Genomic DNA, 72,089 nt, shown 5'->3' with positions numbered 1-72,089 from the left:
CCCAACACGATAATCGTCTAAACATGAGATTCATCTGATGATTTTGAAGCAGTGGCAAGAAGACTTGAGAAGGAAGCCAAGCGATTGCAGGAAGAACTAGAGGCTATGTGTGACACCCCGGCCCGCAAGCCGCGCAAAGCCGGTGTGTCGGGATTGTAGACTGGCCCCACAGGTCAACATGAGTCCTTCCAACGTGCTTCTGTCCTCACTCACCCGCATCTTGGGAGATTTCCCAAGGGGTCACGCATCCTAAAATTACTCTAGAGCAAACACGCTTAACTCTAGAGTTCTTTCAGTAGGCTCCCGAAAAAAAATATGCACATTATTGACATGAGTAGTCTATTCAATCAATTTAACCTCTAATCAACTTCGGATGGCTTAATACCGGTTCATCCATACATGGGAGTTGACCAAGCAATAACCCAACTTCAGCGAGTATCACATCCTCTCCCACTTTAAAATGCAACAACATCTATATTGCAGCCATAGAATCTCACAATTGCTAGGCCCGTCAACAGTTCGGTCAAAGACTGCTGGGTGTCGCAAGTTGGCTCTGATACCAACTGTGACACCACGGCCCGCAAGCCACGCAAAGCCATGTGTATCGGGATCGCAGACTGGCCCCAGGGCAAGCACGCTTAACTCTAGAGTTTTTTTAATAGGGCTTCCAAAAAAGAATGTGCACATTATCGATATGAGTAGTCTATCCAATCCATTTAGTCTCTATTCACTCTTGGATGGCCTAGAACCGACTCATCCATATACGGGACTTGGCCTAGCATCGGCCTAACTTGAGGGGTATTACATTCTCCTCCACTTTAGAATGCAACGTCTACGTTGCACCCTAAGGATTCGTCAACTGCTAGGCCCCAGTCAAGTCAATGATTGTGGGCAGTCGCAGGTCGGCTTTGATACCAAGTCTCTTAGGGTATGCATGAGTAAGAACAAAAGCGCGCTGGGAGAACTCATATTGACTTGTAGGGCCAGTCTACGATCCCGGCACTCCCAAATTTGTGTGGCTTGCAGGCCAGGGTGTCACACTGCGCGCCTCATAGAATTAGAAAGGAATGCAGAGTTAGAAGCCAAACAACAATTGATCATTCAGAAGAAGATGGAGGCTGAGCAAAGAAAAAGAAGAATGGGGAAGAGAAGCGCAAGGTAGAGAGGAAAAGAAGATTCAAATATGTCACTATTTCCCAACAATTCTCTCGGCCCTCTCTTCTTTTTTTCTTCTTCGCGACTCATTGTTCCGTCACTGGTGATCTTTTGTGGTACTTTTCTCTTATTCTTAAGGAGTTCCTTGGCATGTTCTATTATCCCCTCCCTTGTGACGATTCGAGCTCCAAAGGACTTGCTTCGTTGAATTTGGCCTTTGGTTGTTTGTGTGGTATCATAAGTCCACAGTTTGTATTGATTAGCCTTTTTTTTTTTAATCCATATTTTCTTAATAGGATCCTTTCTGATCGAGGCGTGTAATGTATGAAATTTGACCCCTCTGTACAACATCTTGCTTGATAATAAATGTCACTGGGAGTGTAGGCGTTCCACACTCCTCATGATAGAACTTTGTGCTCGTTTACTTATTTTGCTAACAATCACCAAGAGAGAAGAAAACCAAAAGTTGAGTCAAAATCCACGTATATTGAGCCAAGAATCCTCAACTCCACAAATATTTTTTAGGGCACTCCACATGTGGCAACAATGACATTCAACACTCCCCGGCCTCTAAAAAACCAGTGAAACAAAATGAATAGAATCACACACATACATACAAACAATTTAAATGAATCTATGAGTAAATGAAGAGTGTGAGTCGATCTTCAGATTCCAGAACTTCCATCGCATCAGAAACTTATTTCTTGCTCTTGAAGAAAAATGACATCCGAACATAATCTAACACTCTCTCCAGTGGATAAAAAAAATCTTACTGGGCAGACGATGGTAGTGACCGGATGATAAACAACGAATAGATGGAGATACTTTGAAATGAAATAGAGGACATGTATTTCGCATGCAATACCATAATAACAAAAATGAATCAAAAGGAAATTGGAGAATGGCGAGCAACAACTTTGAAATCATTCAAAGATGAAAGCTTCAGCAACGATGACGGATGGTGAGAGGAGAGAGAAGAAGAGATATGATGGAGATAGATGCAAAGGATAAGGTATACACCAATGTGAATAAATGGCCCAAATTAACCTTGAATTGATGGACATGCAAGATGATTTCTCATAGGATGGATAGGTCACAAGTCGGATTATGCGGGCTTGAGACATAGTTCATGGGTTCCGGCTTTTAAACCTAATAATACAGAATGAATTCTATATCATGTTAGTTTATATTTTATTTTTCCAAATGGGCCTTAAAATTTTAGTCGATTGTTTCTTATAGAATATTTGTTTGTTGAAAATTTTTTGCTTAGTAAGGGTAAGTATCAAAACTCCTTACCTCCTTACAAAATTTCTATAATGTTCTTAAAAAAATTCGAAAACCACCCTACTTGATCCAAAGTACATTATCCATCGACAAACCAATAAATTAGCTAATTTGAAAGTATTGTTAAACACCAAATCCATTCGAATAAATGCATGGAGAATTAAATAATTACACATAAAAAGTGAGTTGGAATTACTTGATCCAAAGTTATAAAAACTGTACAATATTTTGTATTTATGAAATGACTATAAAGTATCTGTCAACAGGTTTCTTGCAACTCATTGTCTCGTATTAAGTATTTCTCAATGATTTATTTATTTACTATTATTGATTTTTTATTTTTTTATGGTTTCCCAAAAGTTCGGGGCAAGACTCATATGAAAGATTTCCAACAAATAAGTGCATTTGGTTATCGGTTTGACTTTTAAGTAGGAAGTTCGGTTATGAGTGATTTCCTTAATTAATAGTTGATTTATAATGTAATATATATGATTAAAAATTTTAAAATATATCACTACCAGAAATTATAAGTTTTGCCTCGGAAATTTGGTTCGGAAGATAGATTGTTTCCGAACCTATTTTCCATTAGCCTTGGATTTAGTCTCGAAAACAGTCCCGTGAATGATTTTTGCGACTGTTTTGTGTAGTCTCGGAATTTTCGAGACTAATTTGGATAGTCTCGGAATTTTCAAAGCAAGATAGCTTCAGAAATTTGGAGACAAGATAGTTTCGGAAATTCCAAGACTATACAAATTAGCCACGGATATTCCGAAGAAAATTAATTTTTTAAAAAAAATTATATATTATGAAGTAGCCTCGAAAATTCGAAAGCACATTTTAATTTTGTTTTTTTAGAAATATATATATTATTCCACTGTCGTCCCTTGCCCCACCGCATCACTGCCGCCATTGTCGTCAGAGAAGATTCCAAAACCGCCCCCACTGCTGCATCTTTCGCCGCCGCCTGCCACCACTGCTGCTGCCGCGCTGGAGAAGAAGATAAAGAAAGAGGAGCACGTGCCACCGCGGGTGGCGCCGCCTACTGCCGCCGCGCCGGAGAAGATTAAAAGGACCGAGGCTGTTGGGCCTCCGCCGCTGCCGCTGCCTGCCGCGCCGGAGAAGATGAAAAAGGAAATAGGAGGTCGGGCCTCCACCTCTGCCGCCGCCTGCCGTCGCCTCACCGGAGAAGTAGAAAAAAAAAAGAGAAGAGTTCCTACCTGTGCCGGTGCCGCTACCTGCCGCCACGCCGGAAAAGATGAAAAGAAAAGATGAGGTCGGGCCTCCACCGCTGCCGCCGCTTGCCGTTGCCTCGCTGGAGAAGTAGAAAAAGAAAGAAGAGGTCCTGCGTGTGCCGGTGCCGCTGCTGACGCCGCCGCGCAGGAGAAGAAGACGCGGGTGCCGCCCCACTTGTCCGCGCTGCCGCCGCCATTGTCGCAGCCACCAAGTAGTAGGTGGAGGAAAAGAAGGAGAAGAATGAGAGAATACAGTGAAAGGAGGAGGAGGAAGTAATGAAAATAAAAAATAAATGAAGAAATTAATTTGGAGTTGTAAGCTGTAGTTGGTGAGTGTTTTTTATGTTTTGGATATATTTTTTTTTTAAAAAATTAAAATTTGAATTTTTAAAAAATAGAAAAGGGTAGTTTAGGTGGAAACTTGTATATTTGAATTTTTTTTGGGATGTTTTTTAAGTTTTGAATTTTATTTTTAAAAAAAAATTTATATTGAAAATTTTTAAAATTAGGGTAGGGTATTTAGGTGGAAAATTTTATATTTGATTTTTTTTTGAGATTTTTTAAGTTTTGAATTTTATTTTAAAGAAAAACTTCTAATATTGAATTTTTTAAAATGGGTAGGATAGTTTACGCTGAAAATTTTATATTTGATTTTTTGATTTTTTTAGGGTTTTTGTAAGTTTTTAATTTTTTTTAAAGAAAACATTTTAATATTATGAAACTATTTAGAATAAAATCGACAATTTACTGGATACAAAAGACGAAAAATATATTTTTACCTACAATTTAATTAATTATTAATTAATTATTTAAATTAGTTTTATATTATAACAATTTAATTAATTATTACTCATATTTTTCACACTAAATAAATTATAAATATATATCTAAATAAAATCAAAACCAAAATCAAAATTATTAATTAAAATAAAAATAAAAATTAATTAATCTATAGTGATGGGTGAATTTAAATTGTTTGATATGTTCGAAAAATTCTGAAACTATGTAAAATAGGTTCAAAATTTCCGAGACTAATCAAAATAAGTTCAGAAGTTCCGAGACTAATCAAAATAGGTTCGGAATTTTCGAAACTAATAAAAGTCTCGGAATTTCTGAAACTAATTAAAATAGGTTCAGAAGTTTCAATATTAGAAGTTTCGGAATTATCGAGACTAATCAAAATAGGTTCGGAAGTTCTGAAACTAATCAAAATAGGTTCGAAATTTCTGAAACTAAATAAATAGCTTTGGAATTTTCCAAACTAAATAAATAGGTTCGAAAGTTCCGAGACTAATTAAAATAGGTTCAAAATTTTCGAAACTAATTAAAATAGGTTCGGAAGTTCCGAAACTAATATATTATATTTTTTTAATATTTATAAAAAATTGTGATAAAAAATAGATTAGGTAAACAAACCCATTGATATACCATTTCGTCCCTAAGTATATACTCTCATTTCGGAACAATTGACTCATTTCATTAGTAATACAATACTTAAAGTAATCATTAATTAATTAATAATAATAAATTATAATATTATTTTATTATTTTTATATAATTAATAATATTGATAGTTTTAAAATAAAATTTAATATATATGATTAAAAAATTAAAATATGTATTTAAATATTTCACAAATCATATAACAATAAAAAAATATGCAATATGAATATCATTTTGTAGAAAATAATATTTTCGATAATAAAAGTAAATAGGAAAATATATTTATTTATTTATAATTAACAAAAACTAATTTTATAAAAGATGTGAAGTTTTAAATGTAAATAAAAATATTTATTTTTTAGAAAAGAGATAGAAATAAAAAGGTTTTGAGTGGATTGATATACAATGTTATATGTTATATAGTTAATTAAGAGTGTGTTGGATTAATAGGCCCAAATACAACAACAAAAAAAAAACAACTTTCATTCTGTTACATCGTCTTCCTCATTCTTCGTGAACTTGAAATTGGAGTCTGCTCTTGAGAGCTTGGTTCTCAAGCCAAGCGTGTGCTTGCACAGCTTAGATCATAGGTTTTTGAACATAGAGCCCCACAAAGTCTTTGTAAAAATATCTGCAATATGCAATTTACTGCGAACATACAAACATGTAATAGGGAGATAAAGCCTTTAGATAGTGATGTCAAATAAGGTGACATGCAATATCCAAATGGTTAGACCTCTCATGGAAGACATGATTTCTTGCTATGTGAATAGCCAATTGATTGTCACAATGTAATAGGATGGATCCAGAAACTTGCAACTGTAATGCCTTCATAAGGCAAGAAATCCAAAGAAGTTCGCAAGTAGTTGTGCTCATGCTCCGGTATTCAGCCTCTATGGAAGATACATTAACAGTAAAAGATGAGTAGCTGTTTTTTAGTATGCAGTAGAAGGACTGGCAAATGCCACATCTGGTCTAGAAAAATTTAGATTCAAAAGTCTTCCTATAAGCCTCATATATTGTGTTGGATCAACAAGACCTTCACCATCTGTAGTGTAAAGCTTCAATCCTTCTGGTAAAGGAGTTGAAATGGATTTGGCATCCAACATTTTCATATCATCAAACAAGTCAAAAATGTATTGTTTTTGTGATAGAGCTATCTTCTCAGTAGTTGGATAATCTCTATTCCAAGGAAGAAGTTGACATCACCTAAGTTTTTTATTGTGAAAGCTTGATGAATGTATGCTTTAACCTCTTGTATTAGACTTAAGGATGCCCTTATCAAGAGAATGTATTTATGTACACCGTCAATACCAATACATCTATTTTGTAATGCTTGATAAATAGACAGTGATCATACAGTGATTGTTCAAAGCCAAACCGCAGTACCTTTTCAGCAATAGTTTTGTACCAAATCCGAGGGGTCTGTTTAAGGCTATAAAGTGACTTTTTGAGCTTGCAATTTTGACCCGATTCAACATGATAACTAGGTGGTGGTTTGAGGGTAAATTTGTTCCTTCAATGTCCTATGCAAAAAGACATTGTTGACATCCACTTGCTAAATGGTCCAACCTTTGGTGATGACTACTACAATGACCAATCTCACAGTTACACTATTAATAACAGGTGCAAAACATTCATTGAAGTCAACTCTATATTTTTGAAGATATACCTTGGCCACTAGTCTTGCTTTAAACTTATTGATGAAGCCATCTTTTATTTTCTTAATTCTATATTCCATTTACACCCAATTGCCTTATTTCCTTTTGGTAAAGAAGTTAATTCCTAGGTGTCATTAGCTTCCAGTGCATCAATCTCTTCTTTCATTGCTGCTACTCAACGAGGTTTTTCAGTTGCTTCACCATATGTGAGTGGATCACCACCATCATCCTAAATTTTTTTAACGTTATAGCATAAATACTCATTCATCCAACAAGGCTTCTTAAGAGCTCTTTGGGGCCTTATACTCACGTCTAGAGTAGGTGAAGATATGTTTTGTTGAGGTGTAGTGCCAAGGTCAGAGTCTAAAAAACTCAGCGCTTAATGAAACTGCTTCATCAGACTTTGAATCAGTGCTAGGAAAGAATCTCGAGAGCTTGAATCAATGCTGAAAGATGATCCCTGTACAAGGTCTGAAAGGCTCTGTTGGGTAGTGGGACTCTGGTTTAGTGCAGTTTCCTCAATATATTGAGGGCAGTGTTGCATTCCTTTCAAGTTCGATAGAGGCTGACTTTCAGCTCAATAGATTCAGAGGATACACCAGACATCACTTCATAGAAAACCACATCTCTTGATATGATGATTTTATTTGTTTAAAGGTCCAGAACTCTATAGCCTTTAGTTCTAGACTCATACATCACAAATATGCCTTTTATTGCTCATTTTCCAAGTTTAGACTTGCAAAGATCCGTGTGAAGGGAAACCAAAGACATCTAAACACTCTAAAGTGTTCCAACACAGGTTTATTACCATGCAGGACTTGGTAAGGAAACTTCCACTCAATTTTTGGTGTTGGCAGCAAGTTAATAAGATAAGTTGTTGTGAGTAACACCTCACCCCAAAAGGATATAGGCAAATTTGAATGGAATAAAAAGGCCTTCATCACTATCAATAAATGTTGATGCTTCTTCTAAACCCTCCCATTTTTACTGAGGATTGTAGAGGTAGGACTTCTGATATTGAATTCCATATCCTTGCAGCAACTGCTGAAAGTTAGAGCCACTGAACTCAACTCCATTATTTGTCCTTACAACCTTTACTTTGGAGTTGAATTGAGTTTGCACCTATCAAAACTGTGATTGTATTTGTGTATTTTAGGAAGTTTTATATTTGCTATGTTGTATTTCTGTAGTGGTGGTATGTTTCCATTATTAGGTTTATGTATTTAGGATCAATCCCATAATCTTAGGGATTTGTTTTCCTTAGAATTAGTTGTCCTAAAATAGGCTACAAACTCATGTATATATAGAGGTCTAGTAACCTCATAATAGAAATAAGAGAGAATATTATGGTATCAGAGTTTTTGATCCTTGGGAGTCTCCGACTGTGCCTATAAACATAAGTTGCAGCCTTCATTGTTGCGACCTTTAAGCCTTGTCGCAGTCTTCATTGCAGCACAACCCTCTATACCTTGATCACACTTGGTCATGGCTGAGGTCGTGAACCTGGAAAATGGGGACAAACCCTAGACTGTTGGAGAATTGCAGAATGTTCATTTTGCTTATCGGCTAAATGAGAAGAATTATCTCATACGGTTTCAACTCATTAGGACCATCTTGAAAGAAAAAGGAAAGATCAGTCATCTGACTGGTAATGCACCCAAGAAAACAGATCCCTTGTTCAACTCATGGGCAAAGAAGACTCCATGATCATGGCGTGGCTGTGGAATTCAATGGTCCCAGAAATCATTGATACCTGCATGTTTCTTAGACCAACAAAATAAATTTGGGAGGCAGTAGGACAAACTTATTCTAAGGCCAAGTATGCTGCTCAAATTTATGATGTAAAGGTGAAAACCATGGCTGCCAAACAGGGAAATAGATTAGTTACAGAATATGCTAATCAACTCAAGTCTCTATGGATGGAATTGGATTACTATCTAATTATAAAAGCAAAGTTTTCAGAAGACTCAACCATTCTAAAGGAGTATATTGAACAAGATAGAGTCTACGATTTTTTTATAGGCCTAAATCCTGAATATGTCCAGGTCCGAATCCAAATCCTAGGAAAAGAGAAAGTCCCGGGCTTAATGAAGTGGTAGCCATTATCCGGAGTGAAGAAAGTAGAAGATGACTGAAGCTGGAGACCTCAACCGCAGAAAGCTCTGCAATGATATAAGCATAAGGAACAATCATGGTTGCTAACCAGATGGAAAGTTGGCTTCCCAATATGGAGAAAAAACATGAGGAGGTTTGGTGTACCCACTATAACAAGCCGCGCCACATAAGGGAGAAGTGTTGGAAATTACATGGAAAACCCCCAAGCCGAGAATAGGGGCTGAAAGGAGGCCCTCCCTAAAAAAAAGGCAAGGGCAGACACACATTGCTAATGGATAAAGTGAAGATTCTGTCCAGCTGAATCATGAAGAGATAGAACAGGTAAGATACATCCTCAGTAAATTGGAGAAGTCCACAGGTACATGCTTCTTAACATATTCCGGTAAGTTTCCACTTTCTTTTGGGCTTAGTTTTTCATATACACCATTTACACATTACTGGATATTAGAGTCTAGAGCCACTGACCATATGACCCCTTTACCCAAATACTTATCCACATATTCCTCATGTCCTATGAACAAGAAAATTACAACAGATGGAACCTTTATAACTGCAGTAGGACAAGGAGAGGTCCAGATAAGCCCACCCATGACATTAAACAATGTCCTTCATGTCCCTAAACTTTCTACCAATCTGATTTCTATACAAAAACTCACAAAAGACCTCTCACGTAATGCTGTTTTTTACGACAACTCTTGTATACTGCAGGACAAGAACTCGGAGAGGACGATTGGACATGCTAGAGAACGGAATGGCCTATACTACATGGATGATCCTAATCTGCCTACCAAGAGCCACTCTTTCATATCTGAATCCACCATGACAAACAAAGAGAAAACCCAACTACACCATTTCCGTCTAGGACATCCTCCATTTCGAGTAATAAGGGTGTTTTTTCCTTCATTGTTTAAAATTTAAATGTGGAGAGTCTCCATTGTGAGGTGTGTGAGTTTTCTAAACACAATAGTGTACCTTTTCCCATTAGCACCAAGATTAGTTATTTCCATTTTTTTTCTTATTCACACGGATGTATGGGGTCCTGCTCATATTCCTAATATCTCAAGTGCTAAATGGTTTTTAACCTTCATAGATGTTTGTACCCGGGCGACTTGGGTTTTTTTATTAAAACAAAAATCCGAAGTTAGCTCTGTGTTTGTTCAGTTTGTCTTAATGATTAAAAATCAATTTATGGTCGGTATCAAAAGAATTAGGTCTGACAATAACAAAGACTACTTTAACCTTGTACTAAACTCTTTTTGCCAAAAGGAAAGGAATAATCCATGAGTCATCATGTGTGAATACACCCCAACAAAATGGGGTTGCAGAAAGAAAAAGTAGGCACCTATTAGATCAAATGAGAGCTCTACTTTTTCAAAACCATATTCCTAAGAGATTTTTGGGGGAAGCCCTTCTTATTGCCACTTATCTAATCAATAGGTTACCCACTAAAATCTTAAACTCAAAAAGCCCAATGGAAGTTCTATCCTCATTCTACCCACACTTGGATCCTAAAAATAAATTCCAACCTAGAATATTTAGGTGTGTATCATTTGTGCATGTTCATGGTAATGAAATGAGAAAATTGGACCCTAAGGCTATCAAATGTGTATTCTTAGGGTACTCTACCACACAAAAGGGATACAAATGCTTTCACCCCCTGTCAAAAAGATTCTATGTGTCAAGAGATGTCACCTTCAACGAACAAGAGAGCTACTTTAAGCAGCCTTATCTTCGGGGGGAGAATGTAAAAAAGGAAGATGAGACTCTCATGCTTCCAAATATGACATTTGGACCTAAAATTGGGACAAATGGCATTCTTGTCCCTAAAATTGAGTGAAGACCTGCACCTCAACCTGCACTTTAACCAAAAAAAATACCTACACCTCAACCTACACCTGAACCAACATAAATACTTGCACATGAATCAACACCTAATGGTGGAAAATTTGGAAAAGAATCTTGTATATTCTAGGAGATAAAAGGCCATTTCAGAATCTGGCAGTGTCCAAGAATCCAATCCATCATCATTGCATGAGGTAACACATTCAAATCCTATGAACCTCTAATTATTCTAACGAGTTTGTTTATGAAAATATAGAAGCACATGTGGACCAAACTCTAGACCTACCCATAGCCCTTAGAAAAGGAACTAGAACCTGCACCCAACAACCACTTACCCACTATTGAAAAATTCTCACCTACCCATAAAACTTTTCTCAAAAACCTAAACTCCACGCACACCTTCCTCTGTATCTGAAGTATTGTCTGACAGGAAATGAAAACACGCCATAAATGTAGAAATTGAGACGTTAAACAAAAATAGGATCTGGGAACTTGTCACCCTACCACCTGGAGAAAAAACCTGTAGGATGCAACTGGGTATATATAGTTAAGAACAGTGCTGGTGGGACCATCGAACGTTACAAAGAAAGGTTAGTGGCCAAAGGCTTCACTCAAACCTATGGAATTGATTACTTGGAGACATTCGCTCAAGTTGCTAAGATGAATACGATCAGAGTAATATTGTCATTAGCAGAAAATCATGATTGGGACCTACAACAGTTCGATGTGAAGAATGTTTTATTACATGGAGACGTTGAAGAAGAAATATACATGGAGTTGCCCCCTGGTTACAATGGACATATTGTTGTTGGAACTGTTTGCAAGTTAAGAAAGGCTTTATATAGGGTGAAACAATCCCCAAAAGCATGGTTTGGAAGATTCACCAAAGTTATGACAGGTTTGGGCTACAGACACATTTCTTTCTAGATAAGCACTTTTTTTTTCTTGAATAAGCAATGTTCAGATTTATTGTGACGAAGTCCGCCATATCAAAAGCATGTAGGTTCTTACATAACTTCAAGCTTTGATGAGACATTAAATTTCTTCTTGACACTACTTTCAAACTTTATTTTTGGCTTCATAAAACTTGAAGATTTACATTTTTATACTTTTGTTGTGAATTGGATGTTATACCCCTGCCCGAAAGCCACGCTGGCCGGGCGTGACGGGATTAAACTGGCCTCACAAGTCAACAAAAATCCTTTTTATCACTTTTTTGTCCACACTCACGCGCACTTTGGGATATTTCTCAGGGGGTCTAACATGGATAGGATCAAATCCATGACATCTAATCTCAATTTAAGAGAAGAATCAACTACGAAATCGAATAAACGAACCGGCGGATAATATGGAATCAATCGATGAATACTCCTCTTGAGCAAACACCTTCATGAATCCACACGAACTGTTTGAGGCTTGTGAATGCTTCTTCCATCTCTCATGTAAGCTGCATTACGAAGGCTAAAAAATTAACCCTCTCGGTTGATTGGAATCACTCCAATGGATGGTTGGAATCTCTCCGAAAAGAAGGAAACTTCTTCAAAGTGGTAGTTACTTTCTCTGAAAATGTATGGAATGAATGTCTTACAAGTAGAATATAAGGAATATATGCTAAGAAGGCCTAATCTAATATGGGCCATACATCTAATCTAAAAATCAACGGCTCACAACCTCTAAACAAAGCAATGTCTTTGATCGGGTACGGGTCGCGATTGGTCCGCCGATATTCGGGTTCGGGTCACCTGATACCATGTCAGGGTCACTCATCCTGAAATTACTCTAGAGAAAGTACGCTTAACTCTAGAGTTTATCAGTAGGGCTTCCGAAAAAAATGTGCACATTGTTGATATAAGTAGTCTATTCAATCAATTTAACCTCTATTCAACCTCGGAGGTATCACATCCTCTCTAACTTATATCACTATTTAACTCCGGAGGTATTACATTTTATTGGCATCATGTTGATTTCAATTATGAAACTTGGCATCTATTTTTTAACTGATCATCCTCAAAATTGTTTTGTTCAGCAAAAATATTTTTTTCATCAGATTTCACAAGTTGTAAGTCTTTAGTAGATAAAAGCCAAACCTTCTGAGGTTTCATCCTCAATATGATTTATCTCATAAGTCACTAAGATGCCATTCAATCTTTCAATAGTCTTCGTTCTCAATTTGTCCAACTCTTCAAGTCTAGCCGTGGATTTGAATCTTTTAATGACAATTATGAGAATTTTGCTCACAATTATATAGTGCATACCTAGAGCTTCTACTTGATTACTTGATTCATGATATTCTTGAATTTGCTATAGTAATGACCAACAATTCCATCATCAACCATTCTTGATGTCTCAAACATAGTTTCAACACGTCGCAGCTTTGTTTCTCAAACTTTTGATGATGCTTCAAATGTACTCTCCAAGGAATCCAATATTCTTTTGCTTTCTGAAAGTTGGATATCACCTTTCATCTGCAACATTGAAGATGGCTTTATGGCTTTCGAATTTCCAATGCCTGAAACACGTTCGTCTATTCAACTTTTGGTTTGAGCACAACAATTGGGAGTTCTCCGGTTAGATATTCGATTTTTCCCTCTTCCGGTAACACTTTTGGCGAGTGTAGAAGTTTGAACACACCTTTAAAACACGGAGAATAAGAAGTACAAAATTGAGAGTATGAAAAAACTTCTCTCACTATAATTCAACTTTCCGCTATCCTCTCCTACCATCTATGCATATAAGGTTGGCTATACAACTTCAGAATTGATTGTGTAAAATAATAAAATTAAAACTCTTTGCAACGAAATAAAATAGAGAATTTTTAGATATTTCAGACATTCCATTGAGTATTTCATTCGTGCTATTTGTCTTTTAGACACATTTAAGATAAAACAAATGAAAAATCTTTTTATTCACCAATATTATCTTTAAGGAGAAAAAAAAAAAACACATGCTCACACAAGCGCGTACACACAAATTTGAGATTCGATAAGATTTATTTACAATGTACATACTTAACGTATATAATCAATCCTGCACAAGGTATGTTACATTAATTATACTACTGAAATCCAGCACAACGTACGTACGGCCTCAGATTTTCAACACAAATGAAGGAGAAAATTACAAATAAATGCATGCAGGTTTACAATATAATGAAGCCTCCTCATTTGACAAATAATCATAAATTATAGTAATCACAAACGTTCAAGAGCATAGTATAGTTTCGAAATTCGTCTCCGCAGAACAGGTTCCAAACGGAAGGAGGGAATGTTGTGCTGCCACTTTTTGGCTTCGTACATCTCATCCCACGCCTGCACTATTTCGTCGATGTTGAATCCAAACCCTAAACAAATAAGCAAGCTAACCAAATTAACTAATTAATACTACTCCATCCGTCGTCCAAATCTATTCTCACTTTTCATTTTTTTGGTTTTCATCCAAATTTATTCCCGTTTATTTTTTTAATAACAAAATACCATTTTTTCTACATTTTCTTTAGCCAAAAAAGTAAAAGTTTCTATTTTTACCAGAACGGATCTTCTGTCCCATTAACACACTCTATCCCCTTATCCCCACACACACAGTGTGTATACATGCACACGCATGTATATAGTATACATACACACGTGTATATGTATAGATATTATGCGTGTGGGGATAGGGGATAGGATTTATTTTAGGGATAGAGGATCCTATGGAATTTTTACCTATTTTTCTTAAAATCAGTGTTCGATCAAATGAGCACACAATTGGATGACAGAGTGAGTATAATTTAAGTTATAGGTAGGTACACAATTGGATGACTGAGTGAGTATAATTTAAGTTATAGGTAGCTACACAATTGGATGACAGAGTGAGTATAATTTAAGTTATAGGTAGGTAGGTAGGTAGGTAGGTACCTTCGAACGACGAAGATGTGTTGTTGGAGCAATGATTCTTGACCATGACGGCGATATCGGTTTCGGAAGCCCCGGCGAGGTCGAACTTGTTGACGGCGTTGTCCAAGCAGTCCTGCCACGCCGGCATTTCGAGCTTGTACTCGACCGTTGATCTCTCGTACAAAATGGTCCCCCATAGCACGTATATCTGCGACTGTATGCTCGAATCCTGCTCCTCCATCTCCTCCGCGGACACTTCCTTGAACAAGCTGTCCAGCTTCATCCTCTGCAACAATGTCTCCATCTTGTTCGTCTTCCACAGCTCGGAAATCCGCCGCTGCTGCTCCTTCTCCCACATCCTCATTCCCCTCTCCATTTTCTCGTCGGCGTAGCAGTAGAGCAGCAGCACGTCTCCCGGCGGCTCCACTCCCGTCGCCACCGCGTAGTACCACGACAGCTTCGCCTGCTCGAACTGCTGCTGCCCCTGCGCCAACACTGCCTCGTAGAAATCGTCTTTTATCTTTATAGCCTGCTCGTATCTTTTCCCGGCCTTGGCGAGCTCCCTCTGCGCCCAATCGTAGCCGCACTGTATCCTTTCCAGTCGCGAGGAATCTTGTGGGGCGTAGACTTTTTTCCGCGTGCGGGACATGTGTGCATTGCCGGAATTTAAAAGGGCTAGCGCCGCCATCTCCACAAACTTGTCGGCAGCTGCACCGAGAAGGTCCTGAGCCTCGTCGCTGGTGACGGTCTCTTCCACGGCTTCCGAGTAGAGTTTGATCCCTATTTGATGGATATCGATGTAGGCATCGATGTCCAAGCCTAAGTAGCTCTTGAAAAACTGCGCGAATTGGATGATCCAATCCGTGATGCAAGTCGGTTCGCCTTTTAACACGTGTCCTTCTTCCTCCTCCTCCTCTTCATTCTCATCGTCCGATGGAGCTGACCTTCGACTGCTTCTTGTGCGTTTAAGTTTATCGTAGAGCGGATCCTCGTCGGGATCAACCTCAACTATATATAGCTTGAGTGGCTTTGTAGATCTAGACGACGACTCCAACTTTGATTCGGACTCAACCCATCGCAACTCTTGTGTTGTTGTGATGGTCACCATGTCTCCTTCTTGATCTGTGTACTTAATAAGAATTGCTCTTGAATAGGGATACCGGTCTGCGATGATCTGCCGGAGCTTCAAAATGTCGCAGCTCAACGGAACTTGCGCCCATCTTATGTCTTCTCCAAACACTAATTTCACAGTCCTCTTCGCCTCCTCCTCTTCTTCTTTCTTTAATTTCCCGTTGCTATTATTTTCTTCAACACTATTACAAGTCTTGTCCAAAACCACATGAGCACTAGACAACGAGCAGTTGTCTCGATCATCACTCACATGTTTTTCATCCAAATTATTTATAGCCAGAGGCAGTGTCGTCGTCGTCTTCTTCCTCAAGCGCTGCTCGATCTCGGCGGCCATGAGATTGTTGGGCTCGGAGTCGAGCAGCGCGACGACATCGGCGAGCGCGAAGTCGGGCCTCTCCAAGGCCTCATAGCAACGGGCCCGCTTGAGGAGGGCCTTGCTGTAAGCGGGTATGACCTCCAAGGCGAGGTTGCATTGGTCGATGGCCATGGCGATCCCATTCCCGCCAAGCTGCATGTAACATTCGGCCATGTTGCTCCGGACATAGGCCACGTCGGCGTGGTTGTTGGGAAGCAATTTGATCGATTTCTCGTACTTAACTATGGCACCTTGGTAGTCTCGACGCAGGAACAGGCGGTTGCCTTCCTCTTTCAATTCCTGGGCCATCGACATGAACATGGCCGTGTCGGCATCGTATCCTCCGCCTGCGCCATTGCCATTGCCATTGCCATTGGCGCGTATCTGCTTGAGGCTCAATTCGCGCCATCGATCCGCGTATTTACGAGGGACTCGCTCCTTGATACTGTTTCTCCTCATTGTTTCGAGAATGAATGAATCAATCGATGGAGTTTCTGGTGGGGCGATGATTCGGATGCACCAATTCCATCCTACGACAGAAAAGGGTCAGATTCAAATCGACACGCCCTGTTCTGCCCGTTCCTGGAAAAAAGCGTCAATGCAGCATCAGCCCCTTATCAAAATCAGACCAAATCCTCTCTTGCCAAATAATCTATCCCCTTCCGATAAAAAATAACAATAATAATTATAATACTTCTTCAGTTTCAAATAATTTGTACTTATTTTACATTTTGGTTCGTCCACATGACTTGTCATTTTAGAAAATATGATTATCCATTTTAATTATATTTTAAATTTTATAATTTTTTTTAATTTTAATTAAAACTATTTATTTATTTTAATCTAATATATATTTATTTTTATTAAATAATAATTATTTTTAGTAATATAATTTTTAATTATCTATTAATTATACTTTATAATAATAAGTCTAAAATATATGGACGAATGGAGTAATAATAATAATAATCTATTGCCTCCAATAAAAAGCTAACGGGATGTGGATGAATAAAGAAAAAACAAAGGAGATAATTTTAATAATGATTTAAATATTCTATTTTTAATCACATTTGAAATTTTATAATTTATAATTTTTTACTCTTAATTAAATTATTTAATTATCTTAATGTTAATCTATAATTATTTTTACTAATACATTTCTTAATTAGTTACCAATTATATTTTATATAAATTCTTGTATCTACAGTAACCGGACAATTTATCTGGGACGGAGGGAGTATAATTTTCGAAAATGAGACTTTTCTTTTCATGAGTGCATTTGGTCATCATTTCAATTTGAATTTATCATTATTTATCTCAATTATTTTAACACGGTAGATATTGAATTTAGAGTTTAATTTTCTATAAGTTTCAACAATTGGTATCAGAGACTTACATGAATTATTAACATATTTTGTTAAATGCGTTGATGTTTAGTTGAAATTAAATTGCCCATTTGTAAAACATATGTGACTATTAATATTTAATGCATATGTTCAAGTGATTCTATTTTACAATTGAAATTAGATCTATGTGAATTTGTATACGTGGTTTGTTGATTTAGTCCCATAAAATAAATTATATCTAGGTGCTTATTTATTTATATATTTAATATTTGCATCTACGTTGATTTGAGTAAAATCAATTACATTTGGTGGGCAATTGTTACTATCATTTATTTATTTATTTATTTTTTGAAATAACTTCTAAAAGTATAAATTATTTAATCTATTGGTTATTGATATTAATTTTTATCCGAATCAGTTTGATTATTTCATCAGAACAATAAATGGTTGGACTAGAACTACAAACATGTTGATACATATAAGCATGTATACATGTCATATGTATAAAAAGAGATATGCATTCATCAAGACATACTTCATCCGTTTCAATACAATAGTCTTATTTATCATTTTTGTCCGTCTCAAAATAATAATCTTATTTCCATAAATAATCGTATCACCATAAACCTACCCATACTTTTTCATTTTTATTACACAATTGCCACTACTTTTTACACTAATACACTCACCAGGGCAAAAAAGTCTTTTATCCATACTTTTTACCAACTACCTATATAATATCAATATTCCTTAAATCTCGTGTCCAACCCAATTAAGACTATATTTATGGGACGGAGGGAGTATTTATTATTCATTATTATTGAATTTTTATGGAATCGGAAATTGCATCTATTCCGTTCATGTAGATTAGAACTACAGACATGTGGATACATATAATCATGTATACATGTCGGAGGCGGATCCGGTGTTGAGCAACATGCTGATCCAATACTAACCATTCATCATATTTAGATTATGATGAACGGTTTAGATTACGCATGTGTAATATAGTAATTTTTATTCTAAAGACTTAAGGGGGTATAGTTACCTTCGTCTTCAAATCGTTAATCTTCCCCCCTTTAAATCTTCTTCTTCAAGAAAATCCTCCCCCACGCTCGCTTGTTCTCCAGTCCGTCTTCAAATTGTCTTTTTCAACGAAAATCCCCCATCACGCTCGTTTGTTCTCCATTCCGTCTTCAAATCGCCTTCTTCAATGATACCCTTCCCTCGCGCGTCGTCTCCAATTCATTTTTTTCAAATCTCTGTATGTTTTTCAATCGACGACACTGGGCGCGTCCATGGAGGCGATTTCGGTAAGTTTTATTTTTTTTTTCATTGTGCAGTTTAGGATAAATGTTTATCTTCTTTCATGTTACCTATTTTGAGTTTTATTTTTTCCATTGTGCAGTTTATGATAAATGTTTAGGGTGAGGATGAGGTTGTGGGCAAGGAAAAAATTAAGTGTGACGACTGATTTGTTAACTTTGATTAATTGAATTTGAAGGGATTATTGGTATTGATCGATCGATTTAAATTGAATGGATTATTGGTGTTGATCGATGGATTAAATTTAATTGGTGATTGATCTGTTGACTATATTTTCGCAACAATTACTGCTTAATACTCATGTTGCTTGTTAAAACAGAAGATGCTGACCGGTACGTAGTAAAATGTTTGGCTTAGTATATATAAATGCTGACAGGTTCCACTAGCTCACGGAAACAGATCTTATTTCTGCTAGAAACATATTTTTTTCGTAAAAGTTGGCTGCTCTCTGCGGAAAACAGAATTTTTTAAAAAAAAATTGCATGATTTCAGCAATAATTTTTTAAATTGACAATTAATTTTGCAGCATTTTCTAGAATAACATTCATATCATTTGATAGTTCATTAACATCCTAAACACACTTGTAGAAAATGCTTATTTTACTCAATAAAATGCTTATTGATATTCGACAAAATGTTTGGTCTTGTATATGTAAGTGTCTCAATGAATAAATATTTAGTAGCCACTTATGAGGCCCTTTGAAAAGCATACCTGCAACATATATTCCCACTGAAGGCTGAATTGGGTTTCATCTTGTACCCCGTAGAGAATATGTTGAAACATCTCAGCAAACCTGTGTGTACAACGCAAGTAGAGTAGTTGTAATTGGTATCTTCGATTCTCAAATTCATCATTTAGCTGTCATAATTTCAACATATCTTGTAGTGTAAAGAGCACTGAGATTTTTTTTTTTGGCATTTTGTACAATATGCCATGTCCACAGAGCATGGTATGTTGTTGGTATTGTCTCTCTTAGTGCTTGAGCCATAGTCAAATCTTGATCCGTAAAAATAGTTTTCGGTGCTTGTCCACCTATGCACTTCAAGAATATATTGAAAACCCACTTGCATGAATCTTGTGTTTCCTCATACAACAACGCTGCCCCAAATATAGATGTTTGACGGTGGTTATTAAACCCTACGAAAACACCTGATGGTGCAATATTGTTAGGATCAGATACATATGAGACGTTGTATATAGTGTATAAAGATACTGACATATAGTATTTACAATGCTGATTAATTGAAGATGAAATGCTGACTATGCACATAAAAAAATGTTGTATGTTTATCTAGTGGTCTATAGTTCTTATTTATTTGGTATGTGGTATCAAATGTAATAAAATCCCCAAATAATGCGTAGTCTTCCCCCATTTTAGCATTTGACCAAAATATATTAGCAATCTTATCTTCATAATCGACTTCAATTTCATAAAAAAAAAAGGACTATCCACTAACCTTTGGCCAAATTATTGCAGTAATGCATTTGCTTCGTCCTCCTTGAAAATTTCTTTCCTTTTTTTCTTCATGTCCAACTTTAGAAATCTCACATTTTCCTTTCCTCCAGCAACTATTGTCATTAAATCATACAATGATCTGATTGGTAGTCCAGCTTCCTGATTTGTATTCGCAATGATTAAATGTAATTCGTCAATCCTACGATTGGATACAAGCATGTGCTTGTGTTTTGTAGGATGTTGATCATGATTGTGGTTGTCTTCAAAGTATGTCACTTTGTACTTTGCATTCTCCTTGTCAAACTGAAGTCGTATCTTTGAATTATAGTCGTTCTCGTTTCATGACTACGATGCATGGTCCTGATCCTTCCTAACTCGCTGCACTGTTTTGGATGAATCTCAAGATTATTTGGTTTCACATTGCTACTCTCTTTGAACCCTGCTTTCTTGCAACAATATTCCATGTATTGTATCTGGTGCGGGTCTTTTTCGAACTTTTTCTGCATTTTTATACATCTGAAAAACTCCTATTGTATGCATACTCACAATAGAAATTATATGCATCATCCGATTTTGTAACTCCATTGCATGTCAATCTATGAACTCTGCACATATGGAATGCTAGATTATGTTAATCAAAATGCTGACTACCATATTTCAATATGCTTTCAGATAAATGACAAGATGCTGATATTTGTGTCAAATACAATCATGTATCATGCTGGTAATTAAAATGAGATGTTGTTCTCTTCATAGGGAAATACTGGTGTTACTTGAACGGTATGCTGCATTTTATTTTTAGCAGTAATTTGAATGGTTTGATTGAATTGCGAATGCTAATATATATTTACGAAATTCCAATCCGCTAAACAGAATCTAGTAAATTCAATGAAATTGATCACATAAGGTACGATGTTCACGATTTCAAGTCAATTGTCGATGGGTAACTTACGCGATTAAGCGATTTCCCGTTCCACCGCGTCTGGTATTGGCAAAGGCGCTGGATCATCCGAAATTGCAAATTATTCGATGTCTCCATTGCTTGCTGAGCGATTGATTGGGGGTGGAATAATGAATAATTGATTTTGCTCACCTTCGTTGATATCAACCATTGAAGAGTGAAAGGAGAGTGAAGAATGAAGGATAACGTTTGTTCCCTCACCAATTGCTGCTTAAAGAATGAAGGAGAGTGAGGTTTTTGTGAAGAACGGCGGATAATGAGGTGCGTGAAGAATTAAGAGGATTGAGGTATGAGGTAATTACATAAATTAGGGATATTAAAATTATAATTACACCCTTAATCTAATACTAGCCATTAGATTAAAATTTTTAATCCAATGGCTAATATACAATGAACATTAACTGATGCTTAATGTTCAACATGCAATCCCATCCATATTTGAAAACATATAAGATATCTTATAAAATAACTCTCAAACTAAAAATTAATTTATATTTAAATATAATATTTTGTATTAAATAATTGACTTTTTATGAATTGATAAATTATACGGCCTCTCTGTCTAGTTCTAAAGACTATATTTAATTTTTGCCTGTTGATATTTAAATATTGATTTATATTTAAATATAATACAATTTAAGAAAAAATGACAAAAATAGTACTGATATAATGACATATGTTGTGTTAATATATTATATATTTATATCTTTTTATAATTAATATTTATAGAGAATTGTGTAAATTAAAAATGCAAACAAACCCTTTACTTCGAAATTTTTGTTATATAGTTATCCCAGCTAGGAAACAGTAAATGGGAATAAGAACATCGGATGATTTATTTTATTTATTAATTTATTTATTTACTTAAAAAAAGAATAATCAGAATAAAAAAAATAAAAACAAATGAGAAATGAAGGGTGCAGTGCATGTATTGATAACATATATAGATTTGGAACCCTAAAGTAAAACCACAAACAGATGGATCCCAAGCTGCTGCAGCAATGTACGCTGTTCACACTTGGTCATAAATCATAATTAATCACAATCAGATAGATATCCTTCCTCAATTCAATCCAATCAAATCTATTCCATTCCATTTGGATCTACATATTATCGGGTATCGCCATGACGTCATCTGATCACAGTGACAGAGACGACGACGGCGATCGTAATCGTCATCATCGGAGGTCAGTGAATTTGGGGGCGCCGAGGAGCTTCGGAAGCGTGTTGAAATATTGTTCGCTGGAAACGTTCTTCCCAGACGATCCGTTCTGTGCGCTCAAGTACGAAACGAGCAGACGGCGTCGAGCGGCGGAAGTGGTGCGCTATTTCGTCCCAATCTGCCGATGGCTTCCGGACTACACTTTTAGGGTTTTCACTTGCGATCTGCTGGCCGGGGTCACTATCGCCAGCCTCGCAATTCCTCAGGGCATCAGCTATGCTGAGTTGGCTCAAATTCCGCCCGTCGTTGGCCTCTGTACGTAACCAATCTCTCTCTCTCTTTCATTGCTGATTTGTTTTAAGGCGGATTTGTTTGGGGTTTTGAATTTTGGATTGAGATTTGAATAGTTGTACGATGTGATATAGATATGTATTGATGCGATGTTTTGAATGTAAAATTAATTTTTAATATAATATAAAAAATTAAAAAAATGTTTGATTTCATATTTTGGGGAATTTTTTTTTTTGTATGAATAGTATACTTCTACACAAATCTTTCGAACAAACATACCCTTAATTTGTAATTATCGTCCTAATGTAAGTTTGTTATAATGTAAGTTTGTTATATATATATAAAGCGGGGGCTACGGTCTTGACCTTTAATCATATAATACAAATACAACACATAAATTCACAACACATACTATAATCTTATATAACATAAAAAATATTTGATTTCAGCATACCACGTACTACTATTATACAACACACTACACACATACAACACATAAACTAACAATACATTTTATAGTCTTATACAGCGCATAAACTAATAGTACATGTTATAGTCTTACAACACATTTATAATACTTATAATTATGAACCTACCTCACATGTTTTTATTATATTTCTATATATTATGGATACTGATTTGAAAAACTACGGTGCTGATTTTTGCAATTCAGCAGTCTAACCGTCCCCATATATATATATATATATTGTAGATTCGAGTTTTGTTCCGCCGATGATATACGCGGTGTTTGGATCGTCGAAGCATTTGGCAGTGGGGACGGTGGCGGCGTGTTCGTTGCTGCTTGCGGCCACCGTGGAAGAAGTAGCATCTCCGGTTCACCAGAAGGATTTGTTCCTCAATTTGGTCTTCACCGCAACGCTTTTTGCAGGTTTCACGCAGTTTCTTCTCGGAATTCTCAGGTTAGTTTGTTAACTTCATTATTATTATTATTATTATTATTATTATTATTACTATTATTCCATAAGCTCTTATGTTTTGTTTGGTTTAGATAAGATTTCCGGGTTTTCAAGTTTTTAAAGGAATTTTTAAAATAATAAAAATAATTATAAAAAAAAAAAAAAAAAAACTCTTTTATTTTTAATTTTTTTATTATGTTGATCTTTATAATGATATTTGTGCAAAATACTATACAAATATTAATGATATTTTTAATATTAATTAGAAAGGTAAATGGACCCTAGAGTTGGACGGAGACACTATTTTTATCTAAATTTAAAATTTTACTTCTTTTTATAAAATTATTTTATATTAATTATAAAATTTTATGTTTTACAAATGATATTCATATTGTATATATTTTTTATTGCGATATTTTCTAAAATATTTAAATATATATTTTAATTTTTTTAATCATATGTATTAAATTTATTTTAAAATTACCAATATTATTAATAATATAAAAGATAATAAAATGAAGTATTATAATTTTTTCATTATTACCTAATTAAACACCCTTATTTTAAATAGCGTATAGTAATAAAATGAGTTAATTGTTCAAAACCGGAATGAGTACACTTTTATAAGTTCATTAATCTAACTTTTTTAATATGTGGAGTGCATAAAAAGATTAAGAAAAGAAAAAAGAAAAAAGAATGAGAGTATGAATTTAAAGAAAGATTGTATTTTTATACACTTCCACAAAATAGAGAAGTATAACTTTTATAAGTCACATCTTGCATTGGATTAGTATTTAATGTTAAAATTACAAATAAAATTAAAAATTTTAAAATATTTATATATAAATATATATAAAATAAATATTTAATTATATTAATATATATGCAGATTATAAATTTTTATTTAACTATTTTCTTTAATATAAAAAAATGGAATATATGTAATTAATTATATGCAAATATAATTATATATTGTGAAAATGGTATAGATATATATATTTTTAAAAAAATTAATATATTATACACTTTTATTATTTGTATATTATTTACATAATTTTTTATATTTTACAAAAAAAATAAATAAATAAAATTCATTCAAACCAAAATACAAGACGAACAAACTCATATTCTCTCTATCAGATAAGAAATGTGCTCATTTCCTTGTCATTGCAATACAAATGAAATGAGCACTATATTATAGTGTCAAATAGATTTATTATATAGTTTACAATTTTTTTTTGTTTTTGTCGGTTTGTTTGTTCGAGGGATTGGATTTTTAATATACTATTCATCCCAATTTTTTTCCCCCAAAAATATCAAATCAAACACTTATTTTTCATTTTTTATATTATAGTATTCAAAACATCGTATCAATACCTATTTATATCATATCGTACAACTATTCAAATTCAAACTTTTTCCTATTCAAATCCCAATTCAAAATCCAAAGCCCAAACAAAGACACCCTAATGTACAAACATATATTATAATTCTATTTTGTTGGTTGTGCAATAATAATATATTTGGTCATAAATTTAAATAAGATTCCAATGTATTACAATAGGTGAAATACAACAAAAATCAAATGAAATTGGCATGTTGGAGATCATAGAATAAAATTGGTGTTTGCTTGTGATTTTTATTAAAATGTATTATTCCCTCCGTCCCACGAAAGATTAGTCATTTTGTTAGAGACACGGATAGTATAGATTATTAAGTTATTAATAATAAGTTATTATAATATTTTATTATTTTTTTACATGCATAGTATTGTTGGTATTTTAAATATTTTTAGGGTTATATCTCAATAAAATATATGCAATATGATATTATTTTATAGACAATAAAATTTTATATAATACAAATTAATAAAAAAATATATTTATTTATTTATCATTACCATAAATTAGTTTTATAAAAAATGAGGATTTTTAAAGGTAGATAAAAGTATTTGTTAATTGAAGAGAGATATAAATAAAAGAGTTTTGAGTGAGTTCTACGTATAAAATGTTAGAAATTTAATTAAATTAATTTATATTTGTTAAGTATATTTAAAATTGATAAACTTAGCAAAAATGTAAAAGGAATGGTATCATCTTTGGGGGAAATTATCCATCAACTTTATTTTAAATTGTTTACTTTCTTTTTCTTATACTTAATACTTCTTTCGTCCTCAAATTTATTGTCAATATTTTTTAAAAATTTGTCATTTAAATTTATCTCATTGTTTAGCAAAGTAAAAAAATAAATAAATAATTACTCCATCCGTTCCAATATAATAGTCTTGTTTATCATTTTTGTCTGTAAAAAAACAATAGTCTTATTTTCATAAATAATCATTGAATCATAAAACTATTCCTACTTTTTCATTTTTATTAGACAATTGCCACTATTTTTTACACTAATACACTCACAAGGGGAATTCAATACTTTTTACCCACTGCCAATATAATATTAATATTTTTTAAATCTCGTGCACAATCCAATTAAGATTATATTTATGAGACAGAGAGAATATAATTTTAATAATCTCGTGGCAGACTTGGAATATTGGTGGATTTTCTGTCTCATTCGACGATAACGGGGTTCATGGGAGGCACTGCTGTCATTATCTCCTTGCAGCAAATGAAGGGGATTCTTGGCTTGAAGCATTTTACTACAAAAACCTCTGTAGTCGAAGTTTTAAAGGCCATTTTCAAAAATAGGCAAGAAGTACGTATCAATTGCTGGCCTGGCCTGGCTGGCTACTTTTGCATAACTGCTGTTTATCTATCTATATATCTTAATTATTAGTATTTAATTTCGTGACAGTGGAACTGGAAGTGCTTTGTTGCCGGTCTTATATTTCTTGTCGTCCTTCAGACCACGCGGTTTGTAGTAAGTATTTCGTAATCGATTAATTCTACTTCTTCTTTACTTAATTAATTTCGATCGATATATATATATATATATATAGAAGCATTTTTCAATTTTGTGATTGCAGAAGAAGAAGAGGCCGATGCTTTTTTGGGTGTCGGCCATTGGGCCGATGTTGGTCGTCGTCTCCGGTTGCATTTTCTCATACTTTGCCCAAGCTGAGAAACATGGCTTTCCCATTGTAAGTAAGTAAAAAAAAATTAAATTTAATTATTTATATCAAATTAGTAATCATCCAATTATTTTTACTTATGGAACTATCTATAATCTCATACTTACTCTTTGGTTTAGAATAAAATTTTATGTATGGGCATGGGATTAGCTTGTAAATTTCCATATGCATGTTGAATGTACCTAATTTTATTTTGTTTATTTAATATTTTTTGTAAGTATACTTTTACATTTATCGGTTATGCAGCTATATGTTATGCAGTTGATCCACAGTAATTTTACTCCAATCATAAATTTTAATTTTCACCCTAAAAAGTATATTCCATATATATTCTTCTTTTATATTATTTTATATAATTTTTTATATTTATTAATTACACCCCAACTATAATTTCTTTTTACAATATAATCCATATATACATAATTACATATTATATATCACTTTTCGAAGGATAAAATTGTATATCACTTTTTAAAAAATAAAATTATACATTATTCTTAAAAAAATAAAATTTTATCACTTTCTAAACAATACAATTATACAATCCAATTTTGGCTTGGAATTGCTCTAAGGTCAGCCACAGTTTAATGTTGTTAGAAATTGATAACTATTTTTCTAATGTTATTCAGTATTTGATATTCATTGCTTGTTTATAATTTAGACAACAATGTTACTATCATGCTTCAAAAAAAAAAAAAGACCTCCCATGAATGTTGTTGATTTGATTGCATGTATATGTGTGTGTATATATATAGGTAGGGCATCTGAAGAAAGGGATAAATGAGTCCTCGATTGGACGTTACAATTTCAACTCCAAGTACCTACTAACTTCAGTGAAGGCAGGGGTAATCACAGGATTGATTGCTCTCGTTGTAAGTAGTTACCTTATATATATATATATATATATATATATATATAAATATGAGATCGGATCTTCTATTCTATTAACATACCATATTCTCGTATCCCCACACATTTTGTGCATATACACACTTGTGTGTATGTATTATATACTCCCTCCGGTCCTTAACAATTTATTCATTTTTTTATTTTGGCCTGTTCCATAACAAAGTATCTATTTCTTTTTTTAGTAATTGTACTATTTATCTAACATTACAAATACCTTTCCAATTTACAATATATTACACAAATGTCATTACCTTTATATCATACAACTAATAGGGTTAATTTAGTCCTTTTACCTTTATTTATACTTTATCCCTATATAATACTAATATTTCTAAAACTCCGTGCAAAAAGCAAATGGATACATAGATATGGGACGAAGAGATACATATGTACATACACACGTGTGTGAGTATATATATACAATTATGTATGTGGGATAGGGGGATAGAGTTTATTTTTGGGATAGAGAATCCCATCGGGTTTATATATATATACGATGTAATTTCCTTAAGTCATTAATTACAACAACATGAAGAATTTAGTATGTATATGTATATGTATATGAATGCAGGAAGGAATAGCCGTGGGACGAAGCTTTGCGCTATCTAGCAACGAACAAATTGACGGCAACAAAGAGATGGTCGCTTATGGTCTTATGAACATTATAGGCTCTATGACATCGTGCTACTTGACCACCGGTACGTATCTACAGCCTGCACCATCAAGATAAGATGTATTCTAATTGAAATTATATATATATTCTAACAGGGATGGTTACAATACTGATTTGAAAAAATTAGCATAGTGTTGATTTTTCACATTAGCACGCGTTATATATACAAACAACACACATTAGTATTACACACAACACCATATTGTGTATAATAAATATACGTGCTGTTTTTTAATAATAACAAGTGTGTTGTATACAAGTATATCATGTACTAAAATCAACCGCTGTGTGTGTTGTATGAGACTATAGCATGTGTTGTTAGTTCATGTGCTGTATGAGTGTATAGCATGTGTTGTTAGTTCATGTGTTGTATGAGACTATAGCATGTGTTGTTAGTTCATGTGTTGTATTTATATTATATTAACATATACAATGTGTTGTCTGTAGTAATACTGTGTGATGTTTGTAGTAATATTGTGTGTTATTGAAACTATAACATGTGTGTTTTGTTCATTTGCTGTATTTGTATTATATTAACATATATAATGTGTTGTTTGTAGTAATATTATGTGTTGTCTAATAGTACACGATGTGTTGTTCAGCACAATGCTGAAATTTAAATTCTGCACTATAACCACCGCCTATTCTAATATATCAAGATGATTAATTTGCATTTGCAGGTCCATTCTCGAAAACAGCAGTGAATGTGAATGCTGGATGTAGGACACCTATGACAAATGTGGTGCAGGCGATATGTATGTTGATGGTCCTCCTGTTTTTGGCCCCCTTGTTCAGCTACACCCCTCAAGTTGCGCTTTCAGCCATCATCGTTTCCGCGATGCTTGGCCTCATCAAGTACAAGGAGGCCTATCGCCTCTTTAAGACCGATAAATTTGACTTTCTTATTTGCATGTCCGCCTTCCTCGGAGTTTCATTCATAAGCATGGATGTGGGACTCGTCATCTCGGTAACATTTATGGACTTTAATGATATATATATATATATATTTATGGCAGGCGTAATTGATCGTTTATACGCGAATATCTTGATTCATTAGTTTGTTGCTAAGTCTCATTCCTTGCATTAATATTTTTCGAAGAAGAGATGTGCGCTAGAAACAATATTTCCGAACTAACTAGAGCATAACCAAAAAAAAAACAGAAAAGAAAAAAAAGAAAAGAAAAAAGTATTGTTTTAATCAAATTGAATAAAATTGAACTTAAGAGAACAATGCGATCAACGATTATGTTATTTCGATATCATTAATTATCTATGATTAGTTGCTTTGTATCCATACATCTGTGATAATATTGCACTAATACATGGGAAAATTGTAAGTTTAGTCTTCTATTTATAATCAATTATCACTCTTGGATTCTATTGGCTAAATTTTGGTCTTGAACTTACACTTTTTTGTTTCTTTACATGTATGCGAATTTAGACAAAATAAAAATGAAATGAATTATATATATATATATGTAAGATATGGGATCAAGGAAATGTATTTGAAAAAAAAAAAAAAGGATAATTGATTATATTTCTTTCGTCCGACTCGAAGGGTCTCATTTGTTGATCTTTGAATATTAATCATTATATGAAAACATAGTACAAATAAGAGAAAATGACAAAAATACTTCTATTAGTGTCTTATAATACTATTGTAATGAAATTAGTGCAAAAAATTATACAAATATAAGGATATTTTAATGTTAGGTACAATGATGCAAAAAGTAAATGAGACCCTTAGAGCCGGACGAATGGAGTATATAAATAAAAAAACAAATTTGCAATTTTGCATACATACAAACTCATATATTGACCAGATCATGGAAGGTCGATGATTGCTTACCAGGTAGGACTTGCCTTAACTCGAGGAATGTTGTACATTGCGAGGCCATCAAGTTGCAAGCTGGGAAAACTACCAGGCAATGTCATCTTATATCGTGATGTGGAACAGTACCCGGAGGCGGCAGGAGGAGATGAAGCAGGGTTTCTAGTACTACAGCTTGGTTCTCCCATTTATTTCGCAAATGCAAACTATGTTAAAGAAAGGTATGCCACGCCCTTTACAAAACATGAAACTATACAGGAAAATTATATTCCCTCCGTCCGCCTCCAAGGGTCACATTTACCTTTTACGTCATTTTACTTAACATTAGAAATATTCTTATATTTGTATAATTTTTTATACAAATGTCCTTCTATTAGTATTATAAGACACTAATTGAAGTATTTTTGCAAGTTTTTCTTAATTTGTACTACTTTTGATATAATAATTAATATTCAAATATTAAAACACAAAAAGTAAATGGTACCCTTAGAGCCGGACGAGGTAGTAGTTATTTTGAAAAATAAACATGTTAGATTACATTCATCTTATTTGTTTTTTAATGTAGCATTGAACATTGTTTTTATCAATTTTGTCTTTGCATGATTTGGTTGGAATAATTTATAATTATATATATATATATATATGTAAAATTGTGTGTAGATAAAAGTGTCGAACTTTTGAGATATCCCAAAGAAAAAAGAGTAGTAAAAGATTTGGTATAATGTAGTGTTATATAGTTATGGGTTTGGAGATAAATAGGATGTAGTATGGCTACAAAAACCAAAATTCTCTAATTTAGATGAAATGCTAACCCAATGAAGAAATTCTAGATATTTTTTAATTATAGCCATCTCATTTTGCAAGAAAGTATTAATTGTCCATTGACAATTATTATTTACTATTCTTATTATTTAACACATACGAATATACTATTGACTCTCACCAAATATTAGATCGCAAAAAAGAAAATCATCTACTAAACACACCTGTTTCCACTCCTTAGAAGAAAATTGTTCAACCTATATATATATATCTATATAATTCATGCAAGTTTATTTAATCTTACATGGTGTGTTTTTTTGCTGATATATTATTGAAATTTTATATAATTTGGATGATGAATAGGATCCTAAGATGGGTACGAGAAGAGCAAGGATTGAAAAATCCTTGTAAAGATAAAGTTAAATACGTTTTGCTTGATTTGGGAGGTACTACATTTATTTTCCTTTGAATTGCTTCTTGACTAGAACACAATCTATGTTCTAATACGACTTTACATAAAATATTTTCAGAATATTACATAATACAATTCATCATGTGTATTTTCTATAAAATGGTAGCAGCTCTTGCATAATTATGAATAATATAATGATATTACGAAATAAAGTTTACACATGGTATTACATTCAATCTTAAAACGTATATATTTTTTATGATTACGTGGGAACCCGTAGCCGCTACCCGAAAGTGCGTTAAAACGTATATATTTTAAAGAGTTGACACATGGTATTTCTCTTTGATATTTTTTATTTTGTTTTATATTTTGTTGTTACTTTGATTGTAATTAAGAGATTTCCATTTTAATGATTATATTGAAGTGTTTGTTGCATTATACTCTCTTCATTATCCAATTGTGTGCTCATTTGATCGTGCACGAATTTTAAAAAAAATAGGTAAAAATAAAAACTTTACTTTTTTTGGTAAAGACAAAATAGAAAAAGTGGTATTTTTTACTAAAAGGAAAACACAATAAATCTGAATGACAATAAAAAAAAATTAAAAAAAAAAGTGAGAATAGATTTGAATGACAGTGAGAGTATTTAATTTTATATAGGAAATCACATTTATAATTGATCATTCTTACTAGCTAATCGTGTTACAATCCTCCCTTGCTAAATGTTAACCTCGAAACTAGAATTTAGCAACCGTAGCCTGATTCACATGCAGGCGTGACAGCCATCGACAGCACAGGACTGGAATCATTATTCGAAGTTCATAGGCGTTTGGAGAATGAAGGAATCAAGGTACATATATATATATATATATATATATAAACTCGTTGAATTATTATTGATCTTCGACTAAAAATTATATCAACAACTAATGTATTGTATTGTATTGTATTGTAATGTATATGAACTTAATTGTAGATGTTATTGATTAATCCGAGGATTGAGGTGACAGAGAAGTTGATGGTCACAAAATTTATCGACAAGATCGGTGTGGATGCAGTTTTTTTGTCATTAGAAGAAGCCATTGAGAGTTGCAGCTACTCAACTTAAATCAACCACCGGCCCTCATAATATATCCAAAGTTAACTCTCTTGTACTTTTAAAACTTTATCCTTTTAGGGAATTTTACATAACTTATATCTTGTGTATTTTCTATTTTCTTACTTTTTATACTTCGGTGTTCGCTTATGGAAAACGGTAAAGTATAATACATGTTTGTGATGGATGTAAATCGAATCGTGCATGTTTGGGAAATCACTCACAATAAGAAAGTCTACCCCGACAAGTTTGTTGTGAGCGGAACTTATGAAAAACTATAATAAGTAAGAATATTATTTTAACACGTATTTAATTTGTTCTGTAGTTATATTCAATGTGTCAATGGAAGATATGCAAAATTAGTGCAAGACAAAAGAAATGACATACAATGACACTAGTAGAGCACTTGACTAGTTGAGAGTAAATGTTCTCATAAGTTGATTATTTTTTCTTCGGTTGAACATCCTTTGTCTTCTTAATTAGATCAGCCTTCGATTACGTTGGAAGTTTCAGAATATCTCGAACGTATGGAGAGATGAAATAAATCATTTGAGAGAACACACAATACTTTCTCACATTATAATTAGCTCTCAAATGTTCAATGCAAACCAACCTTTACGCCTAGGCTGAAATTTTTTTGTCTATGTTTGGCTTTATCCTCGAAGTTCATTAATGAATTTTTTTATTTTTATAACGTGAGAATTTGCAACCGTTATTATTCAACCGCACTCCAGGTAAACTTCCGGTCAAATGTAATACAAACTAGAACAACAAAGTAAGCTACACTAAGCGAATTATATGACAGACAAGACTAAGTGGTGTCGAAGATTTTGAACTCATGACCACTTACTTCCATTGTCTTCCCAAAATATCAATAAATATTTGACCATGTAGATCATTTTTAAGTTTTTATGTTTTTTTATTTTTTTTGAGAAGTCGGGGGCATATATTGTGCAAAAAGATCATCTCTAACTATTCGGGATAATGACAACACATTTTTCTTTTTGGATCGCTAGCTCTAAAGCTCTTACAAGTGATCTACATTTTGTATTGTATACCAAAAGTGGAATAGAATTTCTTAACAATCACCCCCTCTTGACATATGATACTACAATTGTTAATGTATTTTTTCAACAAATAAAAAGTAAAATTCGAAAATAGGAGATTATCTTCGAACTTGATTAATTAGTGCCTGAGATTAGGAATCTCTAAACACTGTACGGTACATAAGAAAATAAATTGGAAAATAAAAGACTGAAAATTTAAATGATGATCCCTGAATCACTGACTTTTCTGTCGTTTGAAGATGATTGAAGATTGTTTTTCAGTTGTCAATCATAATCCTTAAATATTCTTCAGAAACGGTACTTGAAACCGTCGCCCGAACGATTACAACACCTTCTCTCAACCGTTTGCTACCTCCTCCTTTGCTGACACGTGTTTTCAGCCGACCAAGCTCTTACTCTCATTTGCTCTCCGCAGCATCCGACCTCCACAACAACCTATAATTCGCTCATCCAACTGTGTATCAACCGACTTGTTGGTCCGATCGCAGACCTCTCGACTTGTTGGTCCAACCGCAGACCTCCCGACTTGTTGGTCCAGCCACAAACCTCCCGATTTGCTGACCATCCGACCTGCTGACCAACCGACCCGCAGACCGTCCAACTTGTAGACTACCCAACTCATGGACCTTTCGACCTGCGGACTTCCCGACCTGCGGACTTTTCCGACCTGCTGACTTTCCGACTTGCGGACTTTCCGAGCTACGGACTTCCCGACCTGCGGACTTTCCAACCTAAGGACCTTCTGACCTGCGGACCTCTCGGCCTGCAGACTTTCCGACCTAAAACGTTCAGTTTACCCGATTATCTCGAAATACCCTTTAAAGAGTCTAAAAGACCTGATCACAGGCCCACATCTTCTTCCAACTTGGGCTTTTTAACCTAATTATAAATTTCATACGTAAAAACTTGCCCGCCGCCATCGGACTTTCAAACGTCATTCTTCAATCGTCGTTTTGGAAGTTCGTAAACCACAATCCTTCTGAAGAATTGTCTCTGCAACTGCAACCAGTTACTGCAACACATTGTGTGCCACAAAACTCTTCATTCTTCACTACTGGCCTTTGTCATTCTCAATCTCTACAACTCCAGATCATGGCAAATCAATACATTCATGCACTTCCCTTCAACGGATCAATCCCTGAAACGACTTTCGTGGCGACGAAAATGCTCACTCCAACCATCCGTCCATACTACACTGCTCCTGAAGACTCCAATTGAATGAGAGAAGTCTTGGAAGCAAGAAACCTTCTAGCTGTCAATAATCCAACTACAACGCAGACCGTCTCCATGATAACATCAAAACTCATCTGACGGATCCCAAAGATCCCTACCGCACCTGGTACAAATGGGTAGCAGAACATTTTCAAGATCAATGGAAAAACCAACAAATCGACCAGGTCATACTCCTGTCTACTCTCACATGTCATTTACATGAGAAGGTCCTTTTAGCAATGTCGGCTTTCTGGCATCCTGAGATATGTGCCTTCTTTCTTCCTACAGCCCCCATTGGCCCCACACTCATGGATGTGGCCATGATCGCTCATCTGCCAATCGTGGGAGAAGACCCTGTAATGGGTGCCCTAGATGGACAAGAGACCAATGCAGACCATTCGGGCTAGTCTTTGGCTGGTGTTAAGGAATGGGGTTGGACCAAATTTTTAAACGATCAACGAGGAGCAGACGATACCCTTGTGACCGACCGTGAGCATACTGCTTTCCTGCTCTTTTGGCTCTGTAGGTATGTCATTGTTTCCCCCTCGAAATGCGTCATTCCCTCTCATCTTGATTTGGCCATACATATAGCCTCTTGCCGTTTCTTTTCTTTGGGTACTCTTTTCCTTGCCAATCTGTTTGAAGGGTTATCCAGGGTTAGCACCCGTCTTACAGACAAGGATGGTACAAAACTAGATACCGCCACTCGGGCCCTTTTTGGTTCTTAGAACTATGGTCCCGTCTATATTTCTCCGACGCGTTCCAACTTGGTCAACCCCCTGTTGCTTCAACACCTGATAAATCTTTGGGCATAGCCCTCAACCGACTCTGCTTAGGTCGTAATAACCTTCAAGCGTCCGACCCTATCATCACTGCTATTCTAGCTGACGATCGTAGTAATTCCCGATTTTACATGTACCGAAAGTACGTCGGCTACGCGTCCTTCCTTTTTTGGCCATTCCCTGTATCTTCACCTCTGTCCGAACCTGACCCACTTCCTCATCCAACTTACTCTTTCTCCTGGGATGCTGCTCTTAAACCGAGGTCTTTATTTATTAGTAAGAAAATTGATAAGAAAGGCCTCAAAGCCTTTTATACCTTCACCTATCAGCCCCAGTTTTTGGCACGCCAATTCGGATGTCAACAACGCTTACCTGGCCCCATTGTCTGTCCACATTTAATAATTCAAAGTCCATATGGAAGAGCCATTCCTGAATTGATCGCCCTTTATGTATCTCAACATACCAATTACATAACTTCCAACTCCTACATTCCTATCAGAACTTCTCCATCTTCAATTGAATCCTTCCGCGAATGGTGATCGGTTACCTGGGCCTTAATTGCTCCTGACAAGGATCGCCTACTGGGTATTCTCTTGCCCCAGCCTGTGTTGGTATTATGGGCGACCCCATTGACCAATACCCGAAGGAAATTAGTCGCTCAAGGCACTGGATCGGGTGCTCCGCAGAGGAAAAGAAGAGCCTCTCCGACTCAAGCTATCCCCTCCTCTGGAGGCAATCAACAGACTTTGAGGAATCCCTCATTAGGTCAGGCACCCGTAAAGACCCAACCCCATCCAGGTATGCTTTAATAATCCTGATTTAATACGACTTTTGCCCTTAACATTTTATTAATCATATTTCTTGTACCCATGTTCGACCTCATCCAGAGCGACCGTCCAAACTACTTCAAGCCCAAACAAATCATCAGAGTCACCAACCGACCAACTTCACGCGCCTGAACCCCCGACCAAACGACAAACCTTAATGCAGGCGCCTTCACCAGCCAAACTGACAACAATAGGGATTTCATCTAATAGTGAGGCGACTTCTTTGGAGATGGGTAGGTTGCCTTATGTCGCTTGAGACCCATCTCTCCCTAACATGGCACGAATGGCCACACCTGCATCCGCTTCTGCTGCAGTCGCCTCTGGCGCAGCCGCCCTAGACGCACCCGACCAAAGGGTAGCAGACTTGGAGGCAGCCGACCCAGAGGCAGCCGACTTGGGGGCAGCCGACCTAGGGGCAGCCGACTTGGAGGCAGCCAACCCTCCTCCAGAGGCAGACAGACGGGAAGAGTTACAAGAGTTACAAGAAATTCCCTCCTCTGATTCAGAGACCTCTGTTAATATGGTAGACGCTTGAACTATTTTTTCCAAGTTACAAGCTAATTGTTTACATGATATTAAATACACTACATTATCACCGTTCAGGAACCTAGATCCAAACCTCAACGTCCGTTTGAAGCAGCCGATGAATCAGCCATTGAGGTACCAGTCGCCCAAGCTTCCAGACTTATGGCAATCCTAGCACCTTCAGCGTCCAGGATTCATCCAGAGGTAAATACCCCTTGCACAATTAATTCTCGGTATTCATGCTTCATGTAATTTGAAATAAACATTCACTATTTCAGGGATGCTCTGATTTAGCCCCCTTGTCGATTGTTCCAATTCTCACGGACGTCCGAACTATAATTGCCCAGGCTGTTAATCAATATTTTCCCGACGTAGGATCAGACTTGCTTGACAGCCTTCTTCAAGCCGTTGGTGGACTCTTATTTCAAAATCCCTCGGAATCGGCTGCTACTTCTATCCTTCATCAGCTGATGGAGCGATTATCCGAACTTCGGAATGAAATCTTGTTCGCTCAACTCCTGACAGCTGAAACACCTTTGCACGATTCGGATCAGATAAATTTGGAGACTTCCTTGACTAAAACCAAGGAATCAATCCAACAGGCGATTGGAAGACTGGAAGGCCTCTCTAATGCCACAAAACACCTAGAAGAATCAATTTAACAGAAAGAGGCAGAATTGAGAGTACTCCATCAAGAAAAGTCTGTCCTGGGAGGCCACATAAACGACGAGCAGCGCCTGATTGAGCGGTACAAGAAAAATGAAGCCGACTTGGACCAAGAATTAAATATTCACGCCCGATCCCAACTTATAAGGCAATACCAGTCGGCTGCAAACAACAGGCGACTCTCCAAGACAGACGATAAATGGTTCCAGACTAAAATTGTTTTAAGATCTCTTCTGTAAAATTTTGGAAACCTTGACTTAGTAAATAAAATTTTTCTCCTCTTATTAAGGATCACTTTCCAGAGTTCCGACCTTCCAGGGAACAAATCCAACTCATCTCCTTTTTAACCACTCGCAGTCCCTTGCCAATTAACAAACAAACGCTTCACCATGAACTGAAATTTGAGCACGCCTGCAAATATTTGTCAAAATGCCACACGATCGTCCTCATATTCCCGTAAACAACTGGCAAGGCGTTATTCAACTTTTCTTCGTGGGTAACCATCAAGTTGGAGGCCATGCTGAGGACATGTTGTGGATACTTAACCAATTAGATTTCAAATTCAGATTTTCCAAACGCGGCAGAAAAACCATTCATCGTGTTATTTGCCTAATGGAAAACATGCTAAAATGATATGAAGCCTTTCGGGATATACAAAATCGCCTTCCTGACATTGATCATCACATGGATTTAATTGAACACCATGTAACAGCCATACTCCCAGACCTTGACTAGGATCATGCATTCTCCAATCAACGCACAGTCTTTTCGAGATTACGCAACCTTATTGATCGTGAGCGTCAAGCCGTGACAGATATGAAAGCTCGCACCGACTATGATCTAGAGAAGATGCAAGATCAATGGGAAAAGTACCAGCCCTACTTAGAAGACCTTATTGATGAAGAACCGGAACTAATCCCTAATCACTGGAATGAAGATTCTAACTCAGAAAAAAGTAATCCTCCGCACGGCTTAACATCCGACGATGAGTGAACCTTTTTTTTTTGGGTCCGAACACTTTGCAATCGGGTTCTGAATAAAATTACTGTTCATGTTTTCTTGTTATCTGAAAAGGCAGAAAATACCTCTTCATATATTTAGCATTAATATAGTCGTGTACCCTTTTACCTTCTTGATTTATAATAATAAAAGCACTATTTCTGATCTCTTTTTGAACTATGAATGGTCCATCCCAATTCGGAGACCACTTCCCGAATTGATCAATCTTCTTATATGTAGGAAGGATAGTTTTCCAGACCAGGTCTCCTTCTCTGAATGTTCTATAAAAAAACTTTCTTCCCATAAGTCTTAGCTCTGATTTCACTCTGCTTCACAATTTGATCAATTGCATGAAGTCGATTGATATCCAAATCTTTCAATTGCTGCAACATAATTTGCTGATATTCTTCAGTAAACTCATCAGTAGTAAGGCTCGTACGTCCAGATGAAACTTGAACTTCGGCTGGCAACACAGCATCTTGTCCAAAGGTTAGCTAATACGGTGAAAACCTTGTGGCAGAATTTATGTTATTCCTATGCGCTCATAAGGCTCGAGATAACAACAAATGTCATTTCCTTGAATTCCCTTCAATAGTTTTCTTTATTATCCCAATGATAATCTTATTAGCTGCCTCTGCCTGTCCATTAGCTTGGAGATAGTAAGGAGAGGAATGACTCAAATGAATACCAAATTCTGCCAGAAAGCTCAAAAACTTTTCCCTAGTGAAGACCAGACCTTGGTCGGTTGTTATTGAATGAGGAATACCATATCTATATATGATCTGATTCAGCACAAAATCTATCACCTCCTTCTGATCCACATTTTTCAACGCAACCGCCTCGACCCATTTGGTAAAATAATCTGTTGCAACCAAAATAAAACAATGATTTTTGGATGATGGAGGATGGATTTTACCAATAACATCCATAGCCCAGGATTTAAAAGGCCATGGCTTTACCATAGTTTGCAATTCCATGACTGGCAAGTGATTCAACTGTCCATACTTCTGACATTCTTGACAACCTTTGGAGAATCATATACAATCTTTGAAAATCTTTGGCCAAAAGAAACCCAAACGATGAATAGTCCATCTCATATTCAAACCTTCTCGATGAGCTCCACAAATTCGACCGTGCACTTCTGTCATCACCTCCAAAGCCTCTTTGGGCCCCAAACATTTTAGAAGTAATCCTTCGAATGTTCTTTTGTATAATACCCCTTCTAATAATTGAAATCGCAACGCTTTCAACCGTATTCCGATCGGTGCATTCACTCATGGATTTTGTAGATACATGATAATTTCTGTCCTCCAGTCGGTTCCAGATTCTGTTTCAGGGCCGACCTCTGCACAGTTATCTTTTGGGATTCCCTTGCAAGCTTTTTGAGCTAATTCATCTACAAATTGATTTTCCTTTCTAGGGATAAACTCAATTATTACTTCGGAAATCTTTGATAGCAACCGACCTACCAAATCTCTATATCTGCGTAGATGGGGATAATTGCAAACATATTGTTTGTTTACTTAGGTAATTACCAATTGAGAATCCCCCCTTATGATCACCGATTGAACTTTCCTGGCTATTAAGGCTTCCAATCCCAAGATTAAAGCCTCATATTCTGCTGAATTGTGGGTCATGGCTTCTAATTGCAACTGCAGCTTGACCCTTTGACAATCGGGTCTTTCCAACAAAACACCTGCACTCAATCTGTTTCCTGAGGTAGAACCATCAAAAAACATTAACCAATTTCGGGTACTTACATAAGATGTGTATCCGGTCGGTTCCTGCTCATAACCTGCAAAATCTGCCAAAAAATCTGCTATTGCTTGGCCTTTCACCGCCCTCAAAGGAGAATAATATAAATCGAAAGGGACCAGTTTAATGGCCCACTTCATAAGTCTGCCCTGCATAGTAGGTCTTTGCAAAATTAACTTGATGAGATCAATCTTTGAAATGACCTCAATTCTTCTGGGCAACATGTAATGTTCAAGTTTGGTGCATGCAAACAACAATGAGTAACACATCTTTTCTGGTATAGCATAATTTAATTCTGGTCCTGTAAGAGTCCTACTCAGGTAATAAATTGCTCTTTCCTTTCCATCATCCCCATCTTGTGCTAATAAGCAACTGACTACTTCATACGTATTTGCCAAATAGAGTTCAAGGGGCCGACCTTCTTTGGGGGGCATCAACAAAGGTGGTTAAGCCAATGATTGCTTTATAGCTTCTAAAGCCTTCTGCTGGTCTGGTCCTCACTCAAAAGCACTTCCTCCTGCCTTCAATAACTTAGTGATTGGTCTGACCTTGCCAGCAGCATTGGAAATAAACCGTCTGAGATAATTTACCTTCCCCAAAAAACTTTGAATCTTTTTAACCGTCTTGGGTGGTCGGCTGGTCAGAATTGCCTTGGCTTTATTAGCATCAATCTCTATTCCCCTTTCGTGAACCAGAACTCCCAAGAAACTCCCGGCTGAGATACCGAAAGCACACTTAGTTGGATTCATCTTCAACTTGTACCTCTTCATCCGATTAAAAACATCTTTAAGATCTCTCAAATGTTCCTCAAAACTGGAAGATTTGACTATAACATCATCTATATATACTTCCATGGATTTACCAATGAGATCATGAAAAATTGAATTCATGGCCCTCTGATACGTCGCCCCTGCATTCTTTAAACCAAAAGGCATAACAGTCCACTCATATATACCTAAAGCTCCTGGACACCTGAACGTTGTCTTATAAATGTCCTCTTCTGCCAAAAAGATTTGGTTATATCCTGCATAACCATCCATCAAACTAAGAATTTTGTGTCCTGCTGCTGAGTCAATTAGCATGTCAGCCATAGGCATCACGTATTCATCTTTAGGAGTGGTCATATTAAGATCTCTGAAATCAATGCATATCCTGATCTTACCATTCTTTTTAACCACTGGTACAATATTGGCCAACCAATCTGCATAACGGCAAGGCCGGATGAAACCTACTTTAAGAAGTTTCTGAATTTCTGAATTTCTTCTTTGATCTGGGGCATTAAATCAGGACTCATACGCCTTGGAGGTTGCTTGTAGGGCTTGAAATCTTTTCTAATAGGCAACCGATGCTCTATCAAACTTCACTCCAAACCAGGCATTTCTGAATAATCCCAAGCTAAACAATCAATATTGTTTTTTATAACTTCGAGCATCAATATTTATTGCTCTTCAGATAAATAACCACTCATCCTGATTACTTTTGGAACCAGGTCGGTTCCTAAGTTAAATTCCAGTAAAGGATCTTGTGTTGAAAAAGCTGGCTCTGTCTTTTCTAATAAATCAGGCCAACGAAATTGTTCATCTTCTTGGCAATGAACATCATGAATCTTTTTAATTTTTTCTACTTTTTTTAAAAGCTGATCTAGATAATACTGATAATAAGTATACTACAATCTTGTAAATTTGCACCTTCCATAAAAATATATTGCAAAAAGTTGGTTTGGCTTACTCAAGAGCCATACAATAAATCTGTTCTTTTTTTAAAAAGAACATTGAATTCTGGCTGATGAATTTAAAACCCTTATTTGGGTATTCATTAGCCATAAAAAGTTGAGACATTGGAGGTACATGACTGGAATAAAAAACTGATTCTTCAACTTGTTCTGATGCTCCGAAAGGGTTGTCATTTGCTTCCATTTTGAAGACCTGATTGCCTTCCCAGAACATTAATTGTTGATGCAGTGTCGACGGTACACATTTAGGTGCATGAATCCAGTCTCGTCCAAGTAGGATTAAATATGTTGTATCCGCATCCATCACAAAGAAAACTGAAGAAATCTTTTTAGGACCGACTTCAATTGAGGCGACCATCATACCTTCTGGTCTCGTCGGCTGCCCTGTGAAGCTAGTCATCTCAAAATCCACATGGGATAAATCATGAATTCCCTTCCCTAACTTTTTTAGAGTCTTTAATGGCATCACATTGAAGACGGCTCTATTGTCTATAAAAACCTTTGTGATTGGTTTTCCGCAAATATGAGCATTAACATACAGAGGCTTTAAATGAGACGCCGTGCCTTCTGGAATGGGAGGGAAGACTATTGGAGGAACCTCTGATTGAAAATTAGGATCCGAAATCTTTGCCCATTCTGGCTTTTCAATAAAATCATCCACCAGACTTGCCCACAAAGGTTCTTCTTCAATCCATTTGATTCCTGTCATTCGGCAGGGAACTCGTGGCCCTAGTCGGGACTTGACAGACCTTGAGTGATCTTCTAGAATTTCGTCCATGGTATCAGTTTTAGTTTGAACTATCAGAGATTCCAAACGAAACTCCTCCAAAGATGGATTGATGTTAATCCGCTCACGAAACTGACATCTGAAACCTTCAATTCTTTCATCTGATACGCTTTTACCCTTTTTTTTGTATGGACCGACCCCCCTCCTGATAATTAGCAACACCTCGCATATTGGTCGGCTGTTTTGAAGAGGCGACCCCTATGGACCGATCTCCTTCCAACAAATCTATGGAATCCTGCGCATCATTCGACTGCTCAAATGAAACGACGCTGATGGACCGACCTCCTTCAGTATGTCTAGCAGCACCTGGGATGTCGTTCGGCTGTTTCGATGAAGAGACTTTATCCTGGTATCTCGCAGCATACCTGCGCTTAGCGTTCCGAATCTGAGTACGATTCATGCCTGGAAAACGAGGATCCACATCAATTGGTAAAGGTTTTTTATTTTGAGCCCATTTGCTTCCGACCGAACCCGTTCTTCTAGTCGGGTGGCCCCGAACTAAAACTTGCTCCTTTAACGAACCATTTTGGTTATCCCATTTTTCAGCCACTGTTCTTTCACAGACCTTGAGTTTTTCTTCCGATCGGCCTCTGTTTGATGAGTTTTCTTTTCCCGATCTAGGACTTGCTTGTATATTAACCATTGCTGTGATTACTTTTGGGAAAGGTTGTTGCTCCACACCTAAAGTAATATACTTGAGCCGGCCTGCCTTAATGGCCTTTTGGATCTCATTTCGAAAATGAGTGCATTGACTTGTATTGTGTGTGAACGAGTTATGCCACTTACAATATGGTCTTCCTTTGATCTCTTCCTTAGTGGCCAACCTTTGCCCTTTTGGAATCCGAATCTGGCCGTCAGTTAGCAAAATATCAAAAATTTCATCTGCCTTTGAACTGTCAAATGTGAGTTGCTCTCTTCCTTCAGTTCCTGGCACTGGCTTCAATTTAGAGCACACATAAGGTTTTCCCGAAATGATTTCGGCCGCCATTTCTTCTGTCTGATTATAATCAAAATCGTATGTTTCTGTTTCCAACTCGCCATATGCTGAACTTTATTACGCCTGAAATTCTGATCCTTTTCTTTGAAAATAGAATCTAAACGTCCAGCCTTGGCAGCGAGACTTGCCAAATCTTCAACATCATGAGCAGTGAGTGCCTCTCTTAGGCGGCCATGCATATTCCTGACCACTAAATTGGTCATTTCTTTTTCATTGATTATAGTAGAACAACGTCCTTTCATCAATCGCACCCTTTCAATAAACTGTGAGGCTGATTCTTCTAGATATTGCTTCAATTCCAATAAATCGGTAAGAGAAACCGTTGGTAAGGAATTGAAGAATCTAGCTTGGAATGCCATTTCAAAACCTTCCCAAGTTTGTATTTCCCCAGGTGGCAGATTTACAAACCATGAAAAAGCTATTCTGGTAAGAGATAATCCAAACAATTGTAGTTTATAAAAAGGATTATTTCCCACTTCTCCCAACTGTGCTGTAAAACGACCTACATGCTCTATGGTGGAGGATCCGTCTTCCTCTGAAAAAGCATGGAAATCAGGTGGTCGATAATTCCTTGGAAGTGGATAATCGTTAATGATCCTTTCGGGGAAAGGTCTTTGATAAGCGGGGTGATTGGCCATCTGAGGATTCAAACCAAAATGCACCCTCAACACTTGCGCAATCTCTTCAGGATCCACACGGGGATTTTGTTGATAATCAGGGATAAAAATGGGATCTTGCACATGTGCCCCTTGCCTCTCTTCCCTGACAGTGCTTGGCTGCAAATTGTCAACTCTTGGTCCCAAAGGAACATTATTAGGGAAAGTTAAAGGAGTTTTTCCCTATCTGTTCGGTTGAAAATTGTGGCACTTGGAAGTGTGCTGTCAACGTATGATGGCCCTGCGAAATTTGCTTGCATTCTTGATGGTGATATTCCTGGCGGCGTCTGAGTGGGTTGAAGAGTAACCCTTGATTGATCTAACATATTTTGCATGAGATTCTGTTGCTCGCGCAACATGTTCTGCATAACCAAAGTTTGCTGATTGTTCAATTGTTGAACATAAGACAACCAATCGGTAGGTGGTTGGGGAATCTCCCCTGGATTTGGCATGACAGGTGGTGAAATATTTTCTCCCACCGGTGCTGATGATGATTGAGGCTGTGGCATGCCATAATGATCTTTCTGATGACTCGTCCGGACCTCAGTCGTATGAAATTCTCCGATGATGTAGGATCAACAATCTTGCCCTTCTCCCGTTGTGGTCGCCAAATTGTTGATGTATTTTTCCAACAAATGAAAAGTAAAATCCGAAAATAGGAGATTATCTTCGAACTTGATTAATTAGTGCCTGAGATTAGGAATCTCTAAACACTGTACGGTACAGAAGAAAATAAACTGGAAAATAAAAGACTAAAAATTTAAATGATGATCCCCGAATCACTGACTTTGTTGTCTTTTGAAGATGATTGAAGATTCTTTTTCAGTTGTTAATCATAATCCTCAAATATTCTTCAAAAACAGTACTTGGAACCGTTGCCCGAACGGTTATAACACCTTCTCTCAACCGTTCGCTACCTCCTCCTCTGCTGACACGTGTTTTCAGCCGACCAAGCTCATACTCTCATTTGCTCTCCGCAGCATCCGACCTCCACAACAACCCATAATTCGCTCATCCAACTGTGTATCAACCGACTTGCTGGTCCGACCGCCAACCAACCGACTTGTTGGTCCGACCGCAGACCTCTCGACTTGTTGGTCCGACCGAAGACCTCCCGACTTGTTGGTCCAGCCGCAAACCTCCCGATTTTCGGACCATCCGACCTGTTGACCAACTGACCCGCAGACCGTCCGACTTGTAGACTGCCCAACTCATGGACCTTCCGACCTGCGGACTTCCCGACCTGCGAACTTTTCCGACCTGCGGACTTTCCGACCTACGGACTTCCCGACCTGCGGACTTTCCGACCTAAGGACCTTCCGACCTGCGAACCTCTCGGCCTGCAGACTTTCCGACCTAAAACGTTCAGTTTATCCGATTATCTCGAAATACCCTTTAAAGAGTCTAAAAGACCTGATCACATGCCCACATCTTCTTTCAACTTGGACTTTTTAACCTAATTATAAATTTCATACGTAACAACAATAAAAATGCTTCAACAATAGAATACACTCACGCACCCTTATGAACCTAATATGTAGTGCAAATAATTCAATTCGTTTAACGGATGAACATATTATAGGTCAACAAAGAGCCATAAAATTTTGGAAAGAGCAGTGAAGTGAACTATTTTGCAGTTATAATACCATATTAAAAACAAAAATCAACAATTATGCAAATTATACATAAAATCTCATTTGCAATAGCAGCAAATGCCAAAAATGAAGAAATTAACCATCATCATCAGCATCAGTGGAATGGACAAGAACAGAGGTAGCCCATCCGGACATCATCGGATAGGCAAGTAGATCGCCTATTACAAAAGAATCATTATTTGATTAATATCGAATTAAGATTATATACTGAGAAATGAACAAAGTCTTACATATAGTCCATAGTAATGCAACTTTCATGATAAATTTTTTGCATGAGATGTATCAAATCTTTCAACTCTAGTGCCCCATAACATGCTCAAATCCTCGATAAGTGCTACAAATATATATATTAATATTTTGTTTCGGATTCGCACCAGCGGACATTACGAGAGAAAGAAATATATATTCATTTTTCAAGCACATATTTAAAAGAAGGTTTTATAATGTGACAACTATAGGTCAACAAGAGTACTATCTCCCCAATTGTCCAAATGGCTGGAATCCATCGGTGCAAAGACCCAAGCATACATTCCCAGCTGAGAACAATCGATTTTTTGTTCCAACAATCCTAAACCCTTATTCAATATTTTTGTTTCATAAATTATTTTGCGAAATAGTTTTCCTTGAGTATGATTTCTTACATTAATTAACACTTCACATCAAACCAATGCTTAGGAGATTGAAGTTCACCTTGATATATAGAGTATCCTCGCCATATCGGATAATAAAGTAGCCTTCATGCAATCTTCCCAAAACTTCTTGTTAGTCGCATTGAGAAGTTCGTATAATTTCTTATCCTATAAATTTGGTTTTTTAACTTCTTTTACACATGCCTCAAATTCGGGACCTCAAGCATCCATCAACGTCTGGGTGCAATCACACATTGAAGGATCGCTTGGAACATGGGCACTTATCCGTTTGATGGATTAGAGCTACCACTCCCATCATGCTCCTCACTATAACATGTCTATCTTTTCAAATCGAACAAATCCTCTGAAGTACAAACGGTACTTCCCCTTGTTGAATGGAAGAAAATTTATATTCTTTTAAAACTTACGGAGACATCTTATGCTATCGTTGATCCTATATATAAGCCTATGAAATTGTCATACAATAAAAATTTTCCACCCTAGCAATAAAATCTCTATTCAAAATATCATTCAACATTGTATTGTGCATTAATATCATCGACCAATACTCATCCCGAACTTATATTTTTCAGAAAAATACAAATATCAAAAAATAATTTGAAAATGTTCAATTGACATAATATATTGTAACCTAAATAATAATAATAAAACACTTTTATGACCAATTTTTAACATTTCTTTTACACATGTAAATGTTGATCTATTTACATATGTACTTCTGTATATATACATCTATAATCGATAAAATCTATTAATGTCCAATATTTAATCTAATAAAAATTGATTTTGTGAAATATTTTAATTTATTCAAATAATTTTCGTATTAGAACATTATATATTTAATAATAATAATTAATTTTTAAAAATTCAATAAAATTTATAATCAGATCGTGCATAGCTCGGCTTCCCTCTCTAGTATATACATATATAGATAAAAAATATACTCCCTCCGTCCCAAACACACTGGAAATATTTTTTTTTGGTATGTCCCAAACATCCTGCAACATTTTCAAAATAGAAAATAATTAATTATACTTAATACTTAATTTTTATCCCACACTTTATATGCCGCACATCATCCAAATAAAAAAATAAAATATACATTTCTTACTACATCACATCACCTAATTTCTAAATTATCCTATTTAATACTACTCACATAAAAACTCGTGCCCAAAAACAAATATTGTACATTGTTTGGGACGAGGGAGTAGATATTTGAATATAATTATATTTTATGTATATATATATAATACAATAATAATAATTAATTATGGGTATGTTTCTCAAGGGGTTTGGCCCATTTCACTGTGTAATTACTGTGCACAATAAAATGGTCACCAAATTCCCTGTTTTTTTTATAAAAAAAAATTATAATTTTATTTAATATTTATTATAATAAAATGAAAAAAATATATATACAATATATATCATTTTTTAGAAAATAATTTTTTTTATAATACATATAAATAAAAATTTAAATATATATGTTGGGTATAATATATATTCATAATCAAATCATACAATATAAATTTTATCAATTAAATTTAATACACATTTATATTATTTTATTTATTATCCATCAAATCAATATATATCAAAACTCCCCAAACTCCAACCAAATCCAAACACAAAAGAAGATATGCTCAATTCGGCGATAATGTCGGCCTAACCGAGCTCGGTAGCGTTCGCACAGGCCGTGACATCGGCGGGAATGAGCCTGGTGAGTTTGATCGGAGCTCTCCCTGCTCTAGGGGTCTTGACGGCAACATCGATGATTGGCAGAAATTTCGACGGCGCGGTTGGTGGCTGATAGTTGGAAATCGCATGCGTTTTATGTTCATATCATATGCGATATTTGGGTGATTTTGATTAGATTCTAGCTAATTTATATGCGAATTGTTTATATGCTATGCAGAGGGCAAATATTAAATTTGGCATAATTGGTAGAAAAAAAGAAATAAAATTAATTAAAGGCCCAAAACCCATCTACAAAATAATTAGGGCAAAAATCAAATAATGAAGAAAAAGACACGCCTATTTGACAAGAGAGAACGGCTAGGGCAGAAACGCACAGGAGCAGAAGACTGAGAGATTCATAGATCGCGCAAGAGCAAATCGACAGAGAAGATTTCCCCCTCCCACTATGACTTCATCTTTCTCTTTTATTTTTTGTTATTTGATTATGGAGTAGATACTTTTCTGGTTTGAGGGGTGATAATGTTTTGGTTCTTTTATTTTGAAGATTCTTGATTTTCTTTATAAAAGTTCTTTTTGATTATCAATATTTGTTTAATTCTGAGAATATCGTTTGTGATTGTTAGATTGATTGAATATTTTGGTACCGATATTTAAATGAGTCTGATAATCTAAAGTCAATTCAGGTAGGATATCCGTAATTGTATTCGCACTTGAATAGGTGACAACCGGATTGAACAGTTCCTTCCCGGGGGTTAGACAATCAAATCTAATTGCTCCTCTTAGGTAGTAATTGTTTTGAATTGGGTTTTTTTAGATTGGAATGCGGTTAGGCAATATTCTTGTGGGCGCACCTAGGTTTATTTGCTTAATTAGGGGTAGTTAACGGTCGTACCTTAATTACCTATACTGTAATGAAAAATTGGTTGTCAGAGCTTGTTGATAACTATAGCCAATTTATTGATACTTTAATAATAATTAACTTTATTGAATTAATGATAAAACACAAGTGCCATAGCTGCATCATCTCTTGAGCCAGGTATCCCATTGATAGTCAGTTCCCCTTTAATTTAATTGCTTTGTTATTTTATTTTCATTAGATAATAAAAGAAAATTCCCCATTTATTTACTGCATTAGAACACGAAAGAGTGAATCACACAATCCCTGTGGAGACGATCCATTCCCCTATATTACATTCAATTGTGATCACGGAGTAGGTGAAATATTTGATTGACCGCGCGACAGGTCAATTTTTGGCGCTGTTGCCGGGGATTGGCGCTTTGTTTTACTCTTTTGTGTTATTTTAATTTATCCTTTTGTTTATGCCCCGTTCTTCTCGTACAGGTGAACTTATATTTAATCTTTAGATCGAGAAGGTTGAGCGAAAGCTACGAAAGGAAGCCAAACAACGAAAAGCTGCTCAGGTTGCGAAGCTGGCAGAATCTTTAAACCACCTCAGAATCTCTAGCTCTAGCGACTCTGAAAGTGATCAAGAGACTGTCATGGCTGAGGATATCCGCACTCTAAGGGAGTTGGCTGCTCCCAACTTGGCGCAGCAGCCCTTATCCATTAACTTTCCAACTCTGAATAACACTATTGCTTTTGAACTAAAATCTGGCTTAATCCATTTACTGCCTTCTTTTCATGGACTTGCAGGTGAAAAACCTCACAAACACTTGCAAGAGTTCGACGTGGTGTGCTCCAGCATGAAACCACCAGGTGTTACTAATGAACAGATCAAACTCAGAGCCTTCCCATTCTCACTTAAAGATGTTGCAAAGGATTGGCTCTACTATCTCCCACCTGGAAGTATTGACACGTGGAACGACATGAAAAAGAAATTTTTGGAGAAGTATTTTCCAGCTTCCAGAGCTGCGATCCTGGGGATGGAGATATGTGGCATCAAACAACAATCAGGTGAAACGCTCAATGAATATTGGGAGCGATTTAATAAGCTTATCATTAAATGTCCACAACATCAAATTCCCCCTCAACTATTGATTCAATATTTTTATGATGGTTTATCATTGATGGACAGGAACATCATCGACGCTGCAAGTGGTGGAGCTCTAGTAAATAAGACATCGGCACAAGCTTGGGATCTTATTGCGATGATGGCTGAAAACACGCAACAATTTGGTTCAAGGGATGTTGGACAGATGAGCGGAAACAACAGTGACCATGCCATCCAATCGATGCAACAACAACTTTCTGAGTTGACGAGCTTTGTTCGCAAGATGGTCGTGGAAAAATCCAACCCGAGTGTCCAGGTCAAGGTGTGTGGAATATGCACGAGTGCAGGACACCCTACAGATGCATCTCCGACCCTCCAAGAAGAATGTGCAGTGGATGTGAACGCTGCAAACTACGGTATGAATAGACCTCCAGCGTACAATCCATACTCCAACACCTACAATCCAGGCTGAAAAGATAATCCGAACTTGCGTTATGGAAACGCACAACAGGGTAATGCTCATCAACCATTTGGAGATATACATCAGATGCAACAGCCTCGCCCTTACGAGAAACAGCTCCCCCAAGCACCCACAAGCAACTCCTGTCCGTCCTTGGAAGACTTGGTGAAGTCTATGGCTACCAGTACCCTGCAATTCCAGCAATAGATGAAGTCAACTGTCGACAAGCTACAAAGTCAGATTAGCCAAGTTTTAGAAGAGGTAAAACAGCTACGAGAAAGAGGAAAGTGGCCTGCGCAACCAGAGCAAAACCCGAAGAACATCAGTGCCATAACTCTTCGCAGCGGAAAGGAATTGGAAGATCCACCTCCTATCTCAAAGGAACAAAATAAGGATCATATTGAGATGGAGATTGAAAAAGAAGCTGAACTTCATGAAAAGGTACTTTCTAACTCTGTTCTTCATACTGAAACTAAGTCAGCTCCTTTTCCTGAAAGGTTGAAGAAACCACAAAAGGCAAACAAACGAAAAGAGATGATGGAAATATTCAAGAAGGTGGAACTTAATATCCCGCTCCTAGAAGCTATCAACCAAATCCCCTAGTATGCAAAGTTTTTGAAAGAACTGTGCACCAACAAAAGAAAATTGCGAGGGGACGAGCACAATATAACGGGTGAAAACGTTTCTGCTATTCTCAAAAGAAAGGTACCACCCAAAACAGGTGATCCAGGAATGTTTTCTATCCCTTGTAGGATTGAAAAAACTGAGATAACTAAGGCTATGCTAGATTTTAGGAGCTGCTATTAATTTCATGCCACGATCAATATACGACTCTTTAAATCTAGGGCCTTTAAAAGAAACAGGAATTATTATTCAACTTGCTGATCAAACCAATGCTTACCCTGATGGTATGATAGAAGATGTGCTAGTTCAAGTTAATGACTTAATTTTTCCTGTTGATTTTTATATTCTGGATATGCATGATGCACATTGCTTTAATCCACCGCCTCTTTTGTTAGGAAGACCTTTTATGTGCACTGCAGGAGCAAAAATTGATGTACGGAAGGGCACTCTCGCTTTGGAATTTGATGGAGAAGAAGTCCATTTCAATATTTTTGATGCTGTGAAACATCCTATTGATTCTGAAACATTATATGCAATTGATATCATTGATCCCTTGGTGCATGACGCATTTGGATTAAGTGGTTCCGACGAATTGAAGATCGTGTTAATGGAACATCTAGAGAAAGAACATGGGAGAGAGATAGCCGTAGACAAGAGAATAAGAAAAGTTCTCAAGGAGCTTAACTCAACTCCAAGAGTGTCACCAAGGTATGAATTAGCTCCAATATTCTTACATGAGTCTAATCAATGTTTATTACCATCTTTGATGCAGGCACCTGAATTGGAATTGAAGCCTTTACCTGAAACACTAAAGTACGCTTATTTGGGAGAGAAGAAGACTCTACCGGTGATCATCTCTGCAAAATTGACACCAAAACAAGAAGAGAAATTGATTAAGGTTCTAAAAGATCACAAGACCGCCATTTGATGGACGATCGCTGACATAAAAGGAATTGATCCCTCGTTCTGTACTCATAGGATCACACTCGAGGAGGATTCAAAACCAGTGAGACAAGCTCAAAGGAAGTTGAACCAGATTATGACTGAGGTAGTCAAGAAAGAAGTGTTAAAGCTTCTCGAAGCTGGTATCATCTACCCTATCTCTGATAGTAGGTGGGTGAGTCCGGTTCAAGTGGTTCCCAAGAAAGCTGGAGTAACGGTGGAAGAGACTCGAGAAAGAGAAAAGCTCCCGGTTCGAAAACAAACAGGATAACGTCAATGCATAGATTACCGTAAGCTTAATGCGGTAACAAAAAAGGATCACTTTCCTCTCCCTTATATTGATCAAATGATTGAACGACTCGCTGGTCTCGCATATTACTGCTTTTTAGATGGATTTCCAGGTTATTTTCAGATAGCGATAGCACCCGAGGATCAGGAGAAAACATCATTCACTTGTCCGTTTGGAGTTTTCGCCTACAGAAGGATATCTTTTGGTTTGTGTAACGCTCCTGCTACATTCCAAAGATGTATGGTAAGTATTTTCTCTGAGTATATTGAGCGAATCATTGAAGTTTTTATGGATGACTTTAGTGTATATGGCTCTAGCTTTGATGATTGTCTAGGTAATTTGACTTTAATCTTGAAACGATGCATCGAAACTAACCTTGTGCTCAATTGGGAGAAATGTCAACTGATGGTTCAACAAGGAATTGTTTTAGGCCATAAGGTGTCACATGAGGGTATAGAAGTAGATAAATCTAAAGTTGAGCTAATCACTGCTTTACCTTACCCTGTTTCTGTGCGAGAGCTGCGTGGTTTTTTAGGACATGCAGGTTTCTACCGACGCTTCATCAAGGACTTCTCCAAGATCGGAGCACCATTGTTTCACCTCCTGCAGAAAGATGTAGCATATGAGTTCAATGACGATTGCAAGAAGGCATTTGGAGCACTGAATGAGTGCCTCACAACACCACCGATTATTCAACCTCCGAATTGGGACTTGCCATTCGAGTTGATGTGTGATGCAAGCGATACTGCAGTGGGAGCCGTTCTAGGGCAACGAGTTGGGAGAGCTTCTCATGTCATCTACTATGCTTCGCGAGCACTGAATGGCGCTCAATGAAATTACTCCACCACGGAGAAAGAGATGCTTGCTATTGTTTTTGCTCTTGATAAATTTAGATCTTATCTTTTAGGCACTAAAGTGTTTGTGTACTCTGACCATGCAGCTCTGCGTTACTTGATGGCAAAGAAGGAAGCCAAACCTCGATTAATTCGATGGGTGCTCCTTTTGCAAGAGTTCGACATAGAGATTCGCGACAAGAAAGGAACTGAAAATTTGGTAGCTGACCACTTGAGTTGCATACCTGTGGAGTCAGATGCAGTTCCTGTTCGAGTGTTGTTTCCTGACGAACAGCTTCTCTCTATTACGACTACACACCCTTGGTATGCTGATATTGTTAATTACTTAGTAGCTAACGAGTTTCCTGCAGGTTGGGCAAAGGCGAAAAGGGATAAGCTCCGCAGCGATGCAAAATACTACATTTGGGATGACCCCTACCTTTGGAAGTGATGCTCTGATCAAATCATTCGAATGTGCGTTAATGGAGGTGAATTTCATTCTGTTTTGACCTTTTGTCACTCTATGGCATGTGGTGGACACTTTGGATCCAAGAAGACAGCTAGAAAGGTGTTGGACAGTGGACTTTACTGGCCTACTCTCTTCAAGGACGCATTTGAGTTTTGTAAGTCTTGTGATAGATGTCAACAAACAGGTAATCTCTTTTCCCGTAATCAAATGCCTCAATCGCCTATGATGTTTGTCGAAATATTTGATGTGTGGGGTATAGATTTTATGGGACCATTTCCTAATTCATATGGATGCTTATATATTATCTTGGCTGTTGATTATGTCTCAAAATGGGTAGAAGCAAGAGCCACCCGAACTAATGATTCTAAGGTGACTGCAGAATTCATTAAGTCATATATTTTCTCTCGATTTGGAGTGCCAAAGGCAATTGTGAGTAACAAAGGGACTCACTTTTGCAACAAAACCATGGCTGCACTTTTTCGAAAATATGGTGTGCTTCACAAGGTGTCAACCTCATATCATCCTCAAACGAATGGACAAGCTGAAATCTCCAAGCGCGAAATCAAGTCTATCTTAGAGAAAACAGTTCAACCGAACAGAAAAGATTGGAGCTCGAGACTCGATGATGCTCTGTGAGCATGTCGAACAGCATACAAGACACCAATAGGGATGTCACCATTTCGATTGGTGTATGGAAAGCCTTGCCATTTACCTGTGGAAATTCAACACAAGGCATTTTGGGCAGTGAAAAAGTGCAATATGAATCTTCAAGAAGTCGGAGCCCATCGAAAAATGCAAATTCAAGAGCTGGAGGAGATTCGACAAGAGGCATACGAGAATGCAATAATCTACAAGGAAAAGACAAAAGCCTTTCATGATCATCACATCTCCAGAAAAAAAAAATTTGAGATCGGACAAAAAGTTTTATTATATCACTCTCGTCTTAAGCTTTTCCCTGGAAAGCTGCGGTCTAGGTGGATAGGGCCCTTTATCGTTACTAAACTTTTTTCTTATGGTGCAGTGGAGATTCAGAGCTTAAGGACGGAGAAAAAGTTTGTGGTCAATGGACATCGTCTTAAGTCATATTACGAGGGATTCCCACTTGAATCTGTAGAGGTGGTGTCTCTCGCTGATGTCGAAGTTGAGGACTGAGATGCGACGAAGTCTAGCTCAAAGACTATAAAGAAAAGTGCTTTTTAGGAGACAACCCAAAATCATTTAATTGCTTTCTTTAATTTTATTTGTTTTTATTGTTTAATTGCTAATAACACTTTTGATAGTTTTGTTTGGTTTAGTCGCCGCCTCCAACCTCCGGCGCCGTCGACTTCTTCCTCCCCTGCTCAGTCATCGCCGATCACCACATCCGCTCCTTTAAATGGCTTGCGTTGGTTAGTTGTTTTCACAGGACTCAGGAGAACTTCAAGCCTCCCTAAAAATCACGATCAAATGAAGAGGTGTTAACAAAGCTCCCAACTACTACATCCCCTATGGACTCCGGGGAAGTTCCTCTTCTTTTTTATTGCTTGCTTTACATTGAGGACAATGCATACTTTAGGTGTGGGGAGAGTTATGCAAATTTTTGGGCAAAATTTTCATTTTTGTGCTATTTTTATGCGTGATTTGTTGTCTTTTCGCATGTTTTTGAGATTAGTCTGAAGTGAGTCAAAGGTGATTTGTGTGATAGGTTAGTTTGGCATGACTAATGACATTTGATTGGCGATATGTTGAGTCAAGTCGACGTTTGAACCCTGTGAGAATTTGAGCCTATGTTCCAAAAGTCACATTAGAAAATAAATTGCATATATTCAAGCTTTTGGAAATTTTTTCATGTGTGATTTGTAGTGCTCAATTAGATGACCTAGAACTTGAGTGATTATGCATGTTAAACTTGCAACTATCGGGTCTTGCGTTTTGAAAATGATAAGGGCATTAGGTAACCCATTAAGCCTTTCTTTATTACCCAGCACAATATATTCCCCTAGTTAGCTCATTTGAGCCTTCTTAGCCTTTTTTTTCTTTTATAATAAACTGTTTTTTAGCCTCATACCCTTTTTTCGATTGAGCCTTCTCCGATTTGAACCCTATGTTAGAAAGAATTACTTTAAGTCCATGTTGTGATGCACTTTATTTCTTCGGCACTAGTCAGAAACGAACTTTGGGTACGAATAAGTCATAGTATGAAGGAATAACTGTGGGTAGTGTAGGTATATATATATAGGCAAAAGCCAAAAAAAAAAATCAAAAAAAAAAAACAAGAAAAATAAATAAAAAAAAACAAAAAAAAATAAATAAATAAATAAATAATTATCTTAATAAAGTATTTTTATTTAATTTCATTATTAAAGTTTGGGTAGTAAATAGAGTAAGGATTTCATTGTTTATGCTTATTTGTTTTTCATATGCTAGCATCGTGTTCTTATTGTATTCTTTTCTGACATTTTAGCCCTTGTATATCCTTTTTCCTACCCTGACCATAAGCCCCGTTACAACCCTTATTGAAAGTCACTTTGATTCTTTATGCTAGATTCGAATATTTAAGTAAGGGAGATTTGATTTTTACTCAAGCCTATAGGATAATCTTTTGTTGCACTACGTAAGTGTTGAGCAAATTATACACTTAATTCCTTCAGAGAGCATGTGCGAATATACTTTATCTTGTGAGGTTGACTTGGCTTGATGTGTTAAAATTCGGATTGAATTGGTTGTGTTGGATCCTCTTGTCATATCGAGTTGTCTGCGATTTCTTTGGCTTATTTCGAATTTATGCTTGAGGGCAAGCATGATCTAGGTGTGGGGAGAATTGATAGTTGGAAATCGCATGCGTTTTATGTTCATATCATATACAATATTTGGGTGATTTTGATTGGATTCTACCTAATTTATATGCAAATTGTTTATTTGCTGTGTGCAGAGGGCAAATATTAAATTTGGCATAATTGGCATAAAAAAAGAAATAAAATTAATTAAAGGCCCAAAACCCATCTACAAAATAATTATGACAAAAATCAAATAAGGAAGAAAAAGACACGCCTATTTGACAAGAGAGAACGGCTAGGGCAGAAACGCACAGGAGCAGGAGACTGAGAGATTCATAGATTGAGCAGGAGCAAATCGACAGAGAAGATTTCCCCCTCCCACTATGACTTCATCTTTCTCTTTTATTTTTTGTTATTTGATTATAGAGTAGATACTTTTCTGGTTTGAGGGGTGATAATGTTTTGGTTCTTTTGTTTTGGAGATTCTTGATTTTCTTTATAAAAGTTCTTTTTTATTATTAATATTTGTTTAATTCTAAGGAAATAGGGTTTCTGATTGTTAGATTGATTGAATATTTTGGTACCGATATTTAAATTAGTCTGATAATCTAAAGTCAATTCAAGTAGGATATCCGTAATTGTATTCACACTTCAATAGGTGACAACCGGGTTGAACAGTTCCTTCCCGGGGGTTAGACAATCAAATCTAATTGCTCCTCTTAGGTAGTAATTGTTTTGAATTGGGTTTTTCTAAATTGGAATGCGGTTAGGCAATATTCTTATGTGCGCACCTAGGTTTATTTGATTAATTAGGGGTAGTTAACGGTCGTACCTTAATTACCTATACTGTAATGAAAAATTGGTTGTCAGAGCTTGTTGATAACTATAGCCAATTTATTGATACTTTAATAAGAATTAACTTTATTGAATTAATGATAAAACACAAGTGTCATAGCTGCATCATCCCTTGAGTCAGGCATCCCCTAGATAGTCAGTTCCCCTTTAATTTAATTGCTTTGTTATTTTATTTTCATTAGATAATAAAAGAAAATTCCCCATTTATTTATTGAATTAGAACACGAAAGAGTGAATCACACAATCCCTGTGGAGACGATCTCTTCCCCTATATTACATTAAATTGTGATCATGGAGTAGATGAAATATTTGATTGATCGCGCGACAGGTCAGTGGCAGAGGAGTCAGAGATGGCTTTGGGGTAGCATTCAATGGAATTGGCCGATGAGCAGGATCAGTATGTTGAAGGGATATTTATAATCACTAATTAATTTGTTAGTTTTATTGTGTAAAATAATTTTAAAAAAAAACGTTTCAACTTCCAATAAAATTATAATCATAGTTTTATCTTTTTCATAACAAACACTTCGAATTCCTACACTGTTTTAAATTAATTGAAGATTAAAAAACAAGAAAAAAAAAATTATTATATCATTTATATATACACTCGATATAATTAATTATCTATAATAAATATTATTCATCCTTTTTTACATATATAAATATATTAATAGGATATATATCCATATAAAAATATTACAATAATAATTATTTTAAAACATATATTAAATAAATAAAAAGATATTCAAAATTTTTTAAAATTATATTCAAACGAATATTATAACCAATAAAAACTTCAATAAAAAAATTTAAAAATAAATGCAATGACTAATCAAATATCATATCCAATTAAAATAAATAAATAAATAAATAATTATAATTTATTATTATTTTTTTTTTAATTCAATTTTTATGCATATGAGTTTTCATTCTTTTTTCTTACACATATATATTAATATGATATATGCATATACCTATAAACATATTCATTAAATAGCTAGAAATTTTTGTTTTATATTGTAATAAAACTCATAATGAAGTTCAAATATATATATATATATATGTAATGTATATATATATATAAACTCTTAAAATTAAATAAGTCAATCACATGTATTAACCAATTAAAATTTGTTAATCAATCAAAAATTTTATAAAGAAATGCAAAAATCTTAGAAATTCATACTTTTTGTCAAGGTGAAGCCCACAATGAGCTCAAATATATATATATATATATATAAAAGATAAAATAAGATATATATTAGGAAAAAAATCAATTTTAGTCTCAATATAACTAAATTTATCAATTTTGATTTTAATATAAAAAACTCATCAATTTTGGTCCTAATATAACCAAAATTTATCAATTTTTGGTCTCAATATAAAAAACTCATCAATTTTAGTCCCAATATAAACAATTTCAATCAATTTTGGTCCAATTATAAACAATTTTAATCAATTTTGGTCTCCATCGTTAAAAAACTAACGGAAATTGCTGACGTGGACATGACGGAAGTGACGTGGCAGTTGACCTGGAAAGTACACGGCCATGTACAATTATACACGGCCATGTTGTTACATGGTCATGTATATTTCAGTTAATAATTATATATGGTCATGTTGTTACATGACCATGTACAATTATACACGGCCATGTTGTTACAGGGTCATGTATATTTCAGTGTATAATTATACATGGTCATGTTGTTACACGGTCATGTACAATTATACACGGCCATGTTGTTACATGACCATGTATATTTCAGTGTATAATTATACATAACCATGTTGTTACACGACCATGTATAATTCTACACAGCCGTGTGTGTACCTTTTCTGTTTCGGTCTAAAATTTTAATTTTTTGTTATATTTTTTAATTTTTTTTTTTTTGAATTTAGAATAGTTAATATAGTTAAAATGGAAAAAAAATCAATAATAATCATAATATAATTAAAATATATCAATTTTAGTTCAAATATAAGTATTTATCGAGTATGTTCTTTTGGAACATTTTATCTAAAATTCTACTATTTAGCAAAAAAATTCTATTACAAACATCCAATTAATGTATCAAAATAATAAAATAATTTTTAATACTACTATAATATACAAAATTAAAAAGTAGTTGTGTAATTGGATATTTGTAAGAGAAATTTTTTTTATGAATAATAAAATTTTAGACAAAACCTTTTTCAAAAGAATATATCTTATAAATTTTTATATTTGAATTGATAGATTTTAATTATATTATAATTACTATTGATTTTGTCTATTTTAACTATATCAACTATTTTAAATTCAAAATAATTTTTTGTTAAAAAAAAAATTATAACAAAAAAATAAAATTTTAAACTAAAATAGAAATATATATGACCGTGTATAATTGTACATGGCCATGTATAATTATACACTGAAATATACATGGTCATGTAACAACATGATCATGTATAATTGTACATGGTCGTGTACTTTCCAAGTCAACTACCACGTCACATCCGTTGTGTCCATGTCAGCAATTTCCGTTAATTTTTTAATGGTTGGACCAAAATTGATTAAAATTGTTTATAATGGGACCAAAATACGTTGAAATTGCTTATATGATGAGTTTTTTATATTGGGATCGAAATTGATAAATTTTGGATATATTGAAACTAAAATTGATGAATTTTTTATATTGAGACAAAATTGATAAATTTTTTATTATATTTAGACCAAAATTGATTTTTTCCCTATATATTATTATAAGATAAGATAACTCTTTACATCATATATGATAAAGAATAAAAAAAACTGCCATGTAATAATTACTTTGAATATATTTATTGTAAATATATATATATATCAAAACAATTACCAAAAGTCTATATTATTATAAAATATTTATATAATTTATAAGACATGCATAAAATATATATAGATAAAATAACATATACTAATAATTCTAAAAATATTATACTATATACTATGAATTTATAATATTAATAAATTAAATATATTAAAAATATTTAATAAATACTTATATAAAAATATATTTATATGTATAAAATAAATAATTAAGTTTTAAGAGTAAATAAAAAATAATTAAAATAAAAATAAAAAAGCTCTTTCAAAATGCTGATTATATGAGCTTTTCAAAAATTAGCTCTTTCAAAAAGCTAATTTAAGTAAATTAGTTTTTTGACTACTCAAACAATTAAAAGTTGTTCAATAAGCTAAAAGCTGTTCATTAAGTTAAAAGCTCTCAAACACCCTCTATATCCCCAATCAATAAATAATAATTATTAAAAATTAATTGTTTGAATTTAAATTATACTCCCTCCGTCCACAAACTAATGTCCTACTTTCCTATTTGAAACGTCCAACAACTATTGTCCTATTTCTATTTTTAAACACAAATTTTACATTTTTACCCTTTATTCATTTATTATTTTAATCTCTACCATACAAATAATGACAAATTTGTCAATTCATAACAAAAAGACAATCACCTAAAAAATCGTGCAAATATACTTTAGAACCATAGAAATTGGACGGATGAAGTATTATACTTCTTATAACCAATAAAAAATAAATAAAAAAATTCAAAACTCTTATAGAACAAATGCAGTGACCAAAATAATTAATCAAAAATTTTAAAAAGAAATTCAAAATCCTATAAATTTTTACTTTATATTGTAATTGTTTGTATTTAAATTATATTATACTATATTATATCTTATAACCCATAAAAATAAAAAATAAAATAAAATTCAAAACTCTTATATAGAACAAACGCAATAACCAAAATGACCATTCCTAAAAGTTTTTACTTTATACTGTGATTGTTTGTATTTAAATTATATACTACTATATTATACATCTTATAACTAATAAAAAAAAATAAAAAAAAATTTAAAACTCTTATAGAATAAATGTAATGACCAATCAAATATAAATCAATTAAAATTATAAAAGAAATTTAAAATTCCTAAAAATTCTTTCTTTAGAGATCAACGGGGTGTTTGACAAATAGTTTTTTTAAGAGCTTTTAGTTTATTGAATAGCTTTTAGCTGTTTGACTAGTCAAAAAGCTAATTTAAGTGTTTGGTAAATTAGCTTTTTGGATCCAAAAAGCTAATTTCTGAAAAGCTAACTTACCCAGCGTTTTGAAATAGCTTTTTGTGTAAAAATTTTTTTATTTGTTATATACCTTTAAAAATTTATTATGCATTTTACACAAATAAATATATTTTGATTATTTATTAATTATATTAGAATATTTTATTATATTATAGTTTTACTTTTATAAATTTAAAATAATTAATTTTTATATAAAAATTATTTTAATTGTAAAATATATAAATTTATTAAAATCAACATAAAATAGAAAATATAAATATTAATAATTTATTTTTATATTAAAATTATGTTATATAAATTTTATACTAAAAATAAATTAAATAAATTAAATTTATTGAAAATTATAAATATAATGAACTAATCGATAACTAACTTAATAAATATATACACGAAAACTTTATTATTTTATATTTTATATCATTTTCAATAGAAAAAAATTATTTATATATTTTAATAAAAATATATTATTTTTTAAATGTAACTGTAATAAAAATAAATATTTATATAACATTTTTATAATTTTTAATAATTAATAACAAAAAATTTTAAACATTCTAAACTCAAAAGAACATAATTGAATATAATAGAAACAAAAATAAAATAGAAATATCGTCACTTGTCATTTTACATATAAACAGCTAATATCAAACAATTATTTTACCAAATATTTTAATAATCGAATCAGCTAATCAAACTAGCTAATTAGATCAACTAATTGAATCAGCTAACAACTATGTGATAATTGACAAATACGCCCCAAATATATATAAAAATATATGTCCTCTTAGTATAGCATTAAATACAAAATAAATAAAATTAAATTAAAAAGCAAGTGGAGAAGTTGGGCGGTGGCGGGGGCTATGAGGGGTTACTCTATATCATGGGATATATCTGACAACAAAAATATACAGTAAAAGTGAGTGTGATGATGGGATCGATTTAATAACCCATCACTTCATTCAACTAAATTCCAGAATATAAAATTTATATCTTTTAGGATAAATTATTCTTTTAATTACATAACCAACTCCTTTATGATTTTAATTCCATAAATAGATCATATCGTAAATCAATTTTATAAGTGAAAATTTTTTGTTGATTTAGTCCTTCGGCATAGAAAATGCCCGTGTGGCTCGCCAGAATCCACGTGTCCGCCAGATCAGCAACACTTGGCGGACACGTGGATTTTTATTTTATTTTTTATTTTTTTAAATTTTTTAAAAAATTTATTTTTAATTTTATTTGTCTTTTTTAATTTTTTTATTTGATCCAATTAAAAAAAATTAAAAAATAAAATAAAATCCATGTGACGTTAACCTGACGGGACACCTGGCGGACACGTGGATTTCGGCGAGCCACGCGGACATCTTCGGCGTCGGAGGACTAAACCAACGAAAATTTTTTACTTATGAAACTAATTTGCAATAGGCACTACTTACGGGACTAAAATGATAAGAGGTCTAGTTACGAGAAAAAAAAAATACTCCCTCCGTCCAAGCTAAAAGTATACATTTACTTTTGGCACGAAGATTAAAGAATTTTAATTATAGTGAGTAGGTAAAAATAGTGAAATGATATTTTTGTCCTTACTTTTTTGGTATACCCTTACTTTTTCTGTATAAAAGTAGATGTGATGTAAAATATGAATATTTGTGAAAAAAATATGGTATTTAATGAAATAATTACTTTATAATTGAACGTTCCAAAATAAAAAGACGGATAAAAGAGTTTACGCTTTCTTTTATGATACGATGAATCTTGAAATATCTAAATCTAGAGAGAGAGAGATTGATAGATAGGCAGACAAATTGGAAAAAGATTGAATTTATTAAAAAAATATTTCTAATAGTTTATTAGTGGAAGCTTACCTGAAGCATGAATGAAATTTTATTCCTGAAACATAAACATGCTTTTGACTGAGTTAGTGTTTACAAACAATCAAGACCGTTGATTTTGACAACATCAATGGTAAGGAGTGGCCTCATCATCTCAATTTATATTTTCGGGTTCTATTCGGATCGTGTTGAGCTATGGGAGTAACAAAAATTCTGTCAACTCGAATTTGAAAAATTTACCGAGACGCTAGACTCGAATACGATATTAATTTTTTCTGGTCGAATTCAAGTTGACCTAAATTAACTTCAGGTCACCCGAAACTTAAACAAACTCATCACGAACCCGATACGAAACAGACCCGAAAACTTAAAAGAAAAACTAAATCAACCTAAAAATATTCATTTTTATTTTTATTTTATATACTACACCCGTCCGGCTCTAAGTGTTTCATTTATTTTTTGCGTGTTGATTTTTGAATATTAATTATTATATAAAAATTTAGTACAAATTAAGAAAAAAAAAATGCAAGTCCAAAAAATTATACAAATATAAGAATATTTTTAATGTTAAATATAACGACGCAAAAGATAAATGTGACTCTAAAAAACTGACGAATGGAATAATATTTTAAATATAAAATAATAATGATAATAATAAATAATTTCATGTCAATTCGAAACACCATCCGAACACAACACTATTTTTTTTCATTTCAGATTTGAATCGACCTGATTTTTTACAAATCCGAAATACCCAAATATGAACCTAAAAAATTTTAGGTTAAACTTGTTCGATCTTTCGGGTTTGATTTTGACACCCTACCCTACCCTCGTGAAAGTGAACAAGTAAGTCTCTACATACAAATATATATATATATATATGTATGTATCTAATGGGATGCGATCGATCATAGAAGTTGTTCTCTCTCTCTCCCCCAAATACATTCATTCACCAACCAACCTCATCCATCCTCTTCCTTTTTCATTACACACATACCCTCAACGTACAAATATATATAGAGACAGAGTGTGCATCGACATATATATATACACATATATATCGTTTGTGTTGTGGTAGTGATTTTGCAAGAAGCTTTGATGGCTTCCGAAAAGCGACACGTGGCGGCGGTGGTGGCGGTGTTGCTCCTCCTCATGGTGTCCTACTCCACTGCTATTCCCGTTTCCAGTAAACCCTCAACCCCCTCTCTCTCTCTATATATATATATATATGTATGTATATGTTACGATAAGCCTAATTATATTGATATATAATATCAAACTTCATAGGGAGCCTTAAGACAATCAAGGAGCATTCTTCTCTTGCTTATTACATTCACTCCAAATCTCTGCGGGTAATCTCTCTCTCTCTCTAAACTAAAGTTGTGTTCTTTTGTCGAGTAAGGGATGATCAGGTGGTGTGGGGGTTTGATTTGTGATTGTGAGGTCATGATTCAAATTCTCGACGCTTCAAGTCATCTGTCGGCCTAGTTTGCAGGTGTTAGGTTCGACTGGGGATTTGCAAGTGCTTATTTTCGGATAGCGGCTGGGTTTCCATATAAAAAAAAAAAAGAATTGTGTTCTTTTATAAATTTTATAATTATTTTTACTATTCAATTTTTTTCCTTTAAAAATATCAAATTAAATAATTATTATTTTTATATTATATTCCCTCCGTCCGACATAATTTGTTCATATTTGTTATTTTCGTCGGTCTCACATAATTTGTCTGTTTTATTTTTTATATATAATTATACATTTTAAAGTTTATAATTTTTTTTTAATTTTAATTAAACTATTTAGTTATTTTAATTTTAATTTATAATTATTTTTTTTATACAATAATTATTTTTACTAATATATTTCTTAATTACTTACTAATTATATTTTACCTTTGATATTTACAGTAATACATCCAAGTTATATGGGACGGAGGGAGTACTACAAATTTATCTTATATTCAAAATATCACATCATAATGTATTTATATCACACATATCAAACAACTATTCAATTTTAATTTTTTACTATTTTAAAACCCAAATCCCAAACCGACAAACAAACACACCATAACATTTTCCATAAATCAATCAAGCATAAGATGTAGGTAGGGAGGATCCCAATCTGAATAGGATGTTTTACCATTTTAACTCGCCACAACTGAATATACATATATATATATATATATAATTGAATGTATGTGTACCCGCCACGTATTTGTATTTTTGTCCCCTATATCTCTTCAAATAGCGGTGAGTATTCGGATTTTTTGTTTGAATTTTTGCCAAATTCGAATTTATCTGAAAATTTGAAATTTTTGAAAAAATCAATGTGAATCGAACCGAAATTTGAAAATTCGAATCAAACCAAAAAATCCGAAATTTTAAATATTTTTAATTATTTTATTAATTTGTAATTTTTTTATATTTATTATTGTTTTATAATATTAAATATATATAATATATAAAAGTAAATATATTAAAATATAATTAATAATTTTGAGTTTTTTATATTAAAATATAATATTTTCTAATAAAATATTAAATATATATAATACAAAAATATTAAAATGTTATTGTTGGATTTTTGTCCTTATGGTCCACCCCGAATAAATACACAAATACACACTCGTCTCGCAGCCCGAGCGCATTCGGGCCTGGCCCATGTCCCGACCTCACTGTCCGTCCGACTGCGTCCCAACTTAGCGACCTGTCCGACTTCACCAACCGCTTGACTACTTCCTGATTCAGGGATCTGTCCTGAGTCGGACCATCCGTCCGACTCCGTCCGACTTCGTCCGACTTGGACCATCCGTCCGACTCTGTCCGCATGACTTCGTCTGATTTCGACCGACCGTCCCGACTTCGTCCTGGCTTGGACCGTCCCGACTTCGACCGTCCGCCCGACTTCATCCCAACTTGGACCATCCGCATACATACTGACAGTCTGACCTTATGCCTCCCGACCTTGACCCACGTCCTGATCTGACCCGACTAGGATCCGCGTCTTTTTTCCTTAGCCACGTCCCTGGCCGTCCGATCTGGGGCGTTGATCCTGTCCGTCCGTTCGACCTGTATATATATATATACTTGGAGTGTGAGAGATTATGAAGAATTCGATACATCACCCACTCTCTCTCAAAAAGGCTTACCCTCTCTAGCCTCTCTCTCTCTCTCGATTGTTTCTCTCACTCTCTCGTCCGACGGCGGTTCACGGCGGTTGTTTGTGCAGTGCCTTTCCTCCTGTGTCTGTGGAGTTCCTTTGGCACCTGTTTCCCCTGTGTGTGTGTTGTTCGCAGCCGAAAGGGGCTCGTTCAACTGTAGGCTTGTGGTTTCTGTTTCCTGTATGCCTGTTACTGTTACTGTGGGGGTGTTTTGTGGTTGTGAGTCGTGGTGTTGTGGCCGATGTGCTTGTGTTAGTCGCGATTCGAGTGTGTGTGTGTATATTTTGTGTTTCGAGTGGTTAGGGGCTGAGCCTAGCCAAAACTAGTTAAAGTTTTTGTTCGATTTTCTTAATAAAGAATTTGATCCTTTTCCGCAATTTTCAATAACAAGTGGTATCAGAGCTCTGTGTGTCTTCTTCGTTATTTTGAGAAAATCGTTTTGTTCTTCTAAGTTTCAGTTAGTTTGTTACTAAACCGGTGTATTTTTCAGAAACGGTTTTGTTTTTTCAAACTCTCTTTGTTAAACAAAGTATAAGTCAGGATAATCTGCCTCTGTGTGGTTTTAGATCTGTTAAATTTGTTTGGATCTCTTTACTGTGGAGTCAAGTTCAAAAGTGTTTCGAAAATATTAAAAGTTTTTTGAAAAAGGTTCTTTAATATTCAAACTGTTCTCGTTTGAAAATTGTGATAAGATCTGTAAGCCTGTCAGCTAGTCTGTTTTTTGCATTGTTGTGTCGGATCTGTTGAGAACACTTTTTTGGTGTTAATTTCGGTGATTCTAACTTTTGGTTAGAAGAGAAACAAATTCTTGTAATTTTTTGTTTCTTGGAAATTAACCATTGCTAACCCCTGTTCTCCAAAAAGGAGAATAGGCTGTTTTTGTTCTCTGTTCCTATTTTTTGTAGGAATATTATTTTTGTTGTTGCTGTGCTTCAAGGGTAATCTCTAAAACTCATCTTATACAATTACTGTTTTGTGTATATTGATATAGTTAGGTTATATCTTGTGATTAATTCTTTGCCTGCTGTGATTATCTGTTGTGTGTGATAATCTGTATTTTCTTGCACGACAGTGTGATATTTTGCCAAATTTTTTGTTTCTGTTTTGTGTGAAAATTAGAAAAATAATTTTCTGAAAACTAAGTAATATTTGATTGAAAATCTGTTTTTCAATATAAATAAAATGGCTAGTCATTCTGGTTTTAGTATTCAACCTTTTGATGGAAAAATGGATTTTGCAATTTGGAAACAAAAAATGAGAAGTATTTTAGTAACTCAAAGGTTGATTAAAGCAGTGGAGCCTGATCATTCAATTCAAGTTCCTCTTGAGAGGAGAGTTGAATTGGATGAAATTGCTTCATCTACTATAATCTTACATTTGGCTGATCATGTAATTAGAAAAGTAGGCAAACAAGAATCTGCTTTGGCATTATGGAACAAATTAGATGAACTATACACTCAAACATCATTACCAAGTAGAATGTATCTGTTAGAAAAATTTTTCAGTTTTAAACTTGATTTATCAAAATCAATTGAAGAAAATCTGGATGTTTTTTCTAAACTAATACAAGATATTAAACTTACTGGTGATAAAAACATTGATGATTATAGTGCTATAGTTTTATTGAATGCCATACCTAACTCATACTCTGATGTAAAATCAGCCATTAAATATGGACGTGATTTTATTTCATTAGATGTAGTTATTAATGGTTTAAAATCTAAAGAATTAGATTTACAAACTCACAAGTCAAGTAAGGGTGAAATTATGTATGTTAGGGGTAGGTCACCTTTTAGATCAAATAAGAAAAATAATTTTGGTAGTAACAAAAACCAAAATAATAATAATAAAAATAGATCTAAAAGTAGAAATAAAAACAGATCTAAAACTCCTAATAAAGGGGGTAGAAGATGTTTTAATTGTGGTGACCCAAATCATTTTATACGCGAATGCCCTAAAAGAAATAAAAATTACAGTAATGATAGCAGTAACAATAGTCAAAGGCAGCAAACTTGTGAAGTAGCAAATATGACATTGCTTGATAAAATGAGTGATGATGTTTTTGCTGTTAAGACCGACTGTTCAAATGTGGATATTTGTGCAAATGAATGGCTTATAGATTCTGGTTGTACTTATCATATGACTCCTTTAAAATCAATTTTTAGTGAATACAAAACCTTAGAAAACTGCACTGTTTCAATGGCTGACAACAGTGTATCCAATGTTCTTGGAATAGGAAGTGTAAATTTAAAATTTAACACTGGTTTTGTATTGAAACTAAATAATGTGAGGCATGTTCCTGGTTTATCAAATAACTTGTTATCTTGTGCTGCTTTGTCCGATTTAGAATTAGAGGGTAAATGGGGGAGTAATTGCATGAAAATTACTAAGGGGTCCTTAGTCATGTTTAAAGCTGAGAAACGTAATAATCTGTATGTTACTTGCGCTGAACCAATAAATGTGCCTGTAAATTCTGTAAATTCTGTTTTAGAGAATAGTGATTTGTGGCATAAACGACTAGGACACTTAAGTAATAGAGGTCTAGAAATTTTACATAAAACAGGCTGTTTTGGAAATGTAAAATTTGAACCTGTAGTCTTTTGTGATAACTGTGTTTATGGTAAACACCATAAAGTGCACTTTCCCCAAACTCCCAATAATAACAACAGAATTTTTTCAAAACAAATACTAGACTATTTACATGCTGATGTGTGGGGCCCAGCTAGTGAGCCCACACAAGGAGGGTCTAGGTATTTTTTGTCCATTATAGACGATTTTTCAAGAAAAGTATGGGTTTTTCTGTTAAAAAACAAATCTGATGTGTTTGAAACTTTCAAAAATTGGAAAGTTAAAATTGAAAATCAAACTGAAAAGAAAATAAAATGTCTTAGGACTGATAATGGCTTAGAATTCTGTAATTCTTGGTTTGATATGTTTTGTCAAGAAAATGGTATTAAAAGGCATAAAACTGTCCCCTACACACCCCAACAAAATGGGGTGGCTGAGAGGATGAACCGGACTCTCTTAGAGAGAGTTAGAAGCCTTTTGGCTTCTTCCGGTTTATCCAAGAAATTTTGGGGTGAAGCTGTTGTTACAGCAGCTTACATAATAAATAGATCACCTTCGATTCCATTAAATGGTTTGTGTCCTGAATTTAAGTGGACCGGTAAAAATGTTGATTTTTCAAACCTTAGGGTTTTTGGGTGTTCTGCCTTTATACGTACTAATAATGACAAGTTAGACCCTAGAGCTGAGAAGTGTGTCTTTCTAGGGTACCCGGAGGGAGTTAAGGGGTATAGACTTTGGTTAAGGTCTAGGCCCGGTTTTAAGGCCATTATTAGTAGAGATGTTGTGTTTAATGAAAATGAAATGCCATGCTTAAATGTTGAAAAATCTGTGTGGGATAAATCTGAATCAAATGTTGAAAATGTAGATTCAATTAGTACACCAAATGAGGTGGAGTATAATTCTGAGCATAACTCTGTTGATATTAGAAATGATGGAAATTATAATAGTCTGTCTGATGCTCATAATGAAATTACTCCTGAAAATAATTCTGAAATGAATTCCAATGTGCTTGAAATTGATAATTCTGTTGAGAATAATAATAATTCTGATTTTGATAGAAATGATCAAGATGAACTAGAAAATTATCAATTGACTAGAGATAGGGATAGGAGAGTCCCTAGATTACCTAGTAGGTTTGGTGATTTTGATTTAACTTCGTTAGCTTTTAGTGTGTTTGAGAATTTAGATGGTAGTGAACCTAAGACCTTTAGGGAGGCCATAAATTCTGAAAATAAAATAGATTGGTTAAAAGCTATGAAAGAAGAAATGGATTCTTTATATAATAATAAAACTTGGAGTCTAGTCCCTAAACCACCTAATTGTTCTCTTGTTGATTGTAAATGGATTTATAAGGTTAAACAAGAAGATAGTGGAATTAGGTTTAAAGCAAGATTAGTAGCCAAAGGTTTTACTCAAAAGGAGGGAATAGATTATAATGAAATTTTTGCCCCTGTTGTCAAATTTACCACTGTGAGAATCATGTTAGCTTTAGTTGCCTTTTATGACTGGGAATTAAAGCAATTAGATGTTAAAACTGCCTTTTTACATGGTGAATTAGATGAGAAGATTTATATGAAACAACCTGAAGGTTTTATTGATAAAAATAAAACTAATCATGTTTGTTTGTTAAACAAGTCTTTGTATGGTTTAAAACAGTCACCTAGACAATGGAATATCAAATTTGATAATTGTATGAAAAATCTTGAGTTTACTAAAAGCAAATTTGATTATTGTTTATACTTTAAAACTGTTGAAAGCCAACCTATTTTTCTTCTCATTTATGTGGATGATATGTTGATTATAAGTCCATGTATAAAGCTGATTGATAATGTGATTAAGTGTTTGTGTGATAATTTTGACATGAAATTGTTGGGGGATGCCAAGGTGATATTAGGCATGACAATTATTAGAGATAGAAAAAATTTCAAACTGTTTTTAAACCAATCCTCCTATATTTCGAAAATTATTAAAAAATTTTCCATGTGTGATGCAAAATCTGTATCTGTTCCAATGGCTTCTAATTTTGTGTTAAGTAGGGACCAATATCCAAAATCTGAATCTGATTGTGAATATATGAAGCATGTGCCATACTCTAATGCCATAGGTTCCATAATGTACTTAATGGTTAGCACTAGGCCTGACTTAGCCTATGCAATTAGTTGTTTAAGTAGGTATATGTCAAATCCAGGCTTAGAACATTGGCATGCCTTAAAGTGGGTGTTTAGATACTTATCTGGTACAATCAATGTGGGTTTAGTCTTTGGTAAATATACTAAAAATATACAGTTAGAGGGTTTTGTAGATTCAAATTACGCTAATGATAGAGACACTAGGAAAAGTACTACCTCATATATTTTTACCTTGTGTGGAACTAGTGTTAGCTGGAAATCACAATTGCAACATATTGTTGCTTTGTCCACAACTGAATCTGAGTATGTAGCAATAACTGAAGCTTTAAAAGAAGCAGTGTGGTTGAAGGGTTTAATTACTGAAATTGGTTATTTGCAACATACTGTCACTGTTTTTTCGGATAGCCAGTCCGGAATTCAATTGTGTAAAAATCCTGTGTTTCATGATAGAACTAAACACATTGATGTACGTTTTCATTTTATTCGGGACATAGTATCTAAAGACATAGTAAAATTAGAGAAGATCCCGTCTGAATATAACCCAGCTGATATGGGTACTAAGGTTCTGCCTGCAAGTAAATTCGTATCTTGTATGAGATATATACATTGTGATACTTTTGATTAGTCTTATACTACTTAGTGTAGTTGGTAGGCTAATTTAATGTTCTTTTACTAACATTGTGTATCTGTGTTGCAGGTATAGGGTAATATATAATGAAATAAAATAGGCGATGATGTTCCCCGACCATTCGGACCAAAAGT

At 34.8% G+C, this 72,089-nt stretch overlaps 2 protein-coding genes, 1 non-coding gene and 1 pseudogene across 3 annotated transcripts; 2 read left to right on the top strand and 2 right to left on the bottom strand.

The window, feature by feature from the left end:
* Positions 1-13,923: 13,923 nt before the first annotated feature.
* LOC127239565 (protein PHOX4-like) lies at positions 13,924-16,552 on the bottom strand. The gene is made up of 3 exons (XM_051257769.1): positions 15,989-16,552; positions 14,629-15,886; positions 13,924-14,072 (listed from the first exon to the last, which is right to left on the bottom strand). The coding sequence occupies exons 1-3, from the start codon at positions 16,550-16,552 to the stop codon at positions 13,924-13,926; spliced, it is 1,971 nt and encodes a 656-aa protein (XP_051113726.1).
* A 5,756-nt stretch (positions 16,553-22,308) lies between these two features.
* On the top strand, positions 22,309-32,336 carry LOC127239564 (probable sulfate transporter 3.5). The gene is made up of 12 exons (XM_051257768.1): positions 22,309-22,660; positions 23,349-23,556; positions 26,094-26,265; positions 26,365-26,430; positions 26,537-26,650; positions 27,397-27,513; positions 28,122-28,248; positions 28,904-29,190; positions 30,076-30,275; positions 31,180-31,262; positions 32,002-32,078; positions 32,205-32,336. Exons 1-12 carry the CDS (start codon positions 22,309-22,311, stop codon positions 32,334-32,336), a joined length of 1,935 nt encoding a protein of 644 aa, XP_051113725.1.
* Positions 32,337-50,210: 17,874 nt separating this feature from the next.
* LOC127240019 (small nucleolar RNA R71) lies at positions 50,211-50,317 on the bottom strand. Its single transcript, XR_007836284.1, has one exon. It is a non-coding gene; the product is annotated as a small nucleolar RNA R71 (small nucleolar RNA).
* Positions 50,318-51,723: 1,406 nt separating this feature from the next.
* On the top strand, positions 51,724-55,056 carry LOC127239563 (uncharacterized; annotated as a pseudogene).
* Positions 55,057-72,089: the final 17,033 nt, after the last annotated feature.

Source organism: Andrographis paniculata, unplaced genomic scaffold (genome assembly GCF_009805555.1).
Source record: "Andrographis paniculata isolate CXL003 unplaced genomic scaffold, ASM980555v1 Contig78END, whole genome shotgun sequence".
Lineage (NCBI taxonomy): Eukaryota > Viridiplantae > Streptophyta > Magnoliopsida > Lamiales > Acanthaceae > Andrographis > Andrographis paniculata.
This window is presented reverse-complemented; position numbering and strand designations above follow the sequence as displayed.

Coding starts and splice junctions, on each gene's coding strand:
- LOC127239565 (XM_051257769.1), bottom strand. CDS start 16,552: ATGAGGAGAAACAGTATCAAGGAGCGAGTCCCTCGTAAATACGCGGAT. Junction 15,887..15,988: donor ATAATTTGGATGAAAAACAT/GTGAGTGATGAT, acceptor GGGAAATTAAAG/AAAGAAGAAGAGGAGGAGGC. Junction 14,073..14,628: donor CACATCTTCGTCGTTCGAAG/GTACCTACCTAC, acceptor TTATTTGTTTAG/GGTTTGGATTCAACATCGAC.
- LOC127239564 (XM_051257768.1), top strand. CDS start 22,309: ATGACGTCATCTGATCACAGTGACAGAGACGACGACGGCGATCGTAAT. Junction 22,661..23,348: donor TCCGCCCGTCGTTGGCCTCT/GTACGTAACCAA, acceptor TATATATTGTAG/ATTCGAGTTTTGTTCCGCCG. Junction 29,191..30,075: donor ATGTGGGACTCGTCATCTCG/GTAACATTTATG, acceptor ATTGCTTACCAG/GTAGGACTTGCCTTAACTCG.